This window comes from Pygocentrus nattereri, chromosome 10, assembly GCF_015220715.1.
Source record: "Pygocentrus nattereri isolate fPygNat1 chromosome 10, fPygNat1.pri, whole genome shotgun sequence".
NCBI classification, from domain to species: Eukaryota; Metazoa; Chordata; class Actinopteri; order Characiformes; family Serrasalmidae; genus Pygocentrus; species Pygocentrus nattereri.
Window position 1 is genome coordinate 11,749,045 of NC_051220.1, and position 71,644 is coordinate 11,820,688.

The window sequence follows — 71,644 nt, forward strand, 5'->3', positions numbered from 1 at the left end:
AATATATTACCTAATATATAATCCAAAATTTATTTCAGGGTGTGTGGTTTAAGTCGTAGATCATTTAAAGGAGTGTAATTATAAAATTAAGTATCGCGTATTAAGCAAGTATATTAGGCAAACAGTCCACAATAATCACTAATCCTGGGCTGTCAGCAGTAATATTAAATGTTTTAATGTTTTATAGGCAGTTTGCATTTGACCTTTTATTGGATGCTTTAAAACAATTTGCATGTTTAGTGTATGAAATCAGGAATTGATGTTGTCTAGAAATTTTATCTGCTTTAGTTGGTGTTTGACATTTTGTTTCAGTAATTTTCAAATGACTTTTTAGATATGTAATGCTTTCTTTACAGAATCACTGGCTTGTTGAAGTGAAGTGCCCTTGCTTATGAGGTGGGGTTGCACAATCTGCTCTTTCTCATCTCCCAGTCAGCGTGCTCTGATAACGCATTACAAATTAAACCACTATCATCACGCAAGCGATTGTCCCCTTCCCTGCATCCATGAAGATTGTGCGTGCTCATTCAGAAGTGAACTTGCCTGCTTTGAGGAGAATTTATCACAATATGGCCATGTTGCCCAGCTCAGTGCTATAGTATGCAATATGATCAGTGTTTTACTTAAGTGATCTCTTTCAAGTAGATCAGCATGAAATTCACCAGGCTTGTGTCAGTGGACCTTAGCAAGTCTTTTTATGGGGGTATTGATGGCCATCTCCTGAAGCTTCTTCAGTTGTACCGGTCAAAACGCTTTGCAGGGATGACAGAAATGACCTCCATACTTGAGAGCCTTGACAAGGATGTAAGTTAATGCCAGGCATGGGCTAGAGTGCTATAAAGCCCCAACATTTAGCTGGGGAGCAGTGGAACTGTGTTCTCTTTAGTGATAATGCTCCATTCAGTACTTCATGGATGAGCTGGGGAGTTGGGGATGAGGTGGTGTGATGATTTTGCTCTCTGTCACCGAATCCAACCAACTCCTCACCACAATGTTCCAAAATCTAGTAGAAAGTCTTCCATGGACAGTAGAGACAGTTACTCCAACACAAGCAGCATAAACTCTTTTAGTACCCTTAATTTAGTAAGAAACTGTAAATGAGCAGGTGTCCCAATACTTTTAACCATATAGTGTATTTTTTTTTGTTTTCTGTGGATATGGATAAGTGGCCAAGGTTTCTGACTTGAAATTATGCTCAAAAAGCCATTTTTTTGTATTTACATTTATGGCATTTGGCACAGCCAACTAATGGAAATATTATTGCAAATTGTTAATAAAAAGGTTTTGGATACCAAACCAAAGTATATTTCTCATTTGAGGGTAATTTTTCAGCAGGCTGATTTGAACTGTTAATTATTTGAACTGTTTTATTATTATTTGAACTATTATATGAACTGTTGCTTAAATTAGACCAATGCAACTTGGTAAAGTATGTTGAAAAAACCTGCCATCTCATGTTAAGAGAACTTGCCGCATTGTTGGGAAAATTGAAAAAAAAAAAATAAGTTCTACCAATTTGATTTAAGTTGACAAAATTAATTTCTGTAAGTCCACTTCACTTGAAATAATTAGTTGAGTAAACTTCCAGGTTGTTGTGTGAACAAAACTTAGTTAAGTTCAATAAACTTAACAGGTTATGTTCTTACAACTTAACTGAGTCAAAGCAAAAAGATGACTTGACTGAGTTAAGATGAGTCAGCAAAAAATTTTCTACAATGCAGCCAGTTACATGGACAGTAAACAGTTCAATAATTATAATAAGAATAGAATAGAATAGAATAGAATAGAAGAAGATGAAGTCAAAAGCTAAGAAAGTGATAATCAAAGGGTGTAAATGATAAGAGCTGAGAAAGAAGCCTGCTTACAGATCTGGCATTGAATTGTTGATAAAGAAAATTACTGGACACTTTTGTTGTAAAAAGTGTTGTTTTATTGAAGACTGAAGAATGCATTTATATTTTAATAATTAATCACGATAATTTTTGGAAGCAAAAAATATTGGTGTAAATTCTAATCAACATAATATTTTGTTTAATCTGTTCACCTTCTTTAACCATTATACTCTCACTTTGTGCAGAATGAGGGGTTTACTTGCTATTGCCACTCTGGTGGTCGTGGTTGATGCAGCCAGTGTCTCTCTGGGGGATCTGGAGTTCAACGCCTGGAAACTGAAGTTTGGTGAGAAATCAATATCTGTTTATGTAAAACATATTCTCCATCAGCAAACCAGAGAAGGGTTTGAGGCACCAGGTACATTTTTTGGAGAATTTCTTTTGAGTCAATGTGCTGCCAAATATGGTGAGAAACACAGAACCACATATTTATCAGTAAACATGTGGTAAATATGTTAGATATGTTGAAAGCATCACTAACTGGAAGGGACAAAACTTTCTGCAACTGAATAAAGATAACAGAAATGATTATATTTGGGAATAGCAATGAGAGGCTCAGGCTAGCTGTCCGGATTAGAAAGCCCTAAAATCTAAAGATCTAGTACATAATCTTGGTGTACTGATGGACTCTGATCTCAGTTTTAGAAGTCGTGTCAAAACAGTTGCTAAATCAGCTTTTTATCACCTTGAGAACAACAAAAAGATCAGAGATATTCTGACTAAAGCAGACCTAGAGAAACTCATCCATACCTTTATTTCCAGCAGGATTGATTACTGTAATGGACTCTTAATAGAACTTCGACAAGAAAACAGCTTCAGATGATTTAGAATGCAGCTGCCAGAGTCTCACAAGGAACACCCCCAAATTCTTAAATACTTACCCTGGCTACCAGTCTGCTCCAGAATAAATTTTAAGGAGCTGTTCTGCTATACACATGTTTTAATTTTGCAGGATTAGCGTATTTATCGGATCTGCTGCAGTGATATGAGCCAAGCAGAACTTTTAGAGTATGAAATGTATTTTATAAATAAATTCACTTTGCCTTTCCTAGGTAAGACCTACCATTCAGAGGAAGAAGAGTATCAACGTAAGATGATCTGGCTGGACAATCGTAAGCTGGTTTTGGAGCACAACATGCTGGCTGACCAGGGCATCAAAAGCTACAGACTCGGCATGAACCATTTTGCAGACATGGTGAGATCACACATTCACAAACCATGTCTGTGCAATTATTATGGAATTATTCATTCAACTTAATGAGAAACTGTAGAACAATGTTTAAGTCTTCCTCTGTCTCCTCTGACAGAACATTCAGGAGTTTAAGGGCTGCTTGGGATCCTTCAACTCGACCAAAACCCACAGTGCAACTCCATTCCTCCGACAGGCAGAGGGCGTTGCTCTCCCAGCCACTGTGAACTGGACGCGCGAGGGCTATGTGACCAGTGTGAAAAACCAAAGTAGTTGTGGCTCTTGCTGGGCCTTCAGTGCGGTGAGTTACAGGCAAAGAGACAGACAGGGACCTAAAGATAACCTGAGAAAAGCTCTACAGGAAAATTACTTGGAAATATGGCATCTGGAGATTTGTACGGGGGCAGAGTAGACATTGTGTGACTGTAAAGTTTATATAGCCCATCTGTGGTCCGGTCATCTGTCCTGTACCACAGTGGTTCACAAATTGTGAGTGGAGACAAATGGGTCATAAAAATATGGATCCCCCATTTTTGACAGTTTTGTAATGAAAACAATAAGTGGACACAACTTATTGAAAGCATGAGAATAAGCTACCACTGCATGGCCATAATTTAACTTGTTCCTTTCCCTTTCTAAATGAAGGCTCTTGCTGAATTATTTCATTCACATGCAATATTATGTTTTTCTAGGACTCAACCCAGACTGTGTTTTCTTGATTTGTTCATACCTTCTTAAATTCCTCTTTAAAGGCTCTTCATATAATATGATCCTCATGTGTTTCACGTCAAAATGCTCCGTCATCTTGATCACTACTTTGCAAAACTGCTGCAGCAACTTCAGCAGCTGTAAATTCTCTGCATGCAATTTCATACGTGTCTCTGATGTGGCCTGAATGAACTATGAAAGGTTTCCAGTGTGATGGTCAGTCCTTAGTGATTTCCTGAGTGTCCATTGGTCAGTTTTACACAGAATGTAGAAGGACACACAAATCCACCAGTTCCATCCACATAATTATCTTATTCCAAGGTCTTACAAAGGTTTTGGCTATTTATGGCTTAATTATCTTTTTCCCACATCTTACCAAGTTTGGTTTGTGCTATGACTTAATTATCTTTGCCATGCCATCTTTCTTTCAGGCGGGAGCGCTAGAGGGTCAAATGTTTCGGAAGACGGGAAAGTTGGTGTCCCTCAGTGTTCAACAGCTGGTGGACTGCTCATGGATGGAGGGAAACAGTGGCTGTGGAGGTGGTTATGTAGAGAGTGCCTTTCAGTATGTTTTCAACAGCGGCCTGCAGTCCGATGACACCTATCCATACATGTCTAGGGTGAGCTCAGACTCATGAATAGGGGAGGCTTGAATGGACAGTGAATCACTATTATCATCCATTTGTGTCTTAAAATGTGCCGTCTATAGCTATAACCCTCTAAATATATTACTGCTGACTACAACCCAATTCCAAAAAGGTTGGGATGCGGTGTAAAATTTAAATAGATGTAAATAAAAACAGAATGCAATTATTTGCAAATCTCATAGACCCATATTTTATTCACAATAGAACATAGAATATATATCAGATGTTGAAGGTGCGACATTTTACCATTTCATGAAAAACATTAACTCATTTAGAACCTGATGGCAGCAACACATCTCAAAAAAGTTGGGACAGGGGCAACAAAATGATGATAAAAAGAGCATTTTAGAGTCTCTTTAGAAGCAAAGATGGGCAGAGGTTCACCAATCTGTGAAAACTGCATCTAAAAGTTGTGGAACAATTTCAGGAAAATGTTCCTCAATGATAAATGGCGAAGACTTCCCACAACCTACAGTACATAATGTCATCAAAGATTCAGAGAATCTGGAGAAATCCGTGTACACAAGGGACACTCATGATCTTTGGGCCCTCGGGTGACACTGCAGTAAAAATAGAAACACTTCCAGAAACCTACAAATGCAAGTTAAACCTATAACATGCAAAGAAGTCATATGTCAACAAGATCCAGAAACGCCACCATCTTCTCTGGGCCAAAGCTCATTTAAAATGGACTGAGGCAAAATAGAAAACTGCTATGTTTTCAAATGAATCAAAATTTTTAGTTGTTTTTAGAAACAATGGATGCCGTGTCCTGTGGAGTCCAAAAGAGAGGGACCATCCAGCTTGTTATCAGTGCACAGTTCAAAAGCCTGCATCTCTGATGGTATGCGGTTGCATTAGTGCCTATGGTGTGGACAGCTTACACATCTGGAAAAGCAGTATCAATGCTGTATATTGAGGTTTTAGATCAACATATGCTCCCTTCCAGACAAAGTCTATTTCAGGGAAGGTCTTGCATGTTTCACCAAGACAATGCTAAACCACATATTGCATCCATCACAACAATATGGCTTTGCAGAAGAAAAGTACAGGTACTGAACTGGCCTTCCTGCTGTCTAGACCTTTCACCAATAAAAAACATTTGGCGCATCATGAAACGGAAAATCTGGCAAAGAAGACCCAGGGCTGATGAGCAGAATCTTACGTCAGACAACATTCCACGCTCAAAACTCCAGCAATTGGTCTGCTCACTTCCCAGATATGTACAGACTGTGGTTAAAGGAAGAAGGGATGCTACTCAATGGCAGACATGGCCCTGTCCCAACTTTTTTGAGATGCATTGCTGCCATCAAGTTCTAACTGAGTTAATGCTTTTCATGAAATGGTCAAATGTCTCACTTTCAACAGCTGATATGTGTTCTTTGTTCTATTGTGCATAAAATATGAGTCTATGAGATCTGAAATATTCTAAAACAAACTTTCCATCTGTTTGATACATAAACAGGCTGTACATTAAACTACCCGAGCTGAGTTTTCAGCCAATTTCCCATTTGCAGTAGTTGCTTAATCCTCAGATTATTTACTCAAACTGCATTACTTTGTACATATTCATTGTTTAATTTTTTGGTAAAAATATAAAAATTTGTCTTAAAATTGCTTGACATTTGTGTGTTGGTGAAATTGCAAAGTTGGGCTGAATTGGATTGTATAAATAAATTATGTTACAAAATTATCACAAAGTTCAGTCAAAAAGTGAAGATACTGTATACTCAGCCAGCCACTTTCAGTCTTAGGTTTAAAGTGTTAAGGCAAAGACTGGCATAAGTCTAACTAGTAAGCCAAATAAATATTTGGCTATGGAATTTCTCTCGAAGGGAATTTGAGTCAGAATTTTACTCGGACTGTGGACTCAAGTTGCAATTAAATGGCTTACAACCCAATTTGAATTCAGTACAAAAGACTGAAATTTCAACCTGAAATGTTATTAAACTGATGGACAGAACAAGGCACATTCAGTAAATGTGATGTTTAAAGAAAAGAGGAAGCTTTCAAACTTTTTGGACAGCAAGTATGCTGGCTAATGAACTAGCATTATTGCTGAAGCTTTCAGGCAATCTAGCTGAAGGGTTCATCTTTTACACAACACATTGATTTACAACTTATTGAAATATCAACTAGACTAGTTATTACGCTAGCTAGCAAGTTAGCTAGCATTTGGACCTTACAGACTACAGACAAGCCAATTCTTTCAAGTTGTTTTGCTTCTTCGCTTTACACAGCGTGTCTACCACATATTACAATTTGTTCTGTCCTTCAGACTGAAGATGTTTCCATAACAAAGGTCTCATTACTTGAAACTGTTTTGAACCTCACAGGTTTTTAGAAGGGGTTTAATTTTGCACAATGTAATGTCTGCAGCTAAAAACAAGACTGTATTACGGCATGTGCTACCCCGGGCTCAAGAAGGACACTGGAGGCAGGATTCACGTTCGCAGCAGCCATTCATGTTTATTCCATACCAAATAAATACACAGAATAAACATCCAAAACCAACACTACCCACTTTTCAGTGGCTTCTACTGAGACTTTTCAGTTCTTCCTTCACAGGAGCTTTTCAGCTCTTTGTCTTCTTGTTGCTGCTGCTTGTCCCTCTCTCTCTGTTCCCGCTCAGCTCTTTTTGAGCACCGGAGCCAAGAGGGAACGAGAGCTTGCAGCTCCGCCTCCTCATTACCAGCCCCAGCTGGCAGCTCAGCCACCTGGGTCGAACGTGAGGTGCAGTGAGGTGGCCTCGCTGCATAACCAGGAGCTCGGGACTCGTTCCTTGCTGTGGTGCCTCTCGTGGTCAGCACCAGCGTCCTCGTCCTCCTCCTCCCACCGTCACTCTCATGACCCGCATCCTTCCGGGAGCTCGGGCTTTGTGCTCTGCTCCCTCCACACTCGTGGGTCTCTTCCCAGCGTGCTCGCTAAGCTTCATCGCTGCTGGGTGTTTGGGCACCGCTTTTCTGCAGGCTCTCACGGCTGTTATCGCTGGGGTCCAGGGGGCAGGCGCATGCCACAACGACTAAACTAAGACTAATGAATCGAGACAAGACTCGCACTTGTGTGAATTGACTTGTGAACATCTCTGTTAGCCACCAGCAACCTATTCTGATTGTTACCATCTCTCTTCAGGAGGGGATATGCAAGTTTAATCCGAAGAAATTGAGCGCCACCTGCAGCGGCTTTTCGCGTTTGTCTGTCGCAGATGAGATCCTGTTGCAGAAAGCCGTGGCTGCAATCGGACCCATTTCTGCAGCTATAGACACCAGCCCAAAAAGCTTCCTGCTCTATCAGTCAGGTAACCAGAAAAAATACAAATAGTCCTCACCAGTCTTCATTGACTCAGGCTGGTTTCCAAAATGAGTGATTTTGAGGGCATGCTGTAGAAAGTAAAAAGTATGTAACCTAAAATGAATTCATGTTTTTCAAAATAGTGAAGTACAATAAAACATCAAAACAGCATCAAATAGTGATGTGTAACCCAGCTGGGGTGAAATGTGTGACATTAACATTATAAAATTCAGGACTGGTAAAAACTATTCAGGGCTGCAGCACTGGAAGCCCAGGCCAGGCCACGCCCTGCTCATCACCATATGTGGCCTTGAGGCACATGTCCACTGACAGACAAACGTCGGTGAATTTGCTGTGGGTTGAGCTGATTATTATGAGCCTCCCTGTGTTATGTACTGCTCTTTTAGGGTTAATTTGACATCTAGACTTTTTCAGCTTACTGATTTACTAGAAACCAAATAAATCTGATTGCAGGTGTGTATGATGAGCCGGCCTGCAGCAGCACTAAGGTGACTCACGCTATCCTTGTTGTTGGTTACGGAGCTGACTGCAGTGGTCGGAAGTACTGGCTGGTCAAGAACAGGTAAACAAGGACATATATACTGGTTATAAGGACAATTCTAGTAAATATGGCCTGCTACTCAAAAAGACAAAAAAGAAGACTTGTTTCTAAGTTAGTGTCCAAACTAGGCATCAGCTTATTGAGATTTCCAATACACAATTGAACGTCAAAGAAACGTATCAGTACTTAGTGTCTGTTAAACGAGTAATTTGAATAAAGTGAATTAGTTGACACTAAAGTAAAAGAATGAAGCATTCAATGTGGCTTTGACCCTATGTATGCTGACACACTTATTCATTGTAAGTATATAATGACTATGACTATATATAATGTTATGCCAATGTTTTTTAATCATTTAATACCCATAATGCTTTGAAACATACATTATTTCTGAAGTGATGCTTAATTAACTATAAAACTATATGCCAGTTGGATATGAACATGTGCAGAATTTACCAATATTTGCTGTAGAAATTATATTTCACCTTTTTTAAGAGTGTACATGTATCATCATTGAAATCAATACAGTAGTGGTATAATCTATCCATCTTTGAAACTGGTTAAGAATCACACTATTTTTCACAGCTGGGGTACTCAATGGGGTGAAAGAGGCTACATCAGGATGTCCAGAGACAAGGATAACCAGTGTGGTATTGCCACACGTGCCATCTACCCAGAGGTTTAAAGGTAAATCCTCTTTACAGTGGCTCCAGTGCCAATCCACACAGTTTTGTTCCAATTACCCTTTTTTAGACATTTAAGAAGATCTTCAATAACCAAATGTTGTTTTTTAGCAATGTGCATTGGAAACCCCAGTAGTCAGACTTTTTTAAAAGGTCACTGGAGATGTTTTCAACTAGTCTATCACCCCCACCCCAAAACATTACCTAGAACAACAAAAAAAAAAAAAACATATAACATTTAATGTAACGTTTAACATATTTAGGTGTTTAACATATTTAGGTGTTATTGTTATGCCTAGAAAGCTACTAATATGTCATAGGCGCATCTTCCTAAATATACTACTTTTTTGGACTGTTTTCATGGGTCACAAATTTTAAACTAGAACCACAAAACTTCATAGGGATGCAGGGCCTGTACAGGAAAGGCCCACTAGCATTCATCCAAGTGTAAAATGGAGAAAATTAAAAATCTATCTGCCACAATAGATGTCATTCACATACATACTAGCGCACACATTTACACACATATAAGCAACAACCAGGACACCCTAGCAACAGCCTAAAAATACCTTAGCTAAAACCTAGGATGCCGTAGCTATAGCCAGGCAGCACCATAGTAACCACCTGTGATACTAGAGCAATGGCCTAGCAACACCTGGGATACACCTTCCCTCAACTATACACATACGAATATACACACATATTCGAATACCTCGTCATGCCTTTCGGACTTATGAACACTCAAGCCAACTTCCAACAGCACATCAATGAATTCCAGAGGGAGGCAATTGACCACTGCATGTTCGTCTATCTGGATGACACTTCACAGAAATATTATGGACAAGTATGTAGCTCAAGTCCGAAACGTCCTATAATTGCTCTTAGAAGACAACCTATTTGTTAAGCTGGAGAAGTCCCTGTTCCATGCTCAGTTGGTTACTTTCCTGTGTTTTGTGGTTTCTTAGAAATGATTGAGCATGAATCCTGATAAGATCCAGGCTGTGGTTGATTGACTGCACCCAACATCACTCTGTTGTCAATTTCTTTCAACAATTTATAAGAAATTTGAGCAACATGGCTGCACCCCTGACTGCCCTCACCAGGGCAGTTTCAGTTTAATGCTGAAGCTCAGGTCTCCACCCCCAATCCAGTGGTTACACCAAGAGGGACGATAAAGATCTTGAGAAGGCCCTGCAATGTCTGATTATCATCACTGCAGTGGTGGCTTTTGTGGTACATCCAACTTCTATCACCTCTCCAGCAGTAGCTTGCTCAGATAAACACTGACCCAAGGGCCTGAGTTTGAATCCACCCTTTGGTGGGTTCCTGCATTACACTTCCACCTTGCGAAGCTAATTATGATGTGGTATTAAATGATCCATGCTTAAAAAAGATGGTTCCTTAAGGGTTCTATTTAGAATCATCAGTTCTATGTAGAACCATTTCATGCTTTAAGGGTTCTTTGCATGGTAAAATGATTTTTCAGATTGATAAGCCTATTTAGGACCACATCCTTCACTAAGGATCATTTAAAGAACTATTTCTTTGAGAATGTACATCAATGCATTGTCTACATTGTGTAATATATTGTATTTCTAATTACTGTAAAATGTTAAGAACATCAGCATTAATGAATTCTATTAAATTATGTTTTTCTACAGATTAGAGAACATCAGAACCCTGTTGAACTTCTCAGGGAGCAGGATGCAGCAACTACACCTCTAGTCTTTCCAGGTTCAGATGTGATTTCATAATGACAACACACATGGCGGGATAACTTGAAATCAGCTGCTAATAAGCATAAGGCCCCCCTAAACCCTGCTCTCAATTTACTCCAGTCTGCATTCTTTTAGTCGAATATATTCTAAAGCTAAAGTGGATTCTGATTCATCTACTTTACTATTTATTTTTACCATATGTAGCAAGTTCTCCGCACACATGCTTCACATCTACATGCTTCACAAGGTGTGGGATTGGTTAATAATCTGTGTTTGTTCCCATCCTAGTTAGTTCTCCTGATATTTAGCCCATAATTTCTCATGTTATTACTAAACATTCTTGCTAAACATCACATCTGACCCCATAAGACCTCTCCACCACTTCATCATCACTATGCAACAGATTTACCTCAGGAATATACACACTTGAATTTAATAGCAAGACTGTACTTCTGTCAAAAAGACAAAAACTTTCTACATTTCTACATGTTTCTCATTATTTTTTTACATTTTACTACATTTGTCTCTATTTTACTTTTCAGATTTTTACATTTATTGCTTTTCTTAATTCTACTCCACATGAAGAAACGTTGCTTGAATCTGACAGTGATTTAGATGAATCTGTCTTCTTGCAGAAAAGCCACAATATCTCTTTTGTTAAATAAGAATCACTCTGATTGATTCATTCATTATAATGTGTAAAACTGCCAAAACAATTAGAATAAAATGTCTGCATTTACACAGATGGCTGTGATGAAGATAGTGGTGTGTATTCATTCCAGGACCTCAGACTACATTTTTACTCATTTTTATTTGCAAATATGATTGGTGATTGCATAGTGAGAAGACTTTGCTGGACATTTCTTTTCTTACAGTCCAGCTGTCATAATGCTGATGATAGTACTGTAGAACAGGCTCATAGATAAACATATATATTGGGATGCTGTGCAAAATGTAAATAATGCAATGATGTCCATATCAGCTAAACCCCATCTTTAACTGAAAATAGTACAGGATGTGTTAAAACTGAGAAATATTATTGTTTAAAAAAATATTTGCCTATTTTGAAGTTGATGCCAGCAATACATTTCAGAAAAGTTGGGACAAGATCAATTAAAGACGGGTAAAGATGCAGTGTCTAAGTAAGTTAATTGGCAACAGGTCAGGAACATGATTGGATATAAAAGAGCATCCCTGAAAGTCTTTCAGAAGTAAAGATGAGGTGGGGTTCATCACAGTTTAAAAGACTGTGTAGGCAAATACACTGCGTTCCAAATTATTATGCAAATGATATTTTTCCCTGATTTGCCTAAATGGTCGATGCAAATGAGTCAGTATAATAAAAGTCATCACCTGTTAGAGTATAAATTGAATTTTATTGAACAAACCTCCCAATGATAAATAATAAAACTCAAAATGCACTGTTCCAAATTATTATGCCCAGCAGAGTTTCAAAACATTTTATAGGTTATAAAGAACTGAAAATGGTCATTTGTTGAATTTGCAGCATTAGGAGGTCACATTCACTGAAATCAAAAGCTATTTCAATCAAAAACATCCTAAGAGGCCAAGTTACATGTTAACATAGGAACCCTTCTTTGATATCACCTTCACAATTCTTGGATCCATTGAACTTGTGAGTTTTTGGAGAGTTTCTGCTTGAATTTCTTTGCATGATGTCAGAATAGCCTCCCAGAGCTGCTGTTTTGATGTGAACTGCTCCCACCCTCATAGACCTTTTGCTTGATGATACTCCAAAGGTTCTCTATAGGGTTGAGGTCAGGGGAAGATGGTGGCCACACCATGAGTTTCTCTCCTTTTATGCCCATAGCAGCCAATGACACAGAGGTATTCTTTGCAGCATGAGATGATTTTGCTCTGGAAGGTACGGTTCTTCTTTTTGTACCATGGAAGAAAGTGCTCAGTCAGAAACTCTATATACTTTGCTAACCCTAAAGGGGCCTACCAGCTCTCTCCCCATGATTCCGGCCCAAAATATGACTCCGCCACCTCCTTGCTGACGTCACAGCTTTGTTGGGACATGGTGGCCATCCACCAACCATCCACTACTCCATCCATCTGGACCATCCAGGGTTGCACGACACTCATCAGTAAACAAGACTGTTTGGAAAGTCTTCATGTATGTCTGGGCCCACTGCAACCGTTTCTGCCTGTGAGCACTGGTTAGGGGTGGCCAAATAGTAGGTTTATGCACCACAGCAAGCCTTTGAAGGATCCTACACCTTGAGGTTCCTCCAGAGGCACCAGCAGCTTCAAATACCTGTTTGCTGGTTTGTAATGGCATTTTAGCAGCTTCTCTCTTAATCCGATGAACTTGCCTGGGAGAAACCTTCCTCATTCTGCCTTTATCTGCACAAACCCGTCTGTGCTCTGAATCAGCCACAAATCTCTTCACAGTGCGATGATCACGCTTAAGTTTTCGTGAGATATCTAATGTTTTCATACCTTGTCCAAGGCATTGCACTATTTGATGCTTTTCGGCAGCAGAGAGATCCTTTTTCTTTCCCATGTTGCTTGAAACCTGTGGCCTGCTTAATAATGTGGAACATCCTTCTTAAGTAGTTTTCCTTTAATTGGGCTCACCTGGCAAACTAATTATCACAGGTGTCTGAGATTGATTTCAGTGATCCAAAGAGCCCTGAGACACAATACCATCCATGAGTTTAATTGAGAAACAAAAAAATGAATCTTTATGACACTTCAATCCAATTTGCATAATAATTTGGAACGTGGTGTAGTGCAACAATTCAATAATAACAGTTCTTCAAATTCCATCATCTACTCTACATTATATCTTTAAAGGATTCAGAGAATCGAGAGAAATCTGTATGCAAAGGACAAAGCTGAAAACCAGTATTGGCTGACCGTGATCTTCAGGTTGTCAGGCAGCACTGCATTAAAAATCATTGTTTGGTGAAAATCACTGCATGGACTCAGGAACACTGTGCAGACACAGTTCATACTGTATCATACAAAGAAGCAACCAAATATAAACTATTGCTGCCACCTTCTCTGGGCCCGAGCTCATTTAAGATAGACTTAGGTGAAGTAGAAAAGTGCCCTGTGGTCTGATGAATAAAAATGTAAAACTTATTTTTGAAAATCATGGGCACAGCATCCTCTGGGCTGAAGAGGAGCGAGACTATCTAGTTTAGTATCAACACAGAACGCAAAAGTGAAAATCTATGATGATATGAATGTGTATTAGAGCACAAGTGGCTGTTTTTATTCATGACATTGTAGGTCAATGTCAAACTAATTTCTGCATGCATTACATGAGCGTAGCTCTATAGTAAAAATGTCCAGGTGCTAATCTGAAAACATTTTCCCACTTTATGAAACAAAAAATATAGCAAAGGAGACCCTGCACTGTTGAGCAGCTAAAATGCTACTTCAGACATGAAAAGGAAAACATTTCGTGTTCAAAATTACAGTAGTTGGTCTCCTCGGTTCCCAAAAGCTTACATAGTGTTGTTAAAAGAAAATGAAACAAAGTGCTCAACCTTTTTGAAATTTGTTCCTGGCAGCAAATTCAAAATGGCCATTTATTTTTCCAAATTTTTCCAATTTTTGCAATAACACTTCTCAGTTTTTTGGAAACAACTACATCACTTATATATGGGTCACTGAACTGCACTCATTTCCATTTCCACTCATTTCCATGGTTCCATTTTCTAAGCCGCTTCTCCGTCAGGGTCGCAGGGGGGTGCTGGAGCCTATCCCAGCGGTCTTCGGGCGGAAGGCAGGATACACCCTGGATGGGTTGTCAGTCCATCGCAGGGCATATTACTCTACACCTATTTTAATTATTTCAATGGTGTGTGTGTGTGTATATATATATATATATATATATATATATATATATATATAGCTGCTGTTGGATCAAAACCTTATATCTCCAAAATAGTAACTTTATAGCAGGAAGAAAATACAGATGTTGCTTTTGATGTAAGTCAATAGAACCAGATGTTTCTCCATTTTCCAATTTCCTTTGGTCTGTTCATCATAATATGTATACACAATATTTATACACAATGTAAAGGCACTTCTAAATTGTCAAAAAATGAAAAAAGACAAAAATAGAGATACATGGTTTTGTTCCGACAGCAGCAATATAAAATGCCAGCTTCATTTTGCATTAAGGTGCTGTGGACTGTTGAAACTAAAATCGAGTTATTTGGACATAACAAGGGGCGGTATGCATGGTGGAAAAAGAACACAGCATTCCAAGACAAACACTTGCTAGCCACAGTAAAATTTGGTGGCGGTTCCATCATGCTGTGGGGCTGTGTGGCCAGTGCAGGTACTGGGAATCTTGTTAAAGTTGAGGGTCGCATGGATTCCAATCAATATCAGCAGATTCTTGAGAACAATGTTCAAGAATCAGTGACAAAGTTGAAGTTGCGCCAGGGCTGGATACTTCAACAAGACAACAACCCTAAACACTGTTCAAAATCTACTAAGGCATTCATGCAGAGGAACATTTTTGAATGTTATTGAAAATCTGTGGTGTGATTTAAAGCGGGCTGTCCATGCTCGGAAACCATCAAACCCAACTGAACTGGAGAAGAATTTTTGTAAAGAAGAATGGTCCAAAATACCTTCAACCAGAATCCAGACTCTCATTGGAAGCTTTAGGAACCGTTTTGAGGCTGTTATTTCTGCAAAAGGAGGATCTATTAAATATTGAAGTAAATTTTTCTGTTGGGGTGCCCAAACTTATGCACATGCCTAATTTTGTTTAAATAATTATTGCACACTTTCTGTAAATCCTATAAACTTCATTTCACTTCTCAAATATCACTGTGTTCGTCTGCTGTATGATATATTTAACTGAAATTGCTGATCTGAACAACCAATGGCTTATAAAGGCAAATCATGAAAATTATCAGGGATGCCCAAACTTTTGCATACCACTGTACATATACATATATTTATGTATAGAGCATTATTAAACTACAAATCCATTGGTGGGACTCTCATAGGAAAAAAAATGTTGCTGTAAATATTTTTTTTCTTATTGGTTTTACATTCTGTACTCGGCTTCTTGTGGCACTTCAGAATGACCTGTTCACACTACAAAAGAAGACAGCGGCTGAGAACAAAAGAGAAAGAAAGACGGAGGGAGTAAGTAAATGTTACAGGGTGCCATGCTTTTCAGCTAAACAGGATGTGTGAGGTTAGGTTTTTCTATAATACTAAAGTAGAGGATTCCGGTTTAAAGTCTGACATTTCCTGCTGACAGACCCACTAAACTGTCTCTAGAAAACATTTGTGTTCCTTTCTCACCTGTGAGATCTTTGCTCTGTGTAAATGACCTTTTAAAGTGTTAGCGTTTGTGTCTCTTTTAGTCCTTTCTAGCACAGATACGGTTTCAGTAAAAATGGTATACAGCAATAAGTACCATTGATTTAATTTTCCTGAGCACTAAAGCCATACAAACATTTGAATTATAATAAATAATATAATCTAATAACAAAATATTGAACTGATTTTGTTGCAGATTAATACATAAACTGTCAAGTAATTAGGAGGAAATGCTAGATTTGTCAACAATAGTTGAAGCTGTAAGACATCATGTTGTAATAATTAACAGAAGAGTGAAAGTCTCTATATAGGAGTGTGGAGCGGAAATACACTCACCAGCCACTTTATTAGGTACCGTTGCTTGTTAACACAAATAGCTAATCAGCCAATCACATGGCTGCAACTCAATGCATTTAGGCATGTAGAGGTGGTCAATACAACTTGCTGAAGTGCAGACTGAGCATCAGAATGGGGAAGAAAGGTGATTTAAGTGACTTTGAACGTGGCATGGTTGTTGGTGCCAGACGGGCTGGTCTGAGTATTTCTGAAACTGCTGATCTACTGGGATTTTCACGCACAACCATCTCTAGGATTTACAGAGAACGGCCCGAAAAAGAGAAAATATCCAGTGAGCAGCAGTTGTGTGGATGAAAATGCCTTGTTGATGTGAGAGGTCAGAGGAGAATGGGCAGACTGGTTTGAGATGATAGAAAGGCAACAGTAACTCAAACAACCAACCAAAATATCTGAGGAATGTTTCCAACACCTTGTTGAAAGTATGACACGAATGATTAAGGCAGTTCTTAAGGCAAAAGGGGCTCCAACCTTTTACTAGTACCTAATAAAGTGGCTGGTGAGTGTCTATATGCATATACAAGTTTAAATAAATAATGAATATGAGCCCAATTTGCAAACATTTAGTTTTAATTTGAGGGTGTTTACATCCAAAATAGTCCAATAATCCAAAGAGCATCGCTGCTCAGGGTGACTCTGAATGGTTTGCCACAAGGTGAAAACCACTTGTAAGCCTCAAAAACATGATAACCACAGAACATTACATAAAGGCTTTATAGTTCTGGATCAACATCTTAAGGACAGAAGAGGCAATGATCAAGGTGTACCAGAATGATGGGAAGAGTATGGAGAATTGAAGGAACTGCTGATCCAAAGCAGTTTACATTATCTGTGAAGCATGGTGGAGGTAGTGTTATACCATGGGCACGTATAGCTGCAATTGGAACTGGTTCAATAGTTTTTATTAATGATGTGACTGCTGATGGAAGCAGTAGGATGAATTCTGAAGTGTATAGTGAAGGGATGTCCAGTCATACCTGCAAAGGACCGGGATGGGTGCAGAGTTTTCATTCCAACAAAGCAGAATTCCACATGTTCAGTTGTTTGACTGGGACAAACTGATGAAGCAAGTGGATTCAGCTGTGATCTTGCTCGTTTGGAATGATGTCCTGCAACCACACTGGCCCTTTTTGGGTAAGATTGGACACCCTGTCATAGAGCTATATTATCTTTTTGGTTGGTTAATGTAGTGGTTAACACCTTTGCTTCTACACTGTAGACTGGGGTTCAATCCCCGACCAGGGCAAGCACCCTACACTATACCAATAAGGGTCCTTGGGCAAGACTCCTAACACCACCTTGGCCTACCTGTGTAAAATGATCAAATTGTAAGTCGCTCTGGATAAGAGCGTCAGCCAAAATGCCATAAATGTAAATGTAAATCTTTTCAGGTGCAACCAAATGCTTCAAAACTTATTGGCTGGGACTTGGATGATGAACCAAAGTGCACTGACTTTTTAATGCAAAGAAGTTCAATGTTCTGTAATGGGCAAGTCAACCACTTCACCTCAATCTAATAGAGCATGCATTTCACTTTCTGAAGATAAAGCTGAAGGTAAAGCACCTCTAGAACAAGCAGGAACTGAAGAAGGCTGCAGTTAAGGCCTAGCAGAGCATCAGCAGAAAAGAAACTCAGCATCTGGTGATGTCTATGGGTTCCAGACTTCAGGCATCACTGACCTGCAAATAAATATTAAAAATGATCATTTCATTTATTAAGTTCAGTCCAAGTTGGTTTGGCATTTTCTGCAAGTAACCCCAAACATTCAGTGATGTTGAGGACTGGTGGTCAGTCCAGCACCAGCAGCCTCTATGTTTGTCTCTGTCCTTTTCTCGCTGAGATCTTCTTAACAACTACAAATCTTTTCAGGTTCATCGTTGGACGTCTTCTGTACTTATGCCAGTGGATTATCTTGTATGTGATGTCCTCACAAATATCTCCCTTTTAGATGCATGTAAGCAGGCTGTTATGACTGATCATAGGGTGACCTTTTGACCACAGTGTACTTTTTTCATAAAATTTGATACTTGGGCACTATTTTCAAAGTGAAACTGACCGTGTGGTTTATCCTGTTATGCTAAAGGTGGTGAATGTGTTTTCGAGTGCCTGCAGAGACGTGTTTGTGGTGAACTGAGTGCGTTTGCATGCATCTATAGTGCCTAGAGATGCAGCAGAGTGGTACATAAAGCCAGGAAACTCATATGTACACTTCAGCATAGACACACTGAGGCTGCAGAAGATCACACACAGGTAAGTGCTGAAAGACAAAATACTCAAAAATTTACAAAGTAGTTTGTTTCAAGAATATGTTTAAGTGTCAACAGGCAAAAGTGAGGTCTAATTAATTAATAGTATCCTTTCATAATTTTGAGAGTATTACAATACAGTAGTGACTGATGTTTCCTGTAATGACATAATGTAATCACATTACAGTTTCTGACTTAATAAAACTGTCATTACTAATGTTGCTCCTATGCATTTAAAAGAGCAATACTGTGGTGCATTTAGAACATAAACTTCCTCTGTATAGATTATGTGTGAAACTCTGATCGTGAAACATCGTGATTGTGAACGTGCTCAGTGAGCGCATTGAACTATGCTAATTGAGCATCATAAGTGGAGCAAAAAGCCACAAAATGATAACAAATGACAATATTTTAGTCTCAGAAGTTGCTTGCATTTGGTTTTCCTTCTTGATTTTCACAACAATTAGCAAAACAGGACTGACCACACCAACAGTTTTGCTTTGAAATCAGTGCCACTGCAGCTCAGCTTCACAAGTTCCCACTTTTCAATAATACTGCTGTTTCAAATGGCTTATGAATGAGAGTAGTCTCTTAATGTTGTCACAAACATCATGATCCAACACAATCACTAATAAGCAGTCATAACACATGAATATAAAGAGCAGCAGTGAGGCGGTTTAACCAATTACTATTAATATTCACCCTTTTTATCCCTGTGTTATAACTGCTTATTAATGACTTTTTGGGTTTACCCAAATTGATAACCATTAATAATCTCATTTTTAACCATTCATTAAGCCTAAGGGTAGTCTTGTTGTAAAGTTATACTAAAAGGTATAGTATTGTGAAAAAGTAACAGATCACCCTTGAGTTTGTGTAATTTCCAGTTGAAAAAGCTGTTTCAGTACAAGCTATTCATTTTTCAGGAGAATAGATATAAGATAATCCATGTGCATAGGGAAGGAAAAAGCTAATATGACATGAAATCTTAAGACAATAAATAGGCAGTAAAATGACCAAATAGGCTTTGAAATAATATAAAAATAAATAAGAAAATTAAGAAGACAAAGTAATCAACTAAAAACAATAATCTAGAAATAATACAGAAAGTAATGAGTAACCATTGAGAGCAGTAACTATTAATTTGCAATGGCTTACCTTCTAACTTTCCCAACACTGAATATGATTGAGTAAGTGTTGAGTACACTAATGGAACATAATGGATGCAGACTGCTCATCTCTTCTAAAGGAGTGTTGAGCAGGTTTTATGTTTTTTTTTTTGATGCACAGTGATTAAGCGAGTAAGGATAGATTTGGTGTGGTTTAAATTTCCAATGAAATGTTTCAGATTTAAAAAAAAAAAAACAAATAGATACATTTTAAAAATCAGAATTTAGTCAGAAAACATGAAAAAGTTAGCTGTAGGAAGTTTACTAGGTGTTTCTGAGCTCAGATAAGAGCAGGAAGAAAATGTCTTCAGGGCTGAAAAACGCAGCCAGTTATGTTGACTATATAACTAGTAAATTAAATAATTATGATAATAAGAACAATAGAATAGAATAGAATAGAATAGAATAGAATAGAATAGAATAGAATAATATGAGCTCAAAAGCTAAGAAAGTGATAATGAAAAGGTCTAAATGATAAGAGCGTGAAGAAAAATTAAGAGAAGCCTGCACACAGACCTGGTAGTAGCACCAAACTGTATTGGCTGAGAAATCTCTTCCTCCTAACCTCATACAATAAAGAACATTATCTGTATACTTTTTACAAATTACTGTACACTTTTGTTGTGAAATATGTTGTGTTATTGAAGACTTGGCTGATGGAGTTACAGAGTCTGGATCATCAGACCTTCAGATCTGACTGGAGATGGTGTTTAGATTATATAGCTACACAAATGCATTCATATTTTAATAATTTATCTCATGACATGATAAGAAAAACAATGCAACACAAAGGCGACATTAATCTGTCCACCTCCTACCACTCTGTCAAACCACTACACTCTTCCTCTGTGCAGAATGAGAGTTTTGCTTGCTGTCGCCACTCTTGTGGTCGTGGCTGGTGTTGCCAGTGTCTCCCTAAAGGATCTGGAGTTCGATGTCTGGAAACTGAAGTTTGGTGAGAAATCTGTTATTCATTTTTCACCATCAGGAAAAAACATAGAAACTACATATTCCTGAAAATGAAAATATTTTTTCAAATGTTTCAGTATTTATAACGTTCATTCTTTTCAGGAGACTCACTTTCAGTTTCTTTAAGAAATCTGCAGACACACCTCCAAAGTACAGGCTTTGAAGTTGATTTAGCAAAATGGACTGAACTTTGGAGGTTTGTAAAAATAATATAATAAATTGAATAATCTGTTATTAAATGTGATTATATATATATAATATATACACTGCTCAAAAAAAGAAAGGGAACACTTAAACAACACAATATAACTCCAGGTAAATCAAACTTCTGTGAAATCAAACTGTCCACTTAGGAAGCAACACTGATTGACAATCAATTTCACAGCTGTTGTGCAAATGGAATAGACAACAGGTGGAACTTATTGGTGATTAGCAAGACACACTCAATAAAGGAGTGGTTCTGCAGGTGGGGACCACAGACCACTTCTCAGTACCTTTCTGCTTTCTGGCTGATGTTTTGGTCACTTTTGAATGTTGGTGGTGCTTTCACACTCGTGGTAGCAGGAGACGGACTCTACAACCCACACAAGTGGCTCAGGTAGTGCAGCTCATCCAGGATGGCACATCAATGCAAGCTGTGGCAAGAAGGTTTGCTGTGTCTGTCAGCGTAGTGTCCAGAGGCTGGAGGCGCTACCAGGAGACAGGCCAGTACACCAGGAGACGTGGAGGAGGCCGTAGGAGGGCAACAACCCAGCAGCAGGACTGCTACCTCCGCCTTTGTGCAAGGAGGAACAGGAGGAGCACTGCCAGAGCCCTGCAAAATGACCTCCAGCAGGCCACAAATGTGCATGTGTCTGCACAAACGGTTAGAAACCGACTCCATGAGGATGGTATGAGGGCCCGACGTCCACAGATGGGGGTTGTGCTCACAGCCCAACACCGTGCAGGACGCTTGGCACTTGCCAGAGAACACCAGGATTGGCAAATTTGCCACTGGCGCCCTGTGCTCTTCATAGATGAAAGCACTGAGCACATGTGACAGACGTGACAGAGTCTGGAGACACCGTGGAGAACGATCTGCTGCATGCAACATCCTTCAGCATGACCAGTTTGGCAGTGGGTCAGTAATGGTGTGGGGTGGCATTTCTTTGGAGGGCCGCACAGCCTTCCATGTGCTCGCCAGAGGTAGCCTGACTGCCATTAGGTACCGAGATGAGATCTTCAGACCCCTTGTGAGACCATATGCTGGTGCGGTTGGCCCTGGGTTCCTCCTAATGCAGGACAATGCTAGACCTCATGTGGCTGGAGTGTGTCAGCAGTTCCTGCAAGATGAAGGCATTGAAGCTATGGACTGGCCCGCCCGTTCCCCAGACCTGAATCCGATTGAGCACATCTGAGACATCATGTCTCGCTCCATCCACCAACACCACGTTGCACCACAGACTGTCCAGGAGTTGGCAGATGCTTTAGTCCAGGTCTGGGAGGAGATCCCTCAGGAGACCATCCGCCACCTCATCAGGAGCATGCCCAGGCATTGTAGGGAGGTCATACAGGCACGTGGAGGCCACACACAACACTGAGCCTCATTTTGACTTGTTTTAATGACATTACATCAAAGTTGGATCAGCCTGTAGTTTTTTTTTTTTTTCACTTTAATTTTGTGTGTGACTCCAAATCCAGGCCTCCATTGGTTAATAAATTTGATTTCCATTGATGATTTTTTGTGTGATTTTGTTGTCAGCACATTCAACTTTGTACAGAACAAAGTATTCAATGAGAATATTTCATTCATTCAGATCTAGGATGAGTTATTTGAGTGTTCCCTTTATTTTTTGAGCAGTGTATATATATATATATATATATATATATATATATATATATATATATTTTATTTAGGCTTTATTGATAAAAAAAAATAATCATCACTTCAGTTTGTACTGTATTCAATTATTCAATCCATACTGAATGTCTGTCTGAGATATAAAGCCATGCATGTGTTTCTATATTAGGTAAAACCTACAGTTCAGAGGAAGAAGAGTCTCAGCGTAAGATGATTTGGCTGATTAATCGTAAGCTGGTCCTGGAGCACAACATGCTGGCTGACCAGGGTCTCAAAAGCTACAGACTCGGCATGAACCAGTTTGCAGACATGGTGAGATCTCACACAGACAAATCAAAACCATATATTTAATATTATTATTGAAATATTCATCCAACCTAATGAGAAGAACAGACTCAGTTTATATCATAATACCTACATTTAGAGCCAGTTATTCATTCAACCTAATGAGAAACCGTAGAACAGACTCAGTTGATAAGATAAGATAAGATAAGATAAGATAAGATAAGATAAGGCTTTATTGTCATTCACATCACATGTGGTACATGAGGTGGAACGAAACATTGTACTCACGTAACATAAACAATAAATAGAAGGTGCAAATATAGGGGTGGACAAATAACAGCAGCATGGACCACAGCAGTATGAGTACGAGGTAGGAGGTGTACATCTTAATACTGGTAATGTATAAAGTGACATGTGTGGATGATATAGTGGAGGCACTGAATCAGTACAGCAGCAATAAGTAAGTGGACATGAAGTGCCATTGCAGTGATTGTCTAATTGGAATTTAAGAGTCTTATAGCTTCAGGGAAGAAGCTGTTCCTCAGTCTGGTTGCTTTGCTCTTAATGCTCCGCAACCTCCTGCCTGAGGGGAGCGGAACAAAAAGTGTGTATGCTGGATGGGTGGGGTCCTTCATGATGCCAGTGGCCCTTTTCCTGCATCTGGAGGTGTAAATGTCCATGGTGGTGGGAAGGCTGACTTCAACAGTCCTCTGTGCAGCCTTCACCACCCTCTGCAGAGCTTTCCTTTCTGCCACAGAGCAGCTTCCGTGCCACGCGGTGATGCTGGAGCACAGAACGCTCTCCACCACACATCTGTAGAATGAGGTGAGGACTGAGCTTCCTGAGGAAGTAGAGGCGCTGATGTGCCTTCCTGATCAGGCTGGAAGTTTTATTACTCCAGGTAAGATTGTTACTTAGGTGTATGCCCAAGTACCTATAGCTGGAGATCACTTCCACTGCAGATCCGCCGACATGTAGGGGGAGGGGAGGGATGGTGTTGCCCCTTCTGAAATCCACAATCATTGTATCACAATACCCACATTAAAAGCCAGTTATTCATTCAACCTAATGAGAAACTGTAGAACAGAGTCGGTTCATATCACAATACCTACATTTAGAGCCAGTTATTCATTAAGCCTAATGAGAAACTGTAGAACAGACTCGGTTTATATCACAATACCTACATTTAGAGCCAGTTATTCATTCAACCTAATGAGAAACTGTAGAACAGACTCAGTTTATATCACAATACCTACATTTAAAGCCTCCCCCCATCTCTCTCTGACAGGACATCCAGCAGCTCAAGGGCTCCTTGGGAACCGTCAATGGGACCAAGACCCACAGCTCAGCTCCATTCCTCCAACAAGCAGAGGACGTTGGTCTCCCTGCCGCTGTTAACTGGACGAACGAGGGCTATGTGACCAGTGTAAAAAAACAAAGTATCTGTTTCTCTTCCTGGGCCTTCAGCGCGGTGAGTTACAGGCAGGGATTGTGAGTGAAGACAAAGGGGTCATAAAACTATGGAGCCCTGCTGATGATGTCACTTTATAATAAAAATGATAAGTGGACACAGCTTATTATAGCATGAGAACAGGATACTATTGCATGGCCAAGGCTTAATTGTCTTGTCTCATTATTCATCATAACTATGACATAACTATCTCGTTCCTGTGACTAAGTCATGGTCATGGCTTAACTGTCTTTTTCCCATACCTTACTAAGTTTAGGCTAGGACTTAAAAATCTCATTCCCTCATATTCATAAGTTGTGGCAATTATCTTGTACCCACATTTCGTTTCCTTGCCTAAGTCATGGTCACAACTTCATATCATCTTCCCATGCATTGTGGCTGTGACTAGTTATCTTGTTCACACGTCTTACTAAATTTTGGCTATGATTTAATCTCTTTGCCATGCTGTCTCTTTCTTTCAGGCGGGGGCGCTAGAGGGTCAGATGTTTCGAAAGACGGGAAAGTTGGTGTCTCTCAGCGCACAACAGCTGGTGGACTGCTCATGGATTCAAGGAAACAGTGGCTGTGCAGGTGGTGGTGTGGAGAGTGCCTTTCAATATGTTTTGGACAGTGGAGGTCTGCAGGAAGAGAACACCTATCCATACGCATCCAGAGTGAGCTCTGACTCATGATTAGCTGGTGGACTGCTCATGAGTGTCCATACACATGTCCATACACATCCGGGGTGAACTCAGACTCATGATTAGGGGAGGCCTGAATGGACAGTGGATCAATTTTACCATCAATTTGTGTCTTAAATTTGTGTCTATGGCTATAACCCTCTAAGACCAAACATATAATTGCTGAGATGTTTATGATCAATTAAATAAACTTTAAAATATCAACAAACTGCACATTAAACTACAGAAGCTGAGCTTTCAGCAAAAATCGCACAAGTAGTGAGAACATTGCAAAAAATGTTGACACTTGTGCATTAGTAAAAAGTCAAGAATCAGAATGTGGAAATAAATTGATTATGCTATAAAGTTTGCTATTCAGTTAAGTCAAAAATGCAAGAAATAATTTGGGTCAAAGACTTGGCCTCAAGCTGCACTTAAGTGGCTTGCGACTTAAACTCAAGACAAAACACTCAGTCAGGAATCAAAAACTAATTAAATGGTCAGGCAAAATGAAATGCTACATGCAGTACATGTGACATTTTAAGAAAAGAGGCAACTTGAAAGTGTTTCTAGCTTTAAAACATTTTAAATAGCAAGTATGCTGGCTAGGGCACTTGCGTTACAGCTGAAGCTGTCAGCTAATCTATCTGAAGGGTTAATCAGTTACAAACCACGTGAAATTTCAGATTTTATGCTAGCTAGCTAGCTAGCATTCGGGCTATCCAACTGTTTTAGGTTATTTTGTCTCTTTCCCTCACTCAGCTCCTGAACCTGACTGTTTTTTAGAAAGGGGTTTAATTTTGTTAAATTTTGAGTTTAATGTCTAAAACTGGACTAAAGATTTGAGACTTGCACTCATGTGAATCAACTTGTAAACACTACCAGCCATCAGCAACCTATTCTGATTGTTTCAATCTCTCTTCAGGAGGGGGTATGCAAGTTTAATCCACAGAAAGTGAGCGCCACCTGTGGCGGCTTTAAGACCCTGTCTGTTGGAGATGAGATTCTGTTGCAGAAAGCTGTGGTTGCGATTGGACCCATTTCCGCAGCCATAGACACCAGCCCAAAAAGCTTCCTGCTCTATCAGTCAGGTAACCAGAACAATAAAAAATGCCTTATCAGCACAGGCCAGGCCTGTAACATTACACCACGTTCCAAATTATTATGCAAATTGGATTGAAGTGTCATAAAGGTTCATTTTTTTGTTTCTCAATTAAACTCATGGATGGTATTGTGTCTCAGGGCTCTTTGGATCACTGAAATCAATCTCAGACACCTGTGATAATTAGTTTGCCAGGTGAGCCCAATTAAAGGAAAACTACTTAAGAAGGATGCTCCACATTATTAAGCAGGCCACAGGTTTCAAGCAACATGGGAAAGAAAAAGGATCTCTCTGCTGCCGAAAAGCATCAAATAGTGCAATGCCTTGGACAAGGTATGAAAACATTAGATATCTCACGAAACTTAAGCATGATCATCGCACTGTGAAGAGATTTGTGGCTGATTCAGAGCACAGATGGGTTTGTGCAGATAAAGGCAGAATGAGGAAGGTTTCTCCCAGGCAAGTTCATCAGATTAAGAGAGAAGCTGCTAAAATGCCATTACAAACCAGCAAACAGGTATTTGAAGCTGCTGGTGCCTCTGGAGTCCCGCAAACCTCAAGGTGTAGGATCCTTCAAAGGCTTGCTGTGGTGCCTAAACCTACTATTCGGCCACCCCTAACCAGTGCTCACAGGCAGAAACGGTTGCAGTGGGCCCAGGCATACATGAAGACTAATTTCCAAACAGTCTTGTTTACTGATGAGTGTCGTGCAACCCTGGATGGTCCAGATGGATGGAGTAGTGGATGGTTGGTGGATGGCCACCATGTCCCAACAAGGCTGCGATGTCAGCAAGGTAGCGGAGTCATGTTTTGGGCCGGAATCATGGGGAGAGAGCTAGTAGGCCCCTTTAGGGTCCCTGAAGGTGTGAAAATGACCTCTGCAAAGTATATAGAATTTCTGACTGACCACTTTCTTCCATGGTACAAAAAGAAGAACCGTGCCTTCCGGAGCAAATTCATCTCATGCTGCAAAGAATACCTCTGTGCCATTGGCTGCTATGGGCATAAAAGGAGAGAAACTCATGGTGTGGCCACCATATTCCCCTCACCTCAACCCTATAGAGAACCTTTGGAGTATCATCAAGCAAAAGATCTATGAGGGTGGGAGGCAGTTCACATCAAAACAGCAGCTCTGGGAGGCTATTCTGACATCATGCAAAGAAATTCAAGCAGAAACTCTCCAAAAACTCACATGTTCAATGGATCCAAGAATTGTGAAGGTGATATCAAAGAAAGGTTCTTATGTTAACATGTAACTTGGCCTGTTAGGATGTTTTTGATTGAAATAGCTTTTGATTTCAGTGAATGTGACCTCCTAGTGCTGCAAATTCAACAAATGACCATTTTCAGTTCTTTACAACCTATAAAATGTTTTGAAACTCTGCTGTGCATAATAATTTGGAACAGTGCATTTTGAGTTTTATTATTTATCATTGGGAGGTTTGTTCAATAAAATTCAATTTATACTCTAACAGGTGATGACTTTTATTATACTGACTCATTTGCATCGACCATTTAGGAAAATCAGGGAAAAATATAATTTGCATAATAATTTGGAACACGGTGTATGCAGCCTTTATTGAGGCACACATCCACCTGCAGGCGTACGTAGGTGGATTTGCTATGGGTTGAGCTAATGAATACAAGCCTCCCTGTGTTACCGCTGCTCGTTCAGGGTTTGGCTTGATGTCTAAGCTCAGTCTGTAACTGTCTGATTGCAGGTGTGTATGATGAGCCGGCCTGCAGCAGCACTAGGCTGACTCACGCTGTCCTGGTTGTTGGTTACGGCACTGACTGCAGTGGACGGAAGTACTGGCTGGTCAAGAACAGGTAAACAGACAAATGACCTTTAAAAGACAAGACCCAAATTCCTGCTATAAACATGGGACGAATACGTATGGCTGGGTATTCAAAAAGACAAAGATTCAAACTTTACAGAAAAGTGTGAGTCATGAGCATGTGATTATTTAAAGCGTATATTCCAACATATTCATTTTCATTCAATCATAAATGTGTCTGCAGTGTTTACTGTAGAAACTATAAAGATTTCCCTTTTTAAAAGTATCATTATTGAAATAAATACAGTATTGTATCACTCACTCATCCAAAGTGGTTAAAATTCCCACTCTATTTTGTAGTTGGGGTGTTCAATGGGGTGAAAGAGGCTACATCAGGATGTCCAGGAACAAGGATAACCAGTGTGGTATTGCCACATACGCCATGTACCCAGAAGTGTAAAGGTATATTGTCATTACTGTGGCTCCATCCTTATCCACAGAGTTGAGTTTGGTTCTAGTGTCAGGTGCAGTTTTTTTGTAATGAGCACTGGATACCCCAGTGGTCAGACGTTTTTAAGGTCACTGGAGTTCAACTAGTCTAGTGACCAAAAACATTGCCTATAACAAAAACATGTTTAGCATATTTATGTGTTATTGTTTTGCCCAGGAAACTGCTAAAAATGTTTTAGGAGGATCATATTAAATATAGCACACATTTTGTACTGTTTACAGAGGTCAGAATTCTCAAGCTAGAACACCAAAATTGGGAAAAGCCCACTAGCATTCATCAAACAAGTTTTTTTTCCCCCATAGGAAAAAAAGCAAAGTTGAGAAAATTAAAATCTATCTGCTGCAAATGAGTCAAAAAGGATGCCTCTCACTCTGCTGATGAGGCATTATATACATATTCACATAGTACACACACTAGTACAGGTATATACACACATATTAGCATCTGGGATACCATAGCGACAGACTAGCAATACCTTAGCAAGCATCAAAGCAATGGCCAAGCAACACCATAGTAACCTCCTGGGATAGTAGTTCAGTTCACAGTTCACAGTACTTTATTTGTCCCCAGAGGGCAATTCATTTGCAGCCTTCTCGTCCATACACACACAACTATACACATATACACATATACACACAAACACTATATACTATCATTTAAAAACAATATTATCCCGATTTAACAGCTTGATAGCAGAAGGAATAAAAGATTTGGAATAGCGATTTGTTCTACTGAAGGGCGTGATATAACGCCGACCTGACGGCATTACCGTAAATTCACTGGACAAAACATGATCACCCTGAGTGATGATTCCTTTTGCTTTCTGAGCTACTCGTTTCTCCCACAGGGAGACCAGGTCTCCCTGAACTCCAATTATCTTTGAACAAATTTTTACAATGCCTTTCATTGTAAAAATTTGTTCAAAGATAATTGGAGTTCAACAGAGAGACCTGGTCTCCCTGTGGGAGAAACGAGGGATAGTATAGTAATGGCTTAGCATCACCTTAGCAACCACTGGAGATTTCATAGCAGCAGCTTTGTCTCGCCAACTTAAAGCTCATCCGCAAGCTCTTCCCTTCTAGTTGTTATTGTTTTTTTATTTGTAAGCATCTTTTGATATTGTATATTTATTTAGATAAAGTACGTTGAACTGCATTTGATTTTCTAGCTGACCTCATTTACACAGGGGTCATGTTTATGTCTCACATGTGGATTGAACAGGGTAATTAGCCAGTAAGAGCTGCTAACTGATAATAACCCATTTGGTTATTAATTGGTTGCTAAAGTGTTGCTAGGCCGTTGCTTTGGTGGTTGCTAAGGTATTAATTAACGTATTAATAACGGGCTAGACCATGTCTGTGTATCTTCTGGAGCCTCCCACCTTACAAAGCATTTGATATTAATTATAACGTGCATTGATTAATTATGGTGTTTAATGATACATGTTCAAAAAGGATGGTTCTTTAGTGAAGGCAATGGTTCTCTTTAGAACCAGAATCAATCCATAATCTACATTGTCTAATATATTGTATCTTTAATTAGGTTAGAACATCAAGGACATCAGCACTAGTAAGTTCTATGAAATGTTTCTACAGATTGATGAACACCAGACCCCTGATGAACATTTCAGGGAGCAGATGTAGTCTGAGCAGCAACTACACCCCTAGTCTCACAGGGTCAGGTGTGATCTTGTAACGAGAACACACATGGAGGCACAACTTAAACTTAAACTGGTGTGAGATTGTAGTGAAATCAGCCGCTAATAAGGATAAGCCCCATCTCAACCTCGGGCCCAGATCGCTCCAGCCTGATATATTCTAAAACTAAAGTGTAGTCTAACTAATTTTCTGTTTACTTTTACCACATGACAAACGGGCACGTCCTTGCCCCGCATGCTGATCACCCCTAACTAGTAGCCTTAACTCAGATGTCGCAACCAAAATGTTAAGAACAGGCGTTTTGTCCTTTTGACAAACAAACCACCTGTCATGACATTTTATGTTTGTTTTACCATCTTGGCTGTAAGTATATCTGTCATGTATGTGCTGACAGTAAAGGCTGAAAATATAAATGCAAATGCAGACTTTGCTTTGCTTTAACCTTTAGCTCAGTTATAGCCGCTTTTCTAGCGCCTCAGGAAACTTCTCCATGTTTCTTGTAAAATGTTTCTCAGTTTTTGACTTTTTACGAGACTAAATTCGCTTCTCATCCTCCAGTTTCTCATTCGAATTGTCCTGTTCCACCTTAAGTGGTGCCTGAGATGCCAGATTGTCCTGCTGCCATTTAAGGTGGAACAGGAGAATTTGAACGAGAAGCAGGAGAAAGAGAAGCTGATTTCAGTTTTGTGAGTTGCTGCAGATTAAACATATCAGGAAACCAGAGTGATTTATAAATATAAATAAGTCCATCCATCTCCAAATTATTGATGTTCATCGAAACTTTTACTCTTTGCTGTTTTGTTCTCTGTGTTGCTGTGTGTCCAGCAGTTGGCGCATCAGTCTTCAACATTAAATATTAGTGAATTAGGAGTTATACTGTAACTCCAGTGTTTAAGACCATTTATTGCGAAAACTTTGTTAGAACTGTGTGTTATAGTGATTTTACAGTAAAGGAGAATTGTTATGTTATTTTACCTAGAAATCTAGTTCTGCCGTGGAGCGACAGCAGCTCTGCAGCAGTGGAGAGATTATTCAGGCCTGATTCTCACCCCAAACAGAGTCGCTGATGAGGGTTTTGAGGCTAAAGTGTTGCTGAAGTTTAATAAAGACTCTCAATGTTGTGTCTGTCTGTGTCTTGCTGAAATGTTTAAATTGGAGCAGTTTTATTTCAACAGTTGACAAAGCTTTGCAAAAAATGGTTATTTTTCTTGATTTTATCAAACCTGGAATGCTTGACTTTTGCTCTTTTTTGTTGGAGTTTATGCCTTTGGGTGTGTATGTTTTTTTTTTTTTTTGGTGATTTTTTTTTTCTGTATATTTGCAGCTTTTCAGTTGTTTCTTTCTGCCACATGATTAAATGCAGTCTTGTTCACACTGTCAGTCGGGCTTGTTTGGTGTGTCAGGTGGAGATTCACAAACGTTCTGATAATCACGTTTTGAAAGTAGCTAAAAAGTAGCCACCACTCTTTCTGGAAAAGTAGCTAGCTACAGATTTTTGGAAAGCACCTACAAAAGAGCTAACTACTAATTTTTCAATAGCTATCCCAACTCTAGTTACACTGCACCCATATCTATAGTTACACTACAACCATATCTGTAGTTAAACTGCACCAATATCTATGCTTATATGAAACCCATATCTATGGTTATACTGCACTATATAGAGTGTGTAAATATATATATATATATATATATATATATATATATATATATATATATATATATATATATATACACACAACCCCAATTCCAATGAAGTTGGACCTTTTCAACCTATATTCAATTGAATACACTACAAAGACAAGATATTTAATGTTCAAATGGATAAAATTTATTGGTTTTTGCAAATATTCACTCATTTTGAATTTGATGCCTGCAACACCTTCCTTGCGCTGAAAACAATCCGGACAGTCATTTTTCTCTTTGGCCCGGAGGACACGACGTCCATGATTTCCAAAAACAGTTTGAAATGTGGACTCGGTTGAATATAGGTTGAAAAGAATTTGCAAATCATCGTATTCTGTTTTCATTTATGTTTTACATAACGTCCCAACTTCATTGGAATTGGGGTTGTGTGTGTATATATTATATATATATATATATATATATATATATATATATATATACACATACACAAAGATGGCCTAGGCTATAAAAAGATTGCTAACAGCCTCAAACTGAGCACAGTGTCCAAGGTCATACAGTAGTTTTCCAGGACAGGTTCTACTCAAAACAGGCCTCGCCAGGGTCGACCAAAGAAGTTGAGTCCACATGTTCAGCATCATATTCAGAGGTTGGCTTCAAAAAATTTACACATGAGTGTTGCCAGCATTGCTACTAGAGATTGAAGAAGAGTGATGTTAGCCTGTGCCGCACAACGCATCAACTTGGTCTGCATGGCCGTTGTCACAAAAGGAAGCCTCTTCTGAAGTTCACGCACAAGAAAGACTGCAACCAGTTTGCTGAAGATAAGCAGTCCAAGAACATGGATTACTGAAACCACGGACTGTGGTCTGACGAGACCAGGGTAAACTTTTTTGGCTCAAATGGTGTTCTGTATGCGTGGCAGCGCCCTGGTGAGGAGTAACAAGACAACAGCCTCTTGCCTACAGTCAAGCATGGTGGTGGTAACATCATGGACTGGAGCTGCATGAGTGCTGCCAGCACTGGGGAGCTGCAGTTCATTGAGGGAAACATGAATTCCATTATGTACTGTGAAGGTGGAGGAGCGTAAGGTGTCTAACATTCACTAGCTCTATGATGTTATCATGTAGGAGAGGATTCCAGTAGCAACCTGTGCAGCTCTGGTGAAGTCCATGCCCAAGAGGGTTAAGGCAGTGTTCGATAATAATGGTGGTCACACAAAATATTGACACTGAGCAAAATTGGACTAGTTGACTGTGAGGTGTATTCACTTGTGTTCCCACCTGTTTAGATATCAATGGCTGTGTGTTGAGTTCTTTTCAGAGGACAATAAATGTGCACTGCTATTAAAGCTGTACACTGACTACTTTAAGTTACATCCAAGTTTCATTGCTATAGTGTCGTCCGATGAAAAGATATAATAAAATATTTTCAAAAATGTGAGGGATGTACTAACTTTTGGAAAATACTGTATATATCGCCAACAGAAGTTTTGCAACAGAGTGCGTATTTTAATAATTTGTGGTATTTTGCTTTATTTATGCTTATGAATATGTACATTACAGTATTTGACGTCAATTTAAAATAGGGAAAATGCACATATCAACTAATCAAAACAAAGTGAGTTTCCCCACACTGTGTGCTGAGAAGGATAAAAACAAACTCTTGAAGTTTATCAGAAGTTCCTTGTTTACTGGAAGCTTCCACTGTGTTAGTCATTGGTGGAGGAGCAGTAACTTCCCCCTCACTGTGTTCTCCTCTCAAGCTAAAATGATTACGTAAGTTCCTCACACAAACACGCATGGGTTGGACAAAGTGTGTAACTAGTGTTTTGTGATTTGTGCCTGTGCATGTGACAGGCGCCTGATTCCAGATGTAACACAGTCAGTATATAAATCAGAAAAGCGGTATCCATCTGCAAATAGAAAAACTCATACAGGTGGCTGCAAGACTTACAGAACATTACAAACAGGTATGTACCACATAGGTTTGTTTTTTATGTCAAGATGTGTGACCTTGCCTCATATTCATATGCTAGTATCTTTGAGTAATATATGATGTCCAATATATGATAAATATATCCGTTGTCGGAAGAAAACCTCGGATCTACAAAATGGTAACTTTACAGGAGAAGGAAAAAACATACTTTACTTTTAATGTAAGTCAACCGGAACTGGGCGTTTTTTCTAAGTAGTTTTAGGCTGTTTCTTTTGATCCATTCTTAAAGCTTACACACAATGAAAACCACAACAAACCCTTTCAAATTATGTCAAAAACTGAAAAACGTAATAATAATAATAACAATAAAAAATCTATAATAATAACTAATAAATAATAATATTTTCCATGAGTATTATTTATGTTGTCACAGTCAAAACACAACCTTGAATTTCAAAAACTTTGCAGTAAAAAACATTGAAATGCTCCAAAATTGCTTCAAATAATTCTCTACATATTAACTTACATTACATTTTATTTAAATTTTGGAAATACTTATTTTTCTTTGGACAGCAATAATATAAATTTGCTATGTATACATTATAAAACTATATATGGAATAATATATGCCATATTTATATGTAAGTGTGTATATACGTACTGACATGTCCCATATATGTAATTCCTATATGTAATAATAATAGAGGTAATGTCCCATATCTAATATATCATATACGTCAGAGACACTGGGGCTGAGCTGTTTTTGCTGTTGTCCATTTACTGAATTGTAAAGCGAGTAACAGTGTAACAGTGAGAGGAAGTGCTGCAGTTCATGAGAACAGTGAGCAGATCTTTTATCTCATTGACATCATCCTTGACATCATCATCCACCACACAGTTTTCTTCTCACTCTTCAGAATGAGGGTTTTACTCACTATTGCCGCTCTGGTGGTCGTGGCCAGAGCAGCCAGCATCTCTCTGGAGGATCTGGAGTTCCACACCTGGAAGCTGAAGTTCGGTGAGGATCCTTATTTTGCTATGAATAAATGATTTGATTAAAATGAAGCAAAATAACAGACGGAAGACCTGAAACAGTGACATTCCACTCAAATCACACCCACAGTCCAAATTCAGCCGCTGCCTTTTTCCAGTACCAGCTCTTTCAGTAAATGAGAAAGTAGATGTAAGGAGTACAAAAGGTTCTTCGTTTGCAGTTTCATTTTGAGTCAGAAGTTATTTTTAGCTTTTAAATTGCCTGGTTCTTTACTGTCTGGTTCTTTGTTATTTAGGTGATGCAGATTATAGAGAACAACATTTTTACCCAAATCGTATTCAGTAAAAAATGGATCTTGTTGTTGTTATTTTGTAAATTTAGTGGTTTTTCCTTCTTCAAGCTCAAGTTGAATCAGTCACAAGCATCCTCTGTCTGTCTAATTCTCACATGTGTTTCTTTAATAGATAAGATCTACCACTCTGTGAAAGAAGAGTCTCAGCGTAAGATGATCTGGCTGAACAATCGTAAGCAGGTCCTGCTGCACAACATGCTGGCAGACCAGGGCATCAAAACCTATAGACTCGGCATGACCTACTTTGCAGACATGGTGAGATCTCACACATGTGCATTACGTTTATAAAGATCCAGTTATTGTGTAACACTGCACCTATTTTGTATTTCACCATGATTATGTCTCAATTTTTAATTATTTGAGCACAGCAGCTGAACATTTCATGATGAACAGACCAGTTTAAATTGTCCAAATATACTTGAAACATTAAGCTACATTAAATATTAAGCACGTTTTGCCATTTCCTTAAAAAGGGGAAATGCCTGAAAAGGCTTCTTTGTGATAAAAGCAGTTTTTTCGAAATAATGCCCTCATTCTGCTAAGCACCAGCTGCTAATCGGTCAAACTTTATGCTGCAGCTACTCGTTTCTACTTATAAAAACAGAAAATTTACATATTAGATAACTTCTATAAGATAATAATAAACCTGCTGGCCAGATTGTGAAGATAAGAGTGACTGCAGAGCTACAGCAAATTCCAACTTTGATATAGTCCTTTGTTGTTTCACCTTAGTGAGCTTTTCAGCTGGCAGCTGTGAACAACTAACAAATAGTATCAGCCAGAAATGAACAGAACAAGTCAACAAACAAGATTAGCTGAGAAATGCTTTACAGACTGACTGGAACTAAAACACATCCAGCTTCATCTGGAAACGCTGAAAAAGTTAAGCTCAACCTGATAGTTTATAGCCCTACAGTTTTATGGCTTTATGTGTAATGCAAAAGTGAAATACTTTTTGTGGTGGAAGGAATTGATGATGATGTTAAAGAACATTGTACACACATTTGAACTGTTGTATAAAAGCAATAGAACACTTGTGGAGGTTTGTATGGTGAACAACATCAAAACTGGGAGTGAGGGGCAAGCAACCAAACCAGCACAGTCATGGTGAAGGGGCTCCAGGAGATAAGATGCATGAATATTAATTAATTGATTTGTATGGACTCAGGAAACAAAGGGGGCTATAGGGTGATGGGAAGAGTGGAAATTCTTGAAAATTATTAAAAAAAATGTTGTCTTCTTTCTTTTTCTGCTCAAATTAGGGCTGAACTATATATGCTGTATATATAGTTATAAATAACTGGATTAATGCCAAATATTGAATAAAACTAAATAAACCGTTTTTGATATTATTATTTAAAATCTTGCACCAATGTAATATTTTTGGCATAACGTCCAGCTCTAAAAGTAGTTGGTACAGGGACAACAATTGAGTAGTTAGGGTTAGGGTTCCAGTTTGGCATGATCAAGTTCCAGTTTGGCATGATGTATATTCATCCCGCTTATTTCAAAGAGCCATTGAGAGTTTGTTATCAGGTGCACTCCAACCCTGGAGTGTCTGCCTTGTCATGGAGTCCAGTTCCAACCACAATCTGCTACACCTGCTCCAGCTCACTAACTTAGCTTAGTTTGGATTTGAATTCTGTAGAGCCATAACTTTCCATTGAAATTATATAAAGACCTCATTAGTTGACTTTATGTCGTTACACGGACAGTTTGCCCAGACAAAAGTTGCATACTTATATTTTTTTGTTTGTTTTCTTTTTTACATAACTGATCTCTATTTTTCACCTTTATTGTTGCTTTTTGGAAGAAAAAAATGTTTAAACCTCTCATTGTCTGACCAACAGGACAACCAAGAATACAGACAGATACTTAAGGGCTGCCTGGGAACCTTCAACAGGACAAAGATCCACAGTGCCACTACGTTTCTCCAACAGGCAGGGGGTGCTGTTCTGCCTGACACTGTAGACTGGAGAGAAAAGGGCTACGTTACCGATGTAAAGGACCAGAAGTTCTGTGGATCCTGCTGGGCCTTCAGTGCGGTAAGAGAGTACCGGTTTTGACCATTGGCCTCGTGACATAGATACCAGTGTCTCTTTCTAATAAACATCATTAGTATTAAGTGAACAACAACACTGTCCCCAAAAGCTTCAAGTGGACTAATTATGAAAAGTTTTCTCAGTATGTAACATTGAGTTTTTACAGTGACTCTAACAGAAAAGATCATGTCTGCTCTGAATACCAAGAAAGATACTTTGATGAACATGAAAATTAATATGCACAGAGCTTTATGTTAACAAATCCTTTGCAGTGATTGCGTCATACTTCATTGAATGGTAGCAATGAAGGAAACCAAGGTGGGCCCAAATTTAGCATTGTACCTAGCTGAATGTATACAATGGTAAAACTGTCCATTAAACTGTCATCATCTCTCGCTTTCTCCATCTCTCAGACAGGGGCTCTAGAAGGTCAAATGTTCCAGAAGACGGGTAATCTGGTCTCCCTCAGTGAGCAGCAGCTGGTGGACTGCTCCTGGGCTTTTGGGAATGAGGGCTGCAATGGTGGCTGGATGGACCAGGCTTTTGAGTATGTTAAGGAGAATGGAGGACTGGACACGGAGGAGTCATACCCCTATGAGGGCATAGTAAGTGAACAATGATTAACTGTCACTTGACAAAGATAGTAATTTTATAATCACGTTTTTGTGAATGTTAAAACAGTGTATTACAGCTCGATGCTAATAACTATGGCTAATAACTATGGCTATTATATAATGTAAACAAAACAAGGCGTGATGATGGTGGAATGTGGCCTGATCCTCATGGTCCCCTCTCTCTTCCTCTCTCTCTGCAGGATAAGGAGTGCAGGTTTAATCCAGCCACTGTGGGAGCTACCTGCACTGCATATGTGGACATCAACAAAGGAGATGAGGAAGCCCTGCAGGAAGCCGTGGCCACTGTTGGACCTGTTTCTGTGGCCATAGATGCTGGAGAGTCCTCTTTCCAACTCTATGAGTCAGGTGACCCTCTTGTCTCACTAAATACCACTGCTACACGCATACAACATACATCTTTTTTTTTTTTGCTATTTCAGAATAATCATGAAGATTTGAAATATTAAATAACACATACAGAACTACACAATCGTCAAAATGTGCTGAAACAAATCTATATGTACATTAGCTTCATAAAGCACTAGCTTTATGCGCACTTGGCATTTTTTCAAGCGGCTTCATGACACTTTTCACTTTTAAATTTCCTGTTTCGATTTGTATTTAAAACAAGCTTTTAAAGACAAGAATTCAGATCAGATCGTATTTAAGAACAAACATTCATATATTCAATGATGTTCAAATGTTTGTCAGGTGTTTTGATAGGCATAAAGCAGGGGTTGCCTGATAGGCTGCTGACTCATGGTCTGCTTTCATTTAACATGTTCTTTCTTCCCTTGATTTACTAATTAATGGACTTGGTCTATGTTGATGTATGTTGGTTAGTTGTGATTGTGCCCAAGCAACCACTTAGCAACACCCTATTAATGACCTCAGATATTATTGCATCCACCTAGCAACACTCTAGTAACCACCTGAGATTCCAGTGCAACCACCTAGCAAAATCCTAGCAACCAACCAGCAACACCTTACTAATAACCTCAAATACCACATCAACTACCTAGCAACACCCTAGCAACCACCTATGATTCCAGAGCAACCACCTAGCAAAACCGTAGCAACCATCCAGCAACACCTTATTAACAACCTTAAATACCATATCAACTACCTAACAACACCCTAGCAACCACCTGGCAAAACCCTAGCAACCAACCAGCAGCACCTTATTAATGACCTCAAATACCATAACAACTACCTAGCAACAGCCTTGCAACCACTTGACATTCCAGATCAACCATCTAGCAATACCCTAGCATCCACCTAGGATATCATAGCAACCACCAAGTAATACCCTAGCAACTACCTATCTACAGCCTTTAAACAACCTCAGATACCATAGCAGCCACCTACCAACACCCTAGTAACCACCTGAGATTCCAGAGCAACAATCAAGCAATTCCTTAGCAACCACCTAGGATACTATATCAAACCACCAAGCAATACCTGAGCAACCACCTAGCAACACCGTCTTTAATAACCTCAGATGCCATAGCAACCACATATCAACAACCTTGCAACTACCTCATATACCATAGGAAGCATCTAGCATTACCCTAGCAACCACCCAGGATACCATAGCAACCACATAGCATCACCCTAGCATAGTTACCATACACACCTACTACCCTTGCAACCACCTAGAATGCTGTAGAAACAACCTAAAACATGTTTTGGCACCACCTTAGCAACCAACTGTGCAATCACCCTGCATTTTCTTCAGGGATTGCATGTTTCTAGTTGATGAACTGATTGGTTGTTCAACTGATTGATTGCAGGTGTGTATGATGAGCCTTCCTGCAGCAGCAGTGAACTGGATCATGGCGTCCTGGCTGTCGGTTATGGCACTGAGAGTGGACAGGACTACTGGTTGGTCAAGAACAGGTACATAAACCAACAAGTAGGCAATCAAAACTGATGATGTATAAAAAAGACAGATTCAGGTTAAAAGGAAAGCTTTGAAAATGCCATAAAAGTCATGCAAGATGTCCTCATGACAGATTATATCCAGTAATATAGCAGTGTCACGTTCCCTTTGCTGTTAAATGTCATTAAGCCATAATGTTTGATGTCATAATGACTTACTGGAGTAGGAAAAAAGCACATGTGACAAAAGTACTCAAAGTAAACTGCTTGCCTTGAATGGCAGGACAGGGTCTGTAGGGATGCTGTACACCTGAATTTCATCAGCAGGTGTGAATACAGCAAAAAACTTGATTTAACAGCTTAAAATGGTTTGTTTACATTATTTGTTTGTTTATTAGTGAAATCAAATAAAAATACATTCTTATAACTGAAATAAAAATAATCTGTGTTTTGGCTCATGAGGACAAAAACAGTATGGAAGTGATGTCATGTGTTGGTCATTTTTTACACCACAAAAAGTTAGATTTACCATACTATAACAAGCTATCAAGAAATAAACAAGTATACATGTAACTTTATTAATCTCTGATAACATTTGCTGTATGACTATAACCAATATGACATGGAAAGTGAACAAATGCAGTGTAAACCAGGTCAGTGGCCCAATGAGTGACTAATATAAGAATAACATTTGGTTTCACAGCTGGGGTATTGAGTGGGGTGATAAAGGCTACATCAAGATGTCCAGGAACAAGAATAATCAGTGTGGTATCGCTACAGCAGCCAGCTATCCACTGATCTAAAGGTGGGTTTAAAGCTAATATTTTACTGGTAGTTCTGGCTGGTCAGGGTCCAGACTTAATAGAGAATATTTAGTCTCACATCAAACACAAACTAGCTCGCCAATGTTTTTCAGCTATTTGAAGCCATCAATGCTGAGTGGATCACTTCTGACTCTTCTTTCTATAAAAGACCGTCTGTAAATTTACACACCAAACTTCAATATTTAAAGAAATCAAAGAAAAAAGCTCTATTTCTAATCTTATTTGTTAAATCTTGCTAATTTACTGAATAATTATTTGTTTTTAAGATCATTAAAAGCATAAAATTCTTCCATTTTGGGTTTGGCCCATTTGTTTCCACAGCCGTATGCATGTAATGGACACAACATTTTTGGGAAGCTCAGTTTTACAGTAATAAGTTGATATCTAGGCACACGCAGGCTTAGTCCAAGCAGCTTAGCAAAGACCAATGCAAAGACTATATATATATATATATATATATACTTTGTTTCTCTACAGATGGGCGTGAGCCAACACCTCCATGAAAAACTCATAGCTTTTGAGTTCATCTTCATCATCTGACAGTCTGAGAGTCTGAGATTTTCCTCAGGAATTACATGCTGATTATGTTTACAGTAACTATAAAATATGACCGCTGTAGCTGAAATGAATCTTTCACTACTTTATTACTACTGAGTAATAAGAAAACATGATGTGAGTGCAAAAAATGAATATAAGTGTGGAAATAAAATGAATGTTTACCAACAAAAAGTTGTTCTGCTGTGGATATTTCAGGAGCCCACAACCTACATTTGAGGTCCACTTGATGTTTGTGCGGTTTTATGCACAAAAACATCCATAATTCATATTTACATGAATATTATCCACCTATCTTTATTCCTTACACTAAAACAGGCTTTATAACTTTATATATCTGGACTGTATGGACTGAGAACCACAATCAGAATCTTTATCTACGTTTCATGTGTACAAGGAATTTCTCTTCATGCAGATGCCAAAATAAAATGAAATCCAATAAATTAAATACAGAAAAGGTTATACAATATACAGTGAGGTCCATAAGTATTTGGACAGTGATAGTTTTTTGTAATTTTACCTCTGTACACCAACACAGTGGGTTTGAAATGAAGCCATCAAGATGTGACTGAAGTGTTTCAACTTTAATTAAAAGGGTTTAACAAAAATATTGCATCAACTGTTTAGTTCCTCCATTTTTTTTACAGGCTCAAAAGCACGGTTGCAAAAGCTACTGAAAAATTTGTAGTTAACTACTGTGTTGCTACTTTTCCAGAAAGATTAGTGGCTAATTTTAAGCTACTTTTGGAAAAGTAGTGCACCACTTTTAAGCTTCTTTCGTTTGTGAATCTCCACTTGACACACCAAACAGACCCAACTGATAGTGTGAACAAGACACTGTATTTAATGATGTGAAAGAAAGAAACACACAATTGCTGCAAATATACAAAAAGATCACCAAAAAGTCTAACCAACAATCAAACTTACACCCCGAAGGTGTGATATCCAACAAAAATTTTGATATCCAACAAAAATACAAATCAAACAATTTTGGGCAAAGCTTTGTCAAGTGTTGAAATAAAACTGATCCAATTTAAACATTTCAGCAAGACCTGTACAGACACGACATTCAGAGTCTTTTGATAAACTTCAGCAACACTTTAGCCTCAAATCCTCATCAGTGACTCACACAGACACACAGTTCTAACACAGTTCTAGTTTTCACAGTAAATGGTCTTAAACACTGGAGTTAATGCATAACTGCTAAATCACTCTTTAACGCTGAAGACTGATACGCGCTCGTCACACAGCAATGCAGATAAGGAAACAGCAAAGAGACAGATTGAAGATGAATATCAAGAATTTGAGGATGAACAGACTTATTTGCAGTTATAATCACTCAGCTGGTTTCATCTGGTTTCCTGATACGTTTAATCTGCAATAACATCCGAAACTGAAGTTGTTTCTCATTCACCAGCTTCTCATTCGAATTCTCCCATTCCACCTTAAATAGCACTGCAGTGCAATCTGGCACCTCTGCCCCTTTTTACGGTGGAATGGGTCAATTTGAACAAGAAGCTGGAGAATTTCCAGCCTTGGAAAAAGTCTAACATTGAGAGACATTTTACATGAAACGAGCAGAAAGGTCTCTTGAGATGTGAGAAAAGCGGCTACAGCTGAGCTGAAGGTTAAAGCAAAGTAAAGTGAGTCTGAGTTTGCGTTTATATTTTTAGCCTGAACTATCAGCACATCCTGAGATATACTTACAGCCTAGATGGTAAAATGGACAGAAAATGTGGTTTGATTTCTGTTGAAAGGACAAAATGGCTCTTCTTCACATTCTGGTTGTGACCCCTGAGCTAAATCGACTAGTAAGGGGTGATCAGCATGTGACTGTTTGTGACTCGAAATGTCCGCAACTCAATCCAGATAGCCACCAGCCCAGTTAACGACCGTGTTCTGTGGTCCAGATTTTGCATGGATTGCCTGAAGCCTGTAGCGAAATGTATCAAAAAATTTTCACTATTGCTACACAGAAAACTGTAGGCGCTACAGCTACTAGCTGCATCTCATAAAACCGCTGCAGCTTCAGCTATTAGCGACTCACCCGGTTTCCCGAGAGTTTGGTGTAAAGAGTGGCTGTTCCTCGTTCCTCACACTGAAGACAGAAGAGGGGAAGAGTAAGATCTAAGGTAATGTGAGGAAGCGCGCAGAACCACACTAGAACAGAGACTTTACAGAAGATCAACTCATAAAACAAACATTTATTGTCATTGAAGCATCAGCACTGCTATGGAAAGTGACTTAGCAGCCAGAGAACATGGGACCCCGAATACCAGGGGGTATTTCACTCACTGATGCGGTGTTAATGTGTTAATTACACAGCATTTAATAATCAGAAAAGTCATGCACGCTGCTGCTTTACTGCTTTTGCACACAGCACTTTAAAGGAATGTGCTCTTTCACTGTTTAATATTGTTTTTTGTTGTTTTTGTCGCAAATGAAGAGAATACAGTTCATTCTGTTGCAGGTAGGCATAGCAACACACTACAATCTGTACAAATGCAATTAAACACAGTTGCTACCTTCATCACAAGAACATAAAGTGTGGGGTCAGAGGTCACTGTGTCACAAGGCTCATTTGACAGCCAAGCTCAAAGTCACTGAACAGTAATATATCTGGATCTTATCTCTGTTAATGGCCTCTGACCAAAACTGTACAGCCACCAGTATATGCAGAGTCACGCTGTCTACACTGGAGCTGAACCAGCAGGAGTCTGTACAGCTGTTACAATAGCACACAACTCAGCTTCAGGCTGCTGGTGTGTTTAGCAATGCTGACGTCCACTGATGTTCATAGATAACAGTGAGTCAGTGGGTTTTAGACATGCAGTTTGCACAAAGCTAATGCTAATGTTGCTGTATTAATATCTAGGGTGTGACTTATTTTTATGTACTCCAGTGCATATGCTGTCTGTGACCCTTTTCTCTATCAGTTTATTACTTTATTCATAATGTGAAAATGCCACCTGCCCTTTACAACATGCTTAAATGTGAATGGACCAACAGATTTGCTCCAAAAATCTACTTCCCATAACTTCCATTCAAAGTAGAGAATGTTTTTTTATCCTTCTTCTGTAAAGCTGTCATTCTGGAGATATGAGATTTTGTTCCAACAGCAAAAATAACTTTTTTGCTCATAAATCCCAGAATTTTTAATGTAAAAATATATTTTTTAGACATTTTCAGTAAAAATAAATTAAAATAAGTTCAACTAGGGCCCAGACTGTTTTGACAGAGTCAAAGCCTTTGCTTGATTCACTCTGGCAGCAGCTTCTCCAGAACCAGGGCAACCATAAAATACATTACATTGCCAAAAGTATTCGCTCGTCTGCCTTCACACGCAAATAAACTTGAGTGAAATCCCATTCTTAATCCATAGGGTTTAATATGATGTTCCTGCAGTAGCAGTGATGGTGTGTTAGTGTGTGTTGTAGGTTTTAAACACCTTAATGCCACTGCTGAACTGAGAATAGTCCACCAACCAAAAATATCCAGCCAACAGCGTCCTGTGGGCAGCGTCCTGTGACCACTGATAACAAGCTAGAGGATGACCAACACAAACTGTGCAGCAGCAGATGAGCTATCGTCTCTGACTTTACATCTACAAGGTGGGCTGACAAGATAGGAGTGTCTAATAGAGTGGAGAGTGAGTGATTACAGTGTTTAAAAACTCCAGCAGCACTGCAGTGTCTGATCCACTCGTACCAGCACAACACACACTAACACACCACCACCACGTTAGTGTTACTGCAGTGCTGAGAATGATCCACCACCCAAATAGCACCTTATATAATATCTGCATGCAAACCTATAGCTCGCCAATATCAACTGAAGAGCACCATTTTTACATAAAAAAGAGTCATCTTTGACTGGGTCCACCATTTTTGTACCCCAAGAACATGAAGTGTTAGAGAGAAGTTTATTATAAATAGTACAGGGAGATTCACTTGAAAGAGGCCCCTAATATTCTGTAATAACTCTGGCTAGGATGAAGCAATCTAAGCAAAACAATGTACAATCTGCTCCTCAGTATATGGAGCTTCAAACAGGCTGGGATTCCCCTGTGTTAGAGCGATGAGGTAGGTGCCAGACAGACGTTGCCATGTTTAAGCGCTCTAATGCTTGTGGATACATTCAGGAACATGAAGTGTCGCGTGAAAGTGTGTCTGGCAGAAATCAGAGATCACTTCCAGCATCGCATGTAATGCAATCGGTTACACACAGACTGTGATGGTCCGACGGAAAAAAAACACGTGGGTACGTAGACTCAAGTTCTGGTCGCCGAATGGAGGCGTGGGTTCGAATCCCACTTCTGACACCACTTGTGATGGTCCGACGGAAAAGACACGTGGGTACGTTCCAGGTTGGGGTACAAAAATCGGTGTTTATTAAATCCCAGTGAAGAAACCAAACAAAACAAAAAAATTGCAATTTATCCAATGCCAAGAAGAAAAATATTTACAAATATATACAGTTTAATATGAATAGTCCGTTATTCAATCACAACTTTAGAGGTTTTTAGGCTTCAACCACGTTTCATTACCTCTGCCACAAGACAAGCTCATTCTACTCCCTCTAGGGCTTTTATAGAGGTTTTTGCGTGGGAAAAGTTCACTATAAAAACTCCCCAAACAAAGGGTCCTGTTTTCCTCTCTGGCTGAAAACATGGCTACCTTCCTCTAGAGTCTATTCATAGGTAAGTACTTGTTGCCTTCCCCAAGTGTTTCAAAAATGTTACAATTTATAATATGTTTAATTATATTGCTAAATCAATCAAAATGAACAAATAATAAAACATTCATATTCACCATTAAGTTTTGTTCCTTTTTTTTCTGCAGGTTTGCTCTTGTTCCCCAGCATAACCACTCAATCAATAAATGCTATTTAAAAACAGTTTGTGTCTCTGAGTATGAAATGTCCCCATTACCTAGAAAGTTTTTACACATATGTACATTGTGGCGGAGGGCAGCTCCGTCACACACACATCAATGTATGTAGCTTTTTTTTTCAGATTGCTTCATCCTAACAGAAGTTACAAAAGAATATTCAGGGCCTCTTTCAAGTGAATCTCTCTGTAAATACCACACCCCAGGATGAGCAAATACTCTCCAGTAGTCAAAAGACTTCCCAGCAGTTTCCTTTAGTACCTCAGTTTCTTTCTACAAAATAAGTCACTAACAACTGTGTCATACAATTACAAGTTATGCCAAATAAAGAAAAAGCCTCATTTATCTGACTGGAAACTTCGCCCATGTTATCTATTGCCCACAGTCATGGTCACAATCTCAGAGGAGCCAATGGTCAGTACATTAAGTTAGGTTTATTACTGTAAGCGCTAGGAATTGCATCCGGTTGACTGTAGTCGTATTATTCACTTCAGATGTGGTCAGCTAATCCTTATGATATGATTATGATCAAAGCTCACGTCATCAGATCACTCAGTCATGCATGATGCACAGTTACAATTATAAAATAGTGGAACTTTTCCAACTGCTGTACAAGCAGAGTCCAATTACAGAGCACGGTCTTCAAAAGATGGTTCTTTAAGGGTTCTTTAACAAACTCTTCTGTAAAGACAATGGTTCTGTATACAACATGAGAAAAACCCTTTCATGTTTAAATGGCCCTTGCATGGTGAAATGGTTCTTCAGCTTGATGGAGAATATGTTGTATATGGTTTTGTTTAGAACATTTCTGAAAATGGTTCTATATAGCACCAACAAGGGATCTGCTTTAATATATAAGATTAACATTGTAACAATTGAAGAAACCTTTTTGGTGCTATATTTAAAAAAAAAAGCATTTTCAAAAAGCTCAAGCATCAAGCAATCAAAAAAGTCCCCAAAGAAATTATACTGTTCATTTCACCATCATAAATATTACGTATGAACATGTGTTGTTCACTGATGGTTTTGAAGACATAGAATATAGGGTGGATATATGATAATCTACTTGCATAAGTAAGTTTTTTTTTTTTAAATAATTAAAATCTACAGAGTGAATGAGGCTCCTAACAACCACCTGGAAGACCTGGTAGACACAAAAACTGCCCCCATCAGATAAACAGCACTTAAAGCTTTCATCTTTGAGAAAGAAGAGAAAATCGAGCTGCTTCGGATCTGAAAACATCCACAGGTGTTCATTCGTCCACTGTGAGAGGACGACTCAGCACCGTGGGTCTGAAAGGATGTGTAGCTGTTCAAGAAGAACCTCATTGAGGAAAGGAGACACATCAAACAAAGAGGCTGAACTATGGACTGACCACCCCAGAGTCCAGACCTCAACACCACTGGATGTGTTTGATTACTTCAGAAAATGATCAACCAGCTTCTAAGACTGAACTTTGGAAGTGTGTCTGCAGATTCTTTGAGAAATTGAATTATATGCTTAACTAAATATCTTTGACCTTTTTTGACACTGAAAAATAAACTGTATGTATATTTTCTCTCTTTTCCATCTTGCTTTTAGGCACAGAGACTCTGGGGGTTTAAGCACAGATTTCTTCATGAACCAGTAAAATAGCTGTAAGTTTCTGTATGAGTCTCTTATATAAAAATAAAGGGGTATAAATTCCTCTCTAAAATGTGTTTATCAAGCACTTTCTGTGATGAGCTTTTATGGCTGCATGTGACAGACACCTGATCAGAGTGACTGTAGAGGAGTATAAAACATCAGAACACTCAGACTTGACCTCCACCCTTCTGCTGCTCTCTCTCCCTCTCACACACAGGTAACATCCAGGTAAAGATCCAGTGGACCACGCGCAGGTGAGTGCTGGAGCGCACACACACACACACACACACACACACACACACACACACACACAACAGTCTTAATCAGTTTTAATCTGATAAAATTACTATTTAAAAATGACTCTGGTATGAATGTAAGAAAATGTAACACTTTGCAATAGATATAAATGTGCGTAACGTAAAGTGTTATAATTGACAATATCATTTGTCCTCATTCACCAGTCGTTCTTAAGAAGAAATTTCGGTAACACTTTCTATGAATGTCACATTTGTTAGCATCTATAAACACATTCATAACATGTTATATCGCATTTGTAAGGCATTATAAATATGGCTATAAATATTTATAAAAATGAATTGCACTGGATTACACAATAAACCATGTTTATTATACATTATTAAATGTTAATATAATGCATTATAAGTAGTGTTAATAACGTTATACTGTCAGTGCAAACAAAGTCAGTCCCAGCTTGGAGGGTGTAAAGACAAATAAAAGTTTATTTATGCTTTGAGATTTCCAGGGATTTCCTGGGGCTGCAGTGTTAAGTCAGTGCCAGGCTAACAGTAGTGTACATTAACAGTAGTGTACATTAACAGTAGTGTACATTAACAGTGGTGTACGTTGACTTTCCCACATTAGATAAAACACTGATGGCAGCTCTAGTTTCAACTCTGGCATTTGAAGCCTGTAATGAGCTTTATTGTGTGTGTTTTAGTGTTTCAGTAAATCCCTCAGTAAATCCTTCAACTTGAAGCCTCACTTTTAACACTGGAGGAGGCTTTAGTACAGTATGCTTCACTTTACTTAGAGCAGACAACTACAACTTATGAACTCTTATAATTTGTTACAAACAGTACTTATAATGCAATATGTTAACGATTCATAATGCATAATAAGCATGGCTATAGCATGTAATGCACTTTTAGAAATATTTATAGGCATGGTTATGATGCCTTATGAATGCATTATAACATGTTATGAATGTATTTATAGATGCTTACAAACATGACATTCATAGAATGTGTTACCAAAATTTCTTCTTAAAGCTCACTTACACAGTTTTGACAAACATCCTAACCATCCAAGCCTGTGTCTTCTTATTCGGGATTTGTTCTTAGGTAAGAACAGTATCTACACACACTCAAAGCACAAAAGTGAGAACAGTTCTGTTAAGAGCACGTCATGAATCTGATGTAAATTCTTTCTTAGGATCTTTCTCAAGAAAGAGCAATTTTGGGAAGATATTGGTGAATGAGGCCCAATGTTATTATCATAAATTATAACAGCTTACTTTACAGGGACACTTTGACCAAAACTAACCGTGTAACATTTGACCATCTGTTGTAAACATGTCTAATCACGTTCTACAGTGGTTCTGCAGTGATCCTTACAGAGCCTTTTCCCATTTAAACACTTAGAAAACCCTCTTCTCATGATGTATTTTGAAGGTTGGGCTGACTTTTGGGAAACTACTTGTTTTAACATATGATGTATGATGCATTTGCATAATGCAAATATGTATAAAATCATTAACTCTATCAAACTGAAGAGCCTGAGGTATAAGCTGCGCTACAGAATACAGTGTAATACCTCAAGTAACATGTTAAAGTCTAGTTTTAAGCCGGAATGCACCTTTAGACTAAAGACTTTATAAATATAAAATCTTATAATATATATATTATATATTTTATATATATATATTATATATATATTATAAATATAAAGTCTTTACATATTATTTAAGACATGAACAGAGAATAAAAATTCTGCATTTTAACATAAATTGGGAAAAAAAAGGTATAAATCAGTAATGATCTGCATTCACCACAAATGTCTTTTCCCACTCAGTGCAGAATGAGGGTTTTGCTTGCTGTCGCCGCTCTTGTGGCCGTGGCCAGTGCTGCCAGCGTCTCGCTGGAGGACATGGAGTTCCGTGCCTGGAAACTGAAGTTTGGTGAGAAAATGCCCACAGAAAAGTCTTAGACAGCTAAGAAATCTGTTTAAAACTGTTTGTCTGGGCAGTAAGTGTGTTTTTATCCAGTAAAATTGCTTTCTAATGTACACGTAAACAAACACAGCAGTCAGAAAGTGTTCAGAATGTGTTGTTGTCATTAAAGTTATGAATATGTAAGTTAGAGGATCACAGGTTTGGTTCTGCTCACTGCACTCCATCATCACATGGATTTGTTCAATTCCTTCACCTGATTTAATGTCATTAAAGATTGATAAAAAGGTTTTGGATGGTAAATGTGAACACTGGGCTTTGTGGAGCCTGAGGAGAGCTTTGAAAGTGTTAAACATAACTTGCTCACACAGAACCATCACAATTTTTCATTTATTCTAATATAAGTGGTATTTTTTTGTGCCAAAAAATGCTCACTGCTTAGTTAAACAACTTTTAATATTATTTAATTAAAATACTCGTCCATCCAGATATTAAAGTGGTACCAAAAGAAGATAAACTTATCTACAACTACAAATTTTTTTAAGTATGTTTCATTTCCTTGGTAGGATATTTCCTACCTGTATATGCCATTTGCCACATTAATAAGGCATTAAATATATATTTTTAATGTGTTTAGGAGGGTGTGACAGAAGGATAGCAGCAAGAGTGAAAGGGAAGGTTTACAAGACAGTAGTGCGTCCTGCTATGATGTATGGTTTGGAGACTGTGGCCCTGTCTAAAAGACAGGAGGCTGAGCTGGAGGTGGCAGAGATGAAGATGCTGATATTTTCGTTGGGAGTGACAAGGATGGACAAGATTAGAAATGAGCAGATCAGAGGGACAGTGAAGGTGGAGCAGTTTGGAGATAAAGCCAGAGAGGCCAGGTTGAGATGGTTTGGACATGTGTTGAGGAGGAATAGTGGATATATTGGGCAAAGAATGTTGGAGATGGAGCTGCCGGGTAGAAGGAGAAGAGGTAGACCTCAGAGAAGGTTTATGGATGTAGTGAAGGTGGACATGGAGATGGTTGGTGTGAAAGTAGAGGAGGCAATGGATAGGGCAAGATGGAGGCAGATGATCCGCTGTGGCGACCCCTAAAGGGAGCAGCCGAAAGAAGATGAAGAATGTGTTTAGGAGGGCCACAGCAGTTTCAGTTTCAGTTTCACTACTTATCAAGATTTTAACAAGTAGAGTCTGGAGTTTTAGAGCAGAGCGAACTCTAAACTGCATTATATAGAGTTTATGAGGACATTTAGTCAGGAATGTTTGTATATGTAGTAATTTTTGTTTACACTGATCTCTAGTGGACAAACAGGGATATAATACATTGCAAGAAATGAGAATCCACCCTGCTTATCTGACTTACTACAGGCTGACACTTCAACTAAACTATGTATGTTCCTTCACAGATAAGGTCTACCACACTGCAGAAGAAGACTCTCAGCGTAAGATGACCTGGCTGGCCAATCGTAAGCAGGTCCTGGTGCACAACATGCTGGCTGACCAGGGCATCAAAAGCTACAGACTCGGCATGACTTACTTTGCAGATATGGTGAGAGAAGCAAACACATATATGTACATTTTTGTGTATTTACACTCTTAATCTCAGAGAATGGTTTGGAAAAAAGTTTTTTACTTGTTCCAGATGCGTTAATTCAGCTGAGAAGTTCTGCTTCTTCAGTGTTAGGGCTGGAGCTTTGAGACCTGCATTGATTACAAACCCTACAAGTCAATATTCACCCAAATCTTTTCCCGAAAAGCATTCCCAAAAAGTCTCTCAACTTGAATAGACCACACCCAGGTCTTCATTTAGGTGGCGCACAGCACAATGACTTACTATGAGCTATAAACATGGGCAAAACCTCACTGTGCAGATAAACAGAGTGGCAGCTACTTCAGACAAACAAGTGTTACTTTAACAAATTTAATTTTTCTTTAAATCAAGATTAACAGTTTTTTTTATAAAAAGACAAAAAGGAAAATAGCACATGTAATTGCAATGTAACCACATTGACAGGTCTGCATGACATTACTGAAGACATAGATGTGGTTTGAGCAGGTGAGGTGAAGTTTTTAGGATGTATTTACAGAAAAGACTTGGGTGACTATCAGCTTCTCGTGTTTGTTAGCATCATTAGCCTCATAGCTCCAGTGCTGAAACTAAAGAAGTAAAACTTGTGTGGTGAATTTGATCTTATTAATTCTATAGTCGTAACATTCATTTCTATCATATTGGTTAGTATACTGTGTAGATCCTGGTTGATTCTGTGGGCCTCTGACTGAAATAGTAGTAGGACCATAGGGTATCAGTGGAGCTGAGAAAAGAGGCATCTGGTTTGAAAGTGGCATCCCTGAATGTAAACAATGCCTAGATATGGGATTAGGTGACCAGGGTCATATACCTAATATGGCTTGAGAGGGGCCATACATCGAAACTGAGGCTATCTTAGCAGGTATAAAAAACCAGGAGTTGGAATGTATAGGAGAGACTTTTGGCTGTTCTCTCCAAGCTGTTTCGCGAAGGCTTGTCTGTGACTTCGACCTCTCAATGCTAATAAACATCTTTATATGCAAGAGACGGGTGTCACCGAAGAGTTTGTTCCTACACCTTCACATCATCGCTACTAAATAAACCACACTTGGACACCAAATATATCTCAGCTGACATCTGACTCCATCACGCTTTAAAGTGAACCATTACATGTATACCAGCCTACAGCCATAAATGAAATAAAAAGGCATAACCAAATATACAAAATACAACAAAAAGCTACATTATCCATAAAAAGCATATATTTTTAAGTAAGAACCACGAATACGGATCTCATAACTTACCTTTGCATATTTGGGAAGACAGCTAAATGGAAAAATAACACTCATACACATAAAATGCATCAACTATAATTACAGTCATTTTGATGAAAATATGAACTTGGGGCAGTGGTTACATTTTCTAACATCTTCTCCAACAGAACAACCAGGAGTACCGGCAGCTGTTCAAGAGCTGTCTGGGATCCTTCAACAGGACCAAGGCCCGCGGTGCAACGGCATTCCTCCGACAGGTAGTGGGCGCTCCCCTGCCTGAAACTGTGGACTGGAGGACCAAGGGCTATGTGACGGATGTTAAGGACCAGAAGGACTGTGGATCCTGCTGGGCCTTCAGTGCGGTAAGGGAGAAACTGAGAGAGTAAACCAGAACCAGATTAGTTGGAGGTATCTGGGGGATGATTGGTAGATCAGTGGAAAGTCAGTGGATAATTAAACTTCTGCATTGTGCAAATTTCATTGTAGACCACTGTGCTAAATCATGTACAGAGCTTATAGAACCCTATATACATTGTTTCAACTCAGGTCTGATCCTGGACTGGGCAGATTTGATGCTGTTTGGAAAGCTTAAGTTAGTAACATATTGATCTCTACTCACATCACATGAGTAATTTCAATTAGATCTTTTAAAAATGGTCTGGAAAATAAAGATTCCTAAATGGTTATTGGGTCCGACATATGGTTCTGGTTAAGAAAAAAACATCTTAATAGGCATAAAATAGGGCAGCCAAATGTGTGGCTCTTGAATATGTTTAATTTGTCTCACCAGAACGTTACTCTCACCTCCATGCACTAATCCAACAGGAGAACAAATATTTTTACATACTATATAAAATAAAATGTTTGGATACCCATTGAATAGAACCTTTACATTACATGGAATTTCTTTAATCTATAAAAAAAAAAAAGCTTCTTCATATTTCTCACTGCCAAAAATGGTTCGTTAAGCATCTAAAATTTTGCCATTGTCAAGACAAAATTTTGTATCTCCAAAATTGTAACTTTGCAGGACAAGGAAAAAAATGTACTTTACTTTTAATGTAAGTCAATGGAATCAGACGTTTTTCCGAGTCATTCTGGGCTGTTTCTTTTGGCCAATTCATCAAGTTCATACACAATGTAAAGATCAACAGGTAGTTTTGAATTATGTCAGAAAATTAAAAACGACAAAATGGAGATATGAGGTTTTATTCTGACAGCAATGATTTGTTCATTTAAGGACGTTTTTGGTTCTAAATGGCAGTTCCTTTTTAAGATTGCAGGGAACACGGATCATTATGCAGTCTCAGTGTTCAGGAGTGAGCAGAAGAAAGGTTCTATGACACATAACCATTTGTGCCATTCCACACACAGAACCATGTATAAACTCAAATGGTTGCCATGGTTCTATACATAACCATTGCCCTTAAGAAAGAGCCCTTGAAGAACCGCTTGAACATTGTTCTAATTCCTCAGTATCTCTGGCCTAACCCTTCAGCTGTTTTACCTTTGAGAAGTGAACTTAAACCCAAGTTGTTCCTCAAAGACTGCGGCCTTGTCTGAATCGAACAAGAATAATGTTACAAAGTCCTGAAGCCTCTTTAATTCCTGTCTGTCTTTCCTCATCTCAGACGGGATCACTGGAGGGTCAGACGTTCAGGAAGACGGGGAAGCTGGTGTCCCTCAGCGAGCAGCAGCTGGTAGACTGCTCTGGGGAATATGGGAACTTTGGCTGTGGAGGAGGCCTGATGGACCAGGCTTTTGACTACATCAAGGACAACAAAGGAATCGACACAGAGGAATCCTACCCTTACGAGGCCATAGTAAGTCACCCAGAAGGGTTCTGGGAATATTCTCCTGTTTCTCACCAGTGTAGGTAAGGAAAGGATTAAGGCAGGTCTTTTAGACCTTTATTAAAGGGATAATGCAACCAAAATGCTAATAATGCTAAAGAAAAGACTAAAGTTTCAATGAACGTGAGAGTACTAGTTTATGCTAATTGGCCCTGTTTAATGTTCAAACTATTCATTTATAGGACCAGACAGGCGATGAACTGTTGCTTAAAATCTATTTTCTGAGTAGAGATCTTTAATTGTTTTGCTTATATTGCAATTCATTCTCCTTATAACACTCGAGTGGTCAATGGCTTTGTAGGTTAGCATAGCTATAAATGCTAACATGCTAGCAAGTTGTCAATGTGGAAAATGACTTTGTGCTTGATTGTTGAGGAACCTCTTCAACAGATTGTTCCTTCAAAGTTGTGTGAATATAAATATAAATGCAGAAATTCATTACAGTAAATTCGCTCTTACAGTTAAGTTGTAGAGCTGTATAGAGGATAATGCTGATTTCTACTAACAATATTTATTCTTTGACCACTAGAGGGCATCAAACTGCTAAGCGAGTGCTCATTTGGAATTGGAAGTCCATCATATGTAGAAACTGGCTTTTATCCTGGAATTTAGTGGAATTTCTATGTTTTATTTGTTAACTGAAATCCAAAACCATGCCAAACATTTGTTTGTTTAAAAGTTGGAAAAAAGTGGAATCTCTTACTATAGTAACTTTTTTTTTTTTTGCAATTCTCATGCTAAATACCCCCAAAACAGTTTAGTAAACAGTTTTTTAGATGTTTTCTTCAATATTTTGAAGAATTCTGCAATCAAGCAGTTATTAAATGATAACTTTCTACAGCTCTGTTCATCATTCTGGACAATTGTCAGTTTCATTTACAGCCTCTTATTGTCCTGCTGATTATCTGAAAGCTATTATGTTGTTCCATTCAAGCAGCTTAGAATCATTTTATACATTTACCTGAAACCAGATTGACTTTATATTATTCTAAACTCCTGAACAGAAGGCTTTGATGGTCTATCACTTGAATTCTTAGTCTAATAGCAGATTCTGAGTGTAGCTTGACCACTAATTGTCTCCACTTTGCAGGACGGTAAATGCAGGTTTAAACCAGACTCTGTGGGAGCCACCTGCACTGGCTATGTGGACATCACCAGCGGAGATGAGAAGGCTCTCCAGGAAGCCGTGGCCACCATTGGACCTGTCTCTGTGGCCATAGACGCAGGACACTCCTCCTTCCAGCTCTATGAGTCAGGTGAATGTCACCCATCAGTGATTAACTGTTCATGATTCACTCATCAGAAAACTTTATGATCTCATGTCATACACTAGAGAAACTCTGTAACAAACTCTGTAACAATGTCCTGGAAAAATCACCCAATCACCTATAAACTTTGAAGTACATACAACCCTGTAGATCTGCTGTTCTGGGGGAGAGATTGCCCCCTGGACTCCCAATGTCTAATGTAAGATGGAGTTTCCTTAAGTTTTAGGAGCCTAAATTCTTAAAGCCTGCACACTGAGACATTTAACACAAATAATGTTGGTGTCTGAGTGTGTTTACATGCACTTACTAATCCAATAACTGCAGAAAATCTGATTTTATCTGTAATTCGATTAATGTGTTTATATGCATTTGAGTAATCAGATAATCGGAAACTCCAGGTTTACATGAGTCAGGCAGTAATCAGATTTCTGCTTTGCAACTAGCCAATACGTAACAAAGCCAAGGCTTTGAAACATCATGCCACTTTATTTGAAAAATGAATATACATCATCTAGAAGATGAGGAACATTTAATTTATTCATTTTGGCGAGAACGTAGTCAGTACTACAACAGTGTTTTGCTGCATCTCGCGGCAACACTGCAGGCGCAGACTGAGAAATCAGAAAGAAATCGGAGCAAGAGTTTACATGAGATCTGATTACTGAGCTAAAATCCAGGTCTCTTTATCTGATTTCCCTAATTGGATTTCTAGAGCGGAATATAGTGTTTACATGACCTTTTGAATAATCAGATAAGTGCAGAAATCTGATTGTGATCACATTATTTAGTGCATGTAAATGCACTTACTGTTGGAGGAGAAGAGGAACAAGATTTTAGAGTAACACTTAACAACATCTGGAGAGCCTGCAAAACTTGAAATACATTTGACTGATGAGTGACGACACAGCGCACGTTTTGTGCATTGTTAACCCTAATGACCAGAAAGTTAACCATTTGTCCACCAGATGTACTTGTTACCTGACACCGTGACCAGCATCATATTTCTTAGCAGAAACTCTGCTTGACATTCCTTTAATAATCCAATTCCTGTTTTGGAATCTTTGAAAGTTTTGAATATTAACAAAAAAAGATGGTTCTTCATTGAGTTTCAGAATATTAGTTTTCTCAAACCCAGGTCAAAAAGAACACCATTGGGGCTGCAGTTTAGCCCAGGACTAGACTTAATCCATATCTATCCATTTTATGGACTCCTAGCTATTACTACTACTAATACTACTACTATTAATATTAATTGTCTATTAGTTGTCTGACCAGAGGAGGATGGGTCCCCTCTTGTGAGCCTTGGTTCCTCCCAAGGTTTCTTCCTCAGCTCTGAGGGAGTTTTTCCTTGCCACTGTCGCCCCTGGCTTGCTCACCTGGGGGTGTTGACATTCATGTTAAAACTTTGCCTTTTCTGGAATTGTGTGAAGCAGCTTTGTGACAACATCAGTAGTAAAAAGCGCTATACAAATAAAATTGATTTGATTTGATCTGAGAAAAATCTGAAGTTGAGAATTTTTCAATTGATTTCTTTGTGGAATGCTTAGATGGACTGATTGATTGATTGACTGATTGTAGGTATCTATAATGAGGCTGAGTGTAGCAGCAGTGATCTGGATCATGGCGTTCTGGCTGTTGGTTACGGCACTGAGAGTGGACAGGACTACTGGCTGGTCAAGAACAGGTAAACATAACAAAATAAATGTATGGATAATTTATTAAAGTCTAGGTAGATTATATAAGTGAGTTCTAGTATTCTAGGAAAGTATTATCTTAAGTTCTACTGGATGCCATTTCCACAGTGGAATTCAGTTCAGTTCTGTATTACAGCTGGGGTCTCGCTTGGGGTAACAAAGGCTACATCAAGATGTCCAGGAACAAGAATAATCAGTGTGGTATTGCCACAGCATCCAGCTATCCACTGGTCTAAAGGTGAGTTCAGTGCTGATTACTGTCATGTCAGCATATAGTTAGTTGTCTGATTGGTCAGGGTGGGTTCAGTGACCTGTACAGGGATTGTACATTTTTCTCATGAATAAAATTCCCATTATAATTGTTTAAAATGACCAAACCATGTTTATAGAGATTATTCATGTAGAAAAGTAATTTGAGTTGAAGTAAATGCATTTCTTTCTAACTACTGTCCATCTTATTACTGGTAGTAGACGCAGACTGTCGTTTTCGTTACTGCCTTATTACATTTCTACACAGTGCAGTAAAGATAATATATAAATAATTTAAATAATTCTAATATAAAAATGTTGATTTTTAACAGGTTCTGTGTGAGGTGGCTGCAATCTGAGCAGCTGATTATCAGGAATGAAACATCAGCTGTGCCGTTAAGATGTGCCACTGACCGCTACCTCAGGGAGAGACTGTAAACCGCGCTCTTACGTTACAGAACTAATTTCATACAATTGTAATAAAGGTGTTTTTTGTTTTCTAATTCTCTCTCTTCTTAAGAGAACACAGTGTGAATGTAAAAATAAAGTGATTGGAGAAAATAAAAGGGGTAAATAGAGAAAACATGGTTGTTGGTTTGAAAATGTGTTAAATGTCTGGAAAATTTTATAACAATTAGGAGAACTTTGATAAATCTGGCCTTGATCAATTTCCTCCTTTCCTGCAACATCTTTTCTGACTTATGCTGTGCAGTTTCTTTTACTGCTGTGCGGTTATGCTGGCCGGAACGTCTTCTAATCTTGCCAAAAGATTAACAGTATATCAATATATTTAGGAGTTCAAGTACAGTTAACGCTTAAAACAATTTGGGGTGATTGTTTGGTACGTTGGGTCAATTACAATCACAACTGCAAATATATATTATAAAGTAGACAGTCACATGTTATGTATAAGAGACCCTCATATATTCATGAATTTGGCTAATTTAAACAAAAATATATCTAGCACCTGTAACATTTCATACATTTTTGCTTATACAGATCTGAAAAGTGCTGAAAGTGCAAGAATTGGTCATTATTGGGTAAAAATAAATAAATAAATAAAAAATAGCATGAGATGACCTTGTTTTTTAATTGATTTTCTGCCCTCTTGGATTCATGCTATTCTAAACTAAACAGATTTTTAAAAAAAAGCTTTATTTGTAATTACAAATAATGTAGAAATATCAAGAAATAAGAGCCAGCACAGATTAAGTTCATAAACCTATTGTTGAACCATAGCCATACCACATTGGCATTGTACTATGTAAGAAAGGCAGTATGATATGAGGGTAAATATTTTGTATAAATATATAAAATATACATTATAAAGGGGGTGGTGAGAGTTTAAAAACAGGAGGCTCCAATGTGTTCATTAATAATATGTATTAACTGGACTACATAAATTTAGTTCAACGTATTTGTGGGTTGTTTTAATTAATGTCCATGTAAACAGAGTTGACAAGTTGTAAAGTGGCGGAAGTGAAGTGTTCATGATGGAAAACCAAAGGAAATGCAAAAGGAAATGACTATGAACGTGGAGCAGGAAAGTAGACAGATGAAACGGACTTGGGGGTCCAATGAGAATGTCCTTCAGCTCTTTTCCTATTGGGCAGGCTTGACTGTGGACTTAAGTCCTGCTTTGTGGAATACTCCCCAGGAACAGGGGACCAAGCAAAGAATCCTAGAAAGAAGTAAAACGGGACACACAGCAGGGCTGGGAAACAAATACATCAAAAGGAAAAAAAAATGCACAAAAAGCATGACAAAGTAGGAGCACACAGAAAACAAGACACAGCTGAGACTGATGACTTGAGGGCGGAGCAAGGAAATCAAAACAAAGCGACAGATACAAGAAGGTACAAATGAGGGGGGCAGAGAAATAAATAAACAGGTTTCCATGGAACACAGGGAAGGAACCCAAGACTAAAAGAGTGCAAATATGCTACAGTTAGAAATATTCTGTCTCATGCATAGTCATTTATGAGGTAAGAGATAATAGATGTCTTATAAATGTCATTATTATAAAGTGTTTCCAAATCAGCTACAATAAACAGCACTGATTAACTATGTGTACATACAGTCCTTCATGTACAGCAAAAGTATCATAAAAACATGTGCTTCACATATGTTTATGATTAATATATTCTTTAGTTAGTGCAAATCTCTAAATTCAACCTTCATAATTGACTGGCCTGCATGAGACATCCTTCCCTTCACAACAGCATGCTTCCCTGAATGATCTATAGGATTCCATGTTCCTCTGCTTCTGGTGAATGGACCACTGTTGTAATACATCTGTTTGAAAAGATCATAATCAACTGACACACCTCTTTGAAAAATGCAGAGAGTAAACCAGTTTCAAACCAGTTGTAGTCAAAAGGCACAGAGAACATGACGGCCAGTTCAGCCACGCATTGCTTTTGGTTTGAGAGGATTTGGTACGTCAGCACCCCAACGCCACCACAAGCAGTGTATGTGATTTTGGAGAAAGAGCACACTTCTTTGGTGTTTTCACAGAAGGTGGTTTATGGAAACAATATCCACTGCTGGTGTAGAACCTAATTTACAGAAAGAAATAATAATTAATTATGTAGCCAGACAGGCAAAGAGGCAAATCAGAAAAATAGACTGTGAGTATATTAGTAAGTATATAACACAAATAATCAGAATGCAAATGGTTGTATAATGTACACTATTGATCTGTGTCTACTGATAGTTGGAAGCATTACTTCCGGTTCCGGTTGAGATTACGCTGTGTGCTTTGTTTGCTGCCGCTTCTCGCTGGATCTTCTTCTATTTTTTTTTCTCTTTTTTCTCTTTTCTGTCTGTTATACTTTGCTGGACTTTACCTCGACTGCTCTGGATTTGGGTTTTCTCTGGACACCTGTCTTGATCCGCTGCTGCAGCTTTGCTTGCGCTGTGTTGACATTCCTGGCTTTTTGGTTGCACCGGCAGTTTCATCGACTGTTGTTGCTGGCTGCGAGCCTGCCTGCGAGCCTGCCTGCGAGCCTGCCTGCACGAACCGCCCCTGTGGCTCTGATGTCGAGCGGGCGGCTAAATGGGCTTGCGGTGTGTTTACTTTTGCCTTTCCTCGGATTATCATTTTTTGAGCGGGCGATGGAGGAATTAACTGGTACTCCGAGCCTTTATCCTATATACTCATACTCCAGCGAGGACTTACGAAGGCTGCGTTCTTTCCCTCGGCTTGATGCTCCCACTTACAATCTTTGCTGCTCTATCAGCATCTCTAGACGACCCCGATATATACATCGTGGCTGTAAACGTCAGACTTATCCAGCACCTCAGGCACTGTGCATCAATCATCCCGCAGTTCGGATTACTGATCGTTGCTTTAGGCGACGCCCTGGAAGAGCGCATCGTGGAGTGAACCATAGGTTTCTACTGGAGGTCCCTCGTTCTACATCGTCGCATCAGTCTGCTCCTTCGATCTCGGCACAGCGTCTATCTAACCTGGCGCTACTGAACTGTCGCTCACTCACAGATAAGGCTGCATTAGTCAATGACCTTATCGACCAGCATCAGTTGGATCTATTCTTTCTAACTGAAACGTGGCAGGTACCGGGTGACTTTTCTTACCTGAATGCTGCTTCTCCCCCTAATTTTAATTATCTGGCCTCACCTAGAAAAACAGGTAGAGGTGGGGGACTGGCGGTTTTATTCAGGGACAATTTTGAATTGACTTTGGGCAACCCACAAGATGTTTCCTCTTTTGAAGTCATGGTTCTCAAGGCTCCTGGGTGTATCTTCTTAATGATTTACCGCCCCCCGAAGAGTTCTCTGACTGAATTTTTGTCAGAATTTGGGGAGATCTTGGCGTTTGCCAGTTCACTCTCCTCTTCCATCATTGTTCTTGGCGATGTTAATATCCACCTTGACTCTAACTCTTCTGCCTCTTCAGAATTCCTGTCATTGATAAGCTGTTTTGATCTAACTCAACACGTTGACTTTCCGACTCATAAGAAGGGTCATATTCTGGACATAATCTGTTCTACGGGTGGGATTATTACTAATATAACTGGACATTGTGTTGGTGTGTCTGACCATATACTAATCAATGCCTCTTTCTCTCCACCTGTTCCTAAACCTCACTCAAAATCTGTACTTACTTATCGTAATGTTAAGGCTATTGATTGTCCTTCTCTGTTGGCCTCTCTGGAAACGTTTAATTTTGCCCATCTTAGTTCAATGCAATCCACTGATGATGCTGTATCATTCTATAACTGTACTCTACGTGCTTGTCTTGACACCTTGGCACCGATGAAAACTAGATCTGTGCCTTCTACTCATAGATCACCTTGGTTTACTGCTCTCCGCAATATGAAAACAGCTGGAAGACATCTAGACGTCTTTTTAAGAAATCCGGGTTGCAGGTTCACTATCTAGCTTACACTGATCATCTGGCCTCATACAAAGTAGCACTAAACAATGCTCGTGCATCATACTACGCGGATGTTTTCAGTGCTGCTGGTCAGAATCCCAAGCTTCTGTTTTCAGTGGTAAATAAGCTTCTGCGTCCCCCAACTCCAAATACTGCCTCAACTGATCTATGTAATGCCTTTCTGAAATTCTACGGTAACAAGGTTTCAACCATCTATAAAGACCTGTTGAATGCCCCTGCTGACTGCCATGGGCCTATCGTTTTCTCTCCAACTCTGTCACTTTCTTTTTCAAATTTCTCTCTGACTGACTCAACTTCTATTGTCAATATTATAGCTAACTCTAAGACTTCATCCTCTCGACTGGACCCTGTTCCTACCCATCTTCTTCAATGCTGTGTCTCTATCTTTTCCGAACCAATATGCCACTTGGTTAATCTTTCACTCACTTCTGGATATGTTCCTGTGTCTTTAAAAACAGCAGCTATCACACGTATTATTAAGAAACCTGACTCAGATCTAACAATTTTGAGCAATTACAGGCCTATTTCAAATCTCCTATTCATCTCTAAAGTTCTAGAAAAGGTCGTGGCTTCCCAGCTGCTTGATTTTTTTGAGCACTAATGATTTATTTGAAAAATTTCAATCTGGTTTTTGTTTGCATCATAGCACCGAGACTGCTCTTCTCTGTGTCCTAAATGACCTTCTCCTTTCCGCGGATACAGGTTGCATCTCCATTCTTTTGCTTCTTGATTTCACTGCTGCTTTCGACACAGTAAATCACAATGTTCTTCTAACTAGGCTCACTGAGATTGGTCTCTCTGGAACCGTACTATCCTGGTTCCACTCGTATCTGACTAACAGGCTTCAGTTTATTTCAATTGGGAACCATACGTCTGACACAGTGCCCATTGAATATGGTGTCCCTCAGGGTTCCGTCCTTGGTCGCCTCCTTTTTATAATCTATATTCTCCCCCTCGGTTATATTTTTCGTAGTCACAATTTACATTTTCATTGCTATGCTGATGATACTCAGATCTATCTCAGCTTCAAACCAGCAGCACTGTTTCCCCCACCCCAGTTAAATAGATGTCTTATTGACCTGAACTCCTGGCTTAGGGCAAATGTTCTTTCTTTAAATGCACACAAAACCGAGTTTATAGTTACTGGCTCCAAGTCCACTGTTAACGCTCTCAAAAATCTTGCTCTCACTGTAAATGATATTACAATCACTCCATCTGTCACTGTCCGAAACCTAGGTGTTCTTTTTGACCCTTCTTTGTCTTTTGAACCGCACATCAAGTCTCTGTCTATTTTTCCACCTTCGCAATATTTCACGTATCCGTCCTTTACTGTCCCCGGCTGCAGCTGAGTCTCTGGTCCATGCTTTTGTTACTTCTCGCCTGGACTATTGTAACTCATTGCTCTATGGGCTCCCCGCTAAGTCACTTCGGTTGTTACAAATAGTGCAAAATTCTGCAGCACGGATTCTCACATACACTAAAAAATCTGAGCACATTACTCCTGTTCTTCAGAGACTTCATTGGCTGCCCATTACTTTACGTATTCACTATAAAATTTTACTTCTCACATTCAAGGCACTTCATGGCCTGGCTCCTGCATACTTACTCGACCTTCTAATACCCTACAAGCCCACTCGTAACCTCAGGTCTTCGGAAGCAGGCCTTCTAGTGGTCCCTAGGTTCAGGCTCAGCTCTATGGGTGGTCGTTCCTTCAGTGTTGCGGCCCCCTTGCTCTGGAACTCTCTGCCTCTCTCTCTTCACTCTACCTCTTCTCTTTCTTACTTTCTCACAAATCTTTATTGAAATCTCATCTTTTTCTCCTTCATTTTTCTCCTGCATCTTCCTCGGGCCTTGTGTAATGTGATATGCATTTTGTAAAGCGACCTTGGGTTTTGTGTAAAGGCGCTATATAAGTTTAACTTATTATTATTATTATTATTACACTATATAGACAGCCATATTGGGACACACCACTCAACTACTGATCGCAGGTGTTTCATCCAGTCTCATTGCCACAGGTGTATAAAATCAAGTACCTAGCCATGCAGTCTGGCTTTACTGGCTCATGCTAAAGAGCTCACTGAATTTGAGTGTGGTGCTGTAATAATGTGCCACCATTGCAACAAGTCCGTTGGCAAAATTTCTTCCATTCTAGATATTCCACAATCAACTGTGAGTGGTATTTTGGAGTGATTACACTTTCCTATCTGACAGTCTGATGGACGACTCTGGGTTTGGCGAATGCCAGGAGAACATTACCTGCATGACTACACTGTGCCAACTGTAAAGTTTGGTGGAGGAGGGATGATGCTATGGGGTTGTTTTTCAGGGGTTGGCCTAGAACCCTTAGTTCCAGTGAAGGGATATCTTAATGCTTCAGCAGAACAAGACATTTTGGACAGTTGTATGCTTCCAACTTTGTGGGAACAGTTTGGGGAAGAACCTTTTCTGTTCCAGCATGACTGAGCCCCAGTGCACAAAGCAAGTCACATAAAAGCTGGTGAGTTTAGTGTGGAAGAACTTGACTGGACCTCACAGAGCCCTGGCCTCAACCCCATCAAACACCTTTGGGATGATCTAGAATGGAGATTTGCGAGCCAGACCCTCACGTCCAGCATCAGGATCTGACTTCGCAAATGCTCTTCTGGCAAAAATGACAAGGATGACCCTGACAAGGATGGACCAGAAGTAACACCATCTCCTTTAGGAGCCATTGCCTGAAAGAGCCAGAAAAAAGAAAATCATTGTTTTGTTTCATTATATCATTATATCATTTCAGTATCAATCTCAAGAATTAAAAAAAAGATTATTACATTTAATTAGATAAAAGAGCAAACGGGTAAAATCACAAAGACACTAACACATAGTTAGAGTGAATAGACTCTGTTTTGAGATGGTACAGTTTTTTAAATGACCAGATTGAATGTTCCAGATTGAAGGCCCCCAGATGAGAGAGTTTAAAGTATATGAGTGCTGATAGCCGTATGAATGTTATTAGAAAATCTTGTGGAGTAATGAACCTGAAAGTTGTATTGAAAACTGTTTTCAAGGCAGTCAGGAAGAAGATTGTGTGTGAAAGAGAAATTAAACTGGCATATTTGAACATAGCCTGAAGATGAAAAGTAGACATGACAATTAGCTGAACTGACCATTCTGACAAAGAATATGTAAACACCACAGTAAGAAAGGTTAAGATAACTCAATCTGGCCGGTGAAACCTCTATTCGCCCTGATGTGTCTTCCACCCCGTTGCCTTCTGGCCTTGCATTTTACGTTGATGGTTCATGTTCCAAGCCATCGGATGGCGTATTTCTCTGCGGATACGCGGTTTGCGCTGCCCCTGACACGGTCGTTGAGTCCTTTTCTCTACCTTTCACTTCGGCCCAGGCGGCTGAATACGATATCACGCGTGGCTGCATCTTGGCTCAAGACCAAGATGTCACTATATACACGGACAGTCGTTACGCTTTTGGCGTAGTTCATGATTTTGGGGGAATCTGGCATCAACGCGGTTTCGTTACTACTGATAACAAACTCATTTCCCATGCGTCGCTTATCGAGGACCTGATCAGGGCTAGCGTTGTTAAAGTTCGTGCTCACCAACGTATTAGCGACCCCGACTCTGTTGGTAACAACACCGCCGACTCTGCCGCAAAACGCGGAGCTCTTCATGGCCCCCCTTGCCCTTTTATGAACTCGGCTTCCTTCTCCTGTGCTGCACTCACGGTTGACTTACTTCCTGGTCTTGATCTTGACTGTATTCAGGCCACCGCCTCGGACTCTGATATCAAGCATTGGCTGTCATCAGGCTACGATCCAGCCGTCTAATCGCTGCGCGACGCCCGGGGCAGGCTGTGCCTGCCCGCACGTTGTGTTCCGTGGGTAAAGCATGACATGTCCGAATTGTTTTGCATTCACAATTTGAACTCTGCCGTTGATCGCATATTAGACCGTTGTCTTACATGTGCACAGAATAACCCAAAACCGGCCGGACCGCACCAAGTTCTACCTAAACCAGAAACACCTTTCCAAGAATGGCAAATCGATTTTACACACATGACGACTGTAGGGCCTTACAAATATTTACTGGTCTTAGTAGATAAATTTTCTCGTTGGACAGACGCGTTCCCATGCAATAAAGAAAATGCAAATACAGTCGTGACAAAACTATGCCAAGAAATCATACCGCGTTACGGTGTCCCCTTAGGAATAGACTCCGACAAAGGCACACCGTTCACCTCCAAAGTCACACAGATGCTCGCGAAGCACCTGAGCATAGACTGGGCTTTCCACATCCCCTATCACCCTCAATCAGCGGGTATGGTCGAAAAGGTTAATCGTACCATAAAAGGGCGGTTACGAAAAGCCATGCAGACGCAGAACACCACCAATTGGGTGAAGGTTTTACCTGTAGTTCTGGCCGAACTGCGGATGACACGCACAGACACTCTGGGTGGTCTGTCGCCGTACGAAATTGTCATGGGACGGCCATTTCCCCTCCCATGGCATCAGAAAACGGCTCTGGGGGGAACGGCGGACTTGGATGTGCGTCGCAGCGAGTACACCGCAGGGTTAACTGTTCTGAATGAATACTGGGAGAGGGTCAACCAAACTATCACAGACCCTCCCAAGGTCCCAACCCATGCTTTTAAGCCAGGCGATCAGGTATTGGTCAAGAAATTTGATAGAAAGGGTTTTTCAGACCCCCCTTTCTCTGAACCCACTACTGTGCTCGCTGTCACACGCACGGAGGTATTAACCGATCTTTTCCCACTGTGGATTCATGCCTCCAGATGTCAGTCAGCCCCACAGTGATGTATATACATGATAGACGTCTAAATATTTTTGTTTCCTATCTCTAACCTGTCCTGTGTTACAGAAGTATGTTGCAGCTAATATTAATCCTGTGCCTGGTGGAAAGTGCTGGCGGATCCCCCATGGATAACGTTTTCTGGCAGTATGCTAACTGGACAGCCAAGCAGTACACCAATGACTCCTGCTACGTGTGTCACCTGATGCCTTCCAGTGTGGACAAGCATTCCATGACCACGGCCCCTCAGGATCTCTCTGCTACTCTGCAGGCTGTCGCACACACCTGTCTGTCTCCTGACTGTTTGAATGTTACTCATTATGATTACCCTCACATTAATTATTCTTTTTCTCTATCACAGGATTTTTGTTCTAAAACTCGCAACACTACAGATCTTGCTACATGCTTGCAGTACATTCTTAAATATGTCTTTACTAATCGTTCTACTCCAGGAACTCCCCTGGCCATGTCAGCTATAAATAAGGGCCCCTTCTCTGTTTGCTTTGAAGGCTCGGGCCATATCCCATTGGGACACTTGCCGGACTCCCTTTGCCCCTACACAGTCACTCCCTGTAACGGCTCCAGCTCACGTAATTGTTCTGCCCTAGCACCCGACGACAGGGGAACTACGTCCTCGTCTTATGTTACCGATTGGTATTGGGTGTGTAGTCACAAGGTTTATGTCATTCTTCCAGAGAATTGGGGAGGACGGTGTGCTTTTACTCTTTTTAATTCCTCCATAATCCTTATTTCGCACAACCCCCTGGGCGGACCTCACATTGCTAGGCGCAATAAACGCTCCAGTGATGATGATTTCCCACCCCCCGAACATCCGCTTAAATCAAAAGCTGCCAAATTCTGGGAGTGTTTATTTCCTCAGTACAGCCTATCGCAAGTCTGGAACCAACTAGAAGTCACCCACTATCGCTTGGCTACTTTCACTAACGCAACCCGCATGGCTCTGCAGGGTGTCAAGGACGAGCTCATTGCTCTACGCCTCACCACTATGCAGAACCTGATGGCACTGGATTTATTACTTGCCAAGGAGGGCGGGGTATGTGCCATGGTGGGTGACTCCTGTTGCACGTATATCCCCACCAATGATGAAGATCATGGGTCTATTTCTGTTGCCCTGGATCGCATGCGACAAGTGTCGACCCAGCTCCAATTAGACGAACATGGAGGGTGGGGCTGGGTTTCCATTGGTTCCCTATTTGGTTTCCTTACTCCTTATTTTGCCATGGCTGTCCCCATTATCCTTATGGTTTTGCTGTTGTTGTGTTTGGGCCCTTGTCTTTTCAGATGCCTCATGGAAAGGGTCTACGCGCTGGCCTCCGCGCTGCGACCCCCCGCGTCCCGTATACCAGCCTCTCATCTCTAGCACCAACAATATGTATGTGTGCTCTCACGCACCACAGTAACTTGCCATGTTATGCCCCACCAGTTGGTGAGGCATAAAAGAGGGGAATGAAAGGGTTAACTCTGCTCTAACTCTGCTCTAAGCAGATTTTGCAGCAAGCATAACTGCTGTCCTTGGCAGTTTGCACAAACAACTTGCACCTCTTATCAGGAAAACATTCCGTCCAGAACCATTTGTTCCCTTTTGTAGGTAAGATTATCGTACACAGAGCAGAAGCCCCCCTCCCTTGGGCAGTTCCTGTGGTCCGTGAGTGTGTTTCTGTCAGCTTAGCATTTTATGACTGTTAGACAACTTATTTGGGTCCACCCTGTTTGCTTGTAAGCAACATGGCAGGGCGTGTTTGTATAAAAGAAGGAGTGCCCTTCTTTCTGTGTGCAGAAGACTTAATAAACTCTTTGATTGCTTATGAGAGTGGTTCTGTCTTCCTGCACCGAGCGCGCTCACTGAGACTGAGAGATTCTACTGGACAGGTGTTACCCGCTCTCTGGTTCCTCTTCCACGATCGGACCCGAATCGGTCGGTCCTTATCAGTGCACTACAAATTAAGAAGTGTTTTTATACAGTATGTATTTGACTCCAATATTCGTTGCTATACAGTTCAAAATTAATTAAGGAAATAAGTTCTTTCCAGCACAGTTTGTCATCAGTGAGTATACCATGAAATGTATTTTAGTGGACCAGCAAGAAGTGACTCAACATACATCCTGGAGAAAGAGTATGAATGGCTTTTTTTATTTTTAGGGCTGAAAATCACATATAAACCTTTTTGCCATCAACAGCATGGACAATTGTCTCAAAACATCTGGTTTGGGAAATGAATCTGATTTGCCTGCAGTCTGAACACAGCCTTAATTTTCATGTCCCATCACTGTCCAGATATACAGATAGGCTTTAGTGTTCCATTTGCCATATCTGCAGCTAGCCAAACCTTTATAATGAATTTGATATCATGTTTTTAGTCTTTATTGTGTAAATTGTTCCATTGAAATGCTGCTGTTTTTGTAACGCCAATTCTTTCCAAATCTAAATCACAGACAATGTGAGTCAAAATGATCACCAATGGCCTGACAACGTAAAAACTTAGAAATTGTTTGTGCAATTTAATATTGATTTAATAACGACTTCGTACTAAACTAGCACTGATTTAGGAAAGTTCAAGGAGCAGTAAACACTGGGTTTTATATGAGGCTGAGGCTTCTTATTCGAGTTTTCTGTTCCACCTTAAACTGTTGGACTATTTGCTCATGCAGTTGTTCACAAAGTGGTGAACTTCGCCCCATCCTTACTTGTGAACGACTGAGCCTTTCAGGGATGCTCCCATTGTCCCATTGACACTCACCTGTTTCCAATTAAGCTGTTCACCTGTGGAATGTTCCAAACAGGTTTTTTTGAGCATTCCTCAACTTTTCCAGTCTTTTCTTGCCCCTGTCCCAACTTCTTTGGAACGTGTTGCAGGCGTCAAATTAAAAATGAGTGAATATTTGCAAAAAACAAATTTAAAAAGTTTATACGTTTGAACATTAAATATCTTGTCTTTGTGGTGAATTCAATTGAATATAGGTTGAAAAGGATTTGCAAATCATCGTATTCCATTTTTATTTATGTTTTACACAACGTCCCAACTTCATTGGAATTGGGGTTGTACAAAAAAATCAGTTTATATATATATATATATCCATCCATCCATCCATCCATTTTCTAAGCCGCTTCTCCGTCAGGGTTGCGGGGGGTGCTGGAGCCTATCCCAGCAGTCTTCGGGCGGAAGGCAGGATACACCCTGGATGGGCCGCCAGTCCATCGCAGGGCAGACACACAGACACAGACTCACACACTCATACCTAGGGGCAATTTAGCACGTACAATCGACCTGACTGCATGTCTTTGGACTGTGGGAGGAAACCGGAGAACCCGGAGGAAACCCACGCAGACACGGGGAGAACATGCAAACTCCACACAGAGAGGACCCCGGTCACCCAGCCGGGGAATCGAACCCAGGCCCTCCTTGCTGTGAGGCGACAGCGCTACCCACCACGCCACCGTGCCGCCCTATATATATATATATATAGTTTTAATTGTTTCATGATTTAAAATTTTGACTATACAGCACACTACTACACTACTACCTGAGACTATTCAACTTCAACTCATAACTCCTTCACTCACCAATAAACCCATTAAACCATTAAACTCACCTTGTTCTCATAACGATAGGACTCGTCTGTCTGCAGGCCTCTGCTCAGCATCACATAATGGAAAGACTGTGATGGACATCCACCTCCACAGCCATTGTTTCCAACACCGAAAGAGCAGTCAACCAGCTGCTGTTCACTGAGGGACAACAGTGTCCCTGTCTTCTGGAACATCTGACCCTCTAGCGCCCCCGTCTGAGAGAAAGTAGAGGAGAAATGAAGGGAGAGAGACAATTGTTTGGTTTATTTTCTACCTCTAATAATGTTATCTCTTAATACTACACTCTCTCCCTGTAGGTTAGTGGTTTGTCCATAAAAAAAATGTTTTGTCCAAGTCTGTTAAAAGTAGAGAGATTAAATCGTCCTCACACACCTCAACACAGTTATCTCTCTCACTATGTGTGTCTGTCTCTCTCTTTCTCTCTGTCTCTCTCTCTGGTATGTTTATATTTGAGGTTATTAGTGTTTAAGAGGGTTTTGACATATTGAGTTTATTTTTACTGATGCCATCCTGTAAAAACTGTTTGTAGGAAACAAATCAAATATATCGAGATACAGCAAGAAACAGAAATTAAATTAAAAAGATGTCATAATATGTAGAAAACACAAATTAAAAGGATAATACTATAATGTCACAGGAAAGCAAGTATCCTAAAATAAGCATTTTTTGTCCAAATTACATCCATCTATCCATTATCTTCCGCTTCTCCAGGGTTCGGGTCGCGGGGGCAGCATCCTAAGTAATGAGCCCCAGACCTCCCTTTCCCCAGCCATTTCCACTAGCTCCCCAGGGGGGATTCCGAGGCGCTCCCAGGCCAGCTGGGCGATATAGTCATGGTAGCGTGTCCTGGGTCTTCCCCGGGGTCTCCTCCCGGGTGGACTTGCCTGTGACACCTCCCGAGGGAGGCGTCCAGGAGGCATCCTAACCAGATGCCCGAACCACCTCAGCTGGCTCCTCTCGACGTGGAGAAGCAGCGGCTCTACTCCGAGTCCCTCCCGGATGACCCCGAGATACTTAAACTCCTCCACTTGAGGCAAGAGCTTATCCCTGACCCAGAGAGGGCTCTCCACCCTTTTCCACCTGAGAACCATAGTCTCGGATTTGGAGGTACTGATTCTCATCCCGGCCGCTTCACACTCAGCTGCAAACCAATCCAGCGAAAGCTGAAGTTCAGGCCTGATGTCCCCAATAGGACCACATCATCTGCAAACAGCAGCGATGTGACCAGCAGCGATGTGACCATGGCAAAGAGCCATGTACCCTGTACTCCCAAAGCACCTCCCACAGAATATCCCAGGCACAAAGCACATGTGGATTGGTTGGGCA

General features: G+C 39.7%; 4 protein-coding genes and 1 pseudogene across 11 annotated transcripts in view; 4 read left to right on the forward strand and 1 right to left on the reverse strand.

Moving 5' to 3' along the window:
- Positions 1-11,448, forward strand: part of LOC108443085 (procathepsin L-like) — a 14,464-nt gene extending 3,016 nt beyond the window's left edge. Inside the window, exons 2-9 of the mRNA XM_017723509.2 lie at positions 2,078-2,178; positions 2,945-3,087; positions 3,200-3,382; positions 4,221-4,409; positions 7,569-7,734; positions 8,202-8,310; positions 8,875-8,976; positions 10,634-11,448. Coding sequence (XP_017578998.1) covers positions 2,079-2,178; positions 2,945-3,087; positions 3,200-3,382; positions 4,221-4,409; positions 7,569-7,734; positions 8,202-8,310; positions 8,875-8,974 — 990 coding nt within the window. The 5' untranslated portion in view covers position 2,078 and the 3' untranslated portion in view covers positions 8,975-8,976; positions 10,634-11,448. The remainder of the gene's footprint in view (positions 1-2,077; positions 2,179-2,944; positions 3,088-3,199; positions 3,383-4,220; positions 4,410-7,568; positions 7,735-8,201; positions 8,311-8,874; positions 8,977-10,633) is intronic.
- Positions 11,449-18,456: 7,008 nt separating this feature from the next.
- LOC108443084 (procathepsin L-like) lies at positions 18,457-31,092 on the forward strand. Of its 6 annotated transcripts, XM_017723504.2 has the most exons (10): positions 18,457-18,623; positions 20,643-20,743; positions 22,767-22,909; positions 24,171-24,353; positions 24,815-25,006; positions 25,938-26,103; positions 27,836-27,944; positions 28,253-28,354; positions 29,946-29,972; positions 31,041-31,092. In XM_017723504.2, exons 2-8 carry the CDS (start codon positions 20,644-20,646, stop codon positions 28,350-28,352), a joined length of 993 nt encoding a protein of 330 aa, XP_017578993.1. In that variant the 5' UTR covers positions 18,457-18,623; position 20,643; the 3' UTR covers positions 28,353-28,354; positions 29,946-29,972; positions 31,041-31,092. The 6 variants fall into 6 exon arrangements, with proteins under 6 accessions (XP_017578993.1, XP_017578996.1, XP_017578992.1 ...); XM_017723507.2 differs by lacking the exon at positions 29,946-29,972 and having other exon boundaries at positions 31,041-31,091; XM_017723503.2 differs by lacking the exon at positions 31,041-31,092 and having other exon boundaries at positions 29,946-30,535.
- A 2,461-nt stretch (positions 31,093-33,553) lies between these two features.
- Positions 33,554-41,079, forward strand: LOC108443088 (procathepsin L-like). Of its 2 annotated transcripts, none has more exons than XM_017723511.2 (9): positions 33,554-33,677; positions 34,561-34,661; positions 35,102-35,244; positions 36,840-37,034; positions 37,445-37,636; positions 37,846-38,011; positions 39,439-39,544; positions 40,230-40,331; positions 40,828-41,079. In XM_017723511.2, exons 2-8 carry the CDS (start codon positions 34,562-34,564, stop codon positions 40,327-40,329), a joined length of 1,002 nt encoding a protein of 333 aa, XP_017579000.1. In that variant the 5' UTR covers positions 33,554-33,677; position 34,561; the 3' UTR covers positions 40,330-40,331; positions 40,828-41,079. The 2 variants fall into 2 exon arrangements, with proteins under 2 accessions (XP_017579000.1, XP_017579001.1); XM_017723512.2 differs by having other exon boundaries at positions 33,566-33,677; positions 34,542-34,661.
- A 6,532-nt stretch (positions 41,080-47,611) lies between these two features.
- On the forward strand, positions 47,612-58,114 carry LOC108443079 (procathepsin L-like). Of its 2 annotated transcripts, none has more exons than XM_017723496.2 (9): positions 47,612-47,675; positions 49,513-49,618; positions 51,019-51,161; positions 52,582-52,776; positions 54,046-54,237; positions 55,358-55,523; positions 57,114-57,219; positions 57,366-57,467; positions 57,811-58,114. In XM_017723496.2, the coding sequence occupies exons 2-8, from the start codon at positions 49,519-49,521 to the stop codon at positions 57,463-57,465; spliced, it is 1,002 nt and encodes a 333-aa protein (XP_017578985.1). In that variant the 5' UTR covers positions 47,612-47,675; positions 49,513-49,518; the 3' UTR covers positions 57,466-57,467; positions 57,811-58,114. The 2 variants fall into 2 exon arrangements, with proteins under 2 accessions (XP_017578985.1, XP_017578986.1); XM_017723497.2 differs by having other exon boundaries at positions 47,621-47,675; positions 49,518-49,618.
- A 1,515-nt stretch (positions 58,115-59,629) lies between these two features.
- The window catches only part of LOC108443076, a 15,146-nt pseudogene continuing 3,131 nt past the window's right edge, over positions 59,630-71,644 (reverse strand).

Bases quoted from the DNA above. Each gene is read 5' to 3' on its own strand.
- LOC108443088 (XM_017723511.2), top strand. From the start codon at position 34,562: ATGAGGGTTTTACTCACTATTGCCGCTCTGGTGGTCGTGGCCAGAGCA. The intron at 37,035-37,444 runs GTAAGAGAGTAC...TCCATCTCTCAG, and splicing joins CCTGCTGGGCCTTCAGTGCG to ACAGGGGCTCTAGAAGGTCA. The intron at 38,012-39,438 runs GTGACCCTCTTG...GATTGATTGCAG, and splicing joins TTTCCAACTCTATGAGTCAG to GTGTGTATGATGAGCCTTCC.
- LOC108443079 (XM_017723496.2), top strand. From the start codon at position 49,519: ATGAGGGTTTTGCTTGCTGTCGCCGCTCTTGTGGCCGTGGCCAGTGCT. The intron at 52,777-54,045 runs GTAAGGGAGAAA...TCCTCATCTCAG, and splicing joins CCTGCTGGGCCTTCAGTGCG to ACGGGATCACTGGAGGGTCA. The intron at 55,524-57,113 runs GTGAATGTCACC...GACTGATTGTAG, and splicing joins CTTCCAGCTCTATGAGTCAG to GTATCTATAATGAGGCTGAG.
- LOC108443084 (XM_017723504.2), top strand. From the start codon at position 20,644: ATGAGAGTTTTGCTTGCTGTCGCCACTCTTGTGGTCGTGGCTGGTGTT. The intron at 24,354-24,814 runs GTGAGTTACAGG...TCTTTCTTTCAG, and splicing joins CTTCCTGGGCCTTCAGCGCG to GCGGGGGCGCTAGAGGGTCA. The intron at 27,945-28,252 runs GTAAACAGACAA...TCTATTTTGTAG, and splicing joins TACTGGCTGGTCAAGAACAG to TTGGGGTGTTCAATGGGGTG.